Source organism: Salmo salar, chromosome 23 (genome assembly GCF_965601325.2).
Source record: "Salmo salar chromosome 23, fSalSal1, whole genome shotgun sequence".
Classification (NCBI taxonomy): Eukaryota; Metazoa; Chordata; class Actinopteri; order Salmoniformes; family Salmonidae; genus Salmo; species Salmo salar.
This window is the reverse complement of record NC_138313.1, coordinates 46,767,501-46,837,637: the sequence shown is the minus strand read 5'-3', so window position 1 is coordinate 46,837,637 and position 70,137 is coordinate 46,767,501. Positions and strand designations below refer to the sequence as shown.

Sequence of the window (70,137 nt, the reverse complement as noted above, 5' to 3'; positions counted from 1 at the left end):
ACACATTTAGGGATTTTGCGCAAAATGGCAAATTCCAACTTCCCCCACTGTTTCTCCCATTTGCCTGAACTATCTGAGTAAAATGTCAAAGCACCTCAAATAAATATTAGCATACTTTAAATGTCCCCCCCCCCCCCCCCCCCAAATCTCAAAGTAACAAAGTCGTCAAATTGTGAGTGGTCATTTAATGTTCAAAGCATCCTGAATACACCTGACCTGTGGTTTTTATTCTTTTTATTTCCCACCCTGGTAATAGCCCTAAGCCATATCAAAATATGTAGAATTTCAGGAAATTAGCTTTAAAACAGTAACATTTACCTCCCATCTAGGGGTTGTGCCAGGGAGCAATACAATCCACATAGGAAATCTCACTTCCAAGCTTTCTTCAAAAGTTGGCAGCCCTGCATACGTCATCAATTTGGGCACGTATAGCACAGTGTCATCTAAACCTTGGCATACTGTTTTTTTGCGATTTCCAAAGAAAGTACAGTATGAAGACAGGCTAGAGCTGCTTCTCCAATAGAAGTCCCCCATCACACTTGTAAGCGATGTCATTTAAATGTTTTATTCAACCTTTATTTAACTAGGCAAGTCAGTTAACAGCAAATTCTTATTTTACAATGACGGCCTACCCCGGCCAAAGGCTAACCGGGACGACACTGGGCCAATTGTGCGCCGCCCCATGGGACTCCCAATCACATCCGGTTGTGATACAGCCTGGAATCGAACCAGGATCTGTAGTGACGCCTCTAGCACTGAGATGCAGTGACTTAGACCACTGCGCCACTTGGGAGCCCCATGGCGAGGTTGGCTAGCTAAGCTCATGCATAGCTAGGTTTCCATCTAATTGGAGACAGATTTTCAAGTGAATATTCTAAAATCGGCATAAAGAGAATATGCACAATTTCCCACCAGTCGTGTGTTTCCACCAGACGGACTTGTTGCAGTAAAAATCAGTGCGTGATGACAGTGCACACAAAATTAAATTGTGTGTACCGAATAAAAATAGAATGTTCAATGTGTTTCCATCGTATTTTCAACTCTACCGGTAGTTTTGTCCCAAACTGTTGCGTTAAATAGCAAATGTGCCAACTCTGGTCTTTGCACATGCGCTTTAGCCAAAAGCTTGCAAATACAGTGCTGGCAGGCTCTAATACCAGTCTACATAATGAAACTATTATGGACAAGAGCCAGAATACTTGTATTTGTCAAACGGCAGTCAAGCATCATATTTGTTTATTTTTTTTATTATATATATATATTTCAACTTTATTTAACCAGGTAGGCTAGTTGAGAACAAGTTCTCATTTACAACTGCGACCTGGCCAAGATAAAGCGTGCGACACAAACAACACAGAGTTACACATGGAATAAACAAAACATACAGTCAATAACACAATAGGAAAAAAAGTATATATATAGTGTGTGCAAATAAGGTAAGATAAGGGAGGTAAGGCGATAAATACGCCATAGTGGTGAATTAATTACAATTTAGCAACTAAACACTGGAGTGACAGAGACTGGAGTGACAGATGTGCAGAAGATGAATGTGCAAGTAGAGATACTGTGGTGCAAAGGAGCAAAAATAAATAAATAACAGTATGGGGATGAGGTAGTTGGATGGGCTATTTACAGATGGGCTATTTACAGATGGGCTATGTACAGGTGCAGTGATCTGTGAGCTGCTCTGACAGCTGGTGCTTAAAGTTAGTGAGGAAGATATGAGTCTCCAGCTTCAGTGATTTTTGCAATCGTTTCAGTCATTGGCAGCAGAGAACTGTAAGGAAAGGCGGCCAAAGGAGAAATTGGCTTTGGGGGTGACCAGTGAAATATACCTGCTGGAGCGCGTGCTACGGGTGGGTGCTGCTATGGTGACCAGTGAGCTGAGATAAGGCGGGGCTTTACCTAGCAAAGACTTATAGATGACCTGGAGCCAGTGGGTTTGGCGACGAATATGAAGCGAGGGCTAGCCAACAAGAGCATACAGGTCGCAGTGGTGGGTATTATATGGGGCTTTGGTGACAAAACAGATGGCACTGTGATAGATTGCATCCAATTTTCTGAATAGAGTGTTGGAGGCTATTTTGTAAATGACATCGCCGAAGTCAAGGATCGGTAGGATAGTCAGTTTTTGTTTGGCACCATGAGTGAAGGATGTTTTGTTGCAAAATAGGAAGCCGATTCTAGATTTGATTTTGGATTGGAGATGCTTAAAGTGAGTCTGGAAGGAGAGTTTACAGTCTAACCAGACACCTAGGTATTTGTAGATGTCCACATATTCTAAGTCAGAACCGTTCAGAGTAGTGACGCTGGACGGGCGGGCAGGTGCTGGTAGCGATCGGTTGAAGAGCATGCATTTAGTTTTACTTGCATTTAAGAGCAGTTGGAGGCCGAGGAAGGAGAGTTGTATGGCATTGAAGCTCGTCTGGAGGTTAGTTAACACAGTGTCCAACGAAGGGCCAGAAGTATACAGAATGGTATCGTCTGCGTAGAGGTGGATCAGAGACTCACCAGCAGCAAGAGCGACATCGTTGATATATACAGAGAAAAGAGTCGGCCCGAGAATTGAACCCTGTGGTACCCCCATAGAGACTGCCAGAGGTCCGGACAACAGGCCCTCCGTTTTGACACACTGAACTCTATCTGAGAAGTAGTTGGTGAACCAGGCGAGGAAATCATTAGAGAAACCAAGGCTGTTGAGTCTGCCGATGAGGATATGGTGATTGACAGAGTCGAAAGCCTTGGCCAGGTCTATGAATACGGCTGCACAGTAATGTCTCTTATCGATGGCGGTTATGATATCGTTTAGGACCTTGAGCGTGGCTGAGGTGCACCCATGACCAGCTCTGAAACCAGATTGCATACTGGATAAGGTACGGTGGGATTCTAAATGGTCGGTGATCTGTTTGTTAACTTGGCTTTCGAAGACCTTAGAAAGGCAGGGTAGGATAGATATAGGTCTGTAGCAGTTTGGGTCTAGAGTGTCTCACCCCTTTGAAGAGGGGGATGACCGCGGCAGCTTTCCAATCCTTGGGGATCTCAGACAATACGAAAGAGAGGTTGAACAGGCTAGTACTATGGGTTGCTACAATTTCAGCAGATCATTTTAGAAAGAAAGGGTCCAGATTGTCTAGTCCTGCTGATTTGTAGGGGTCCAGATTTTGCAGCTCTTTCAGAACATCAGCTATCTATCTGTATTTGGGTGAAGGAGAAATGGGTGAGGCTTGGGCAAGTTGCTGTGGGGGGTGCACGGCTGTTTACCTGGGTATGGGTGGCCAGGTGGAAAGCATGGTCACCTGTAGAAAAATGCTTATTGGAATTCTCAATTATCGTGGATTTATCGGTGGTATCAGTGTTTCCTAGCCTCAGAGCAGTGGGCAGCTGGGAGGAGGTGCTCTTATTCTCCATGGACTTTACAGTGTCCCAGAACTTTTTGGAGTTTGTGCCGCAGGATGCAAATTTCTGTTTGAAAAAGCTGTCTCCTGAATAAGACCCTCTGCATTTATTGGAAAAGAGTATCAAACTCCTTTCACCACCCTTTGAACTTTATCATTTATTTAATCTGTAGCCTAATGCTTCGAACACACCGACAGCGCTTTACGCAAAATAGCACGCAGCATCGTCTGGATATGTAAACAACAACAGTTCAACATTCACCTTCTGCTACAGTTTCTGTCAAGCCGTCTACGCATACAGTTTGACGCATATGTTCGATAAATCCAACGTATGCACCACACCGAACATAATGCAACTGCCTCTACAACACAATGCTGCAAGGCAAACGCCTTCACTGGAAATGAATGTAATTCTGGTGTACCAAAACGCAAGAACACTGTCGGTGTGATCGAAAAAAGATTTTTTTTCAATTCTCTCATTGACTCCTCAAACCCCGGCATGGTCTGTTTCGCAAGCGTTCCCGGAAATCTCGCGATGTTGTGCCTCTGGGTTTAGAAACTCTGTGGTATGATAGCCTTCACACGCATGCGCGTTCCTTCTATTGCGTTGGAGGCTCATTTGAAAACATTAGCAGTGACTAGCAATGTTTGTTTTGGTTAGCAAGCAATTCGCCTAAAGTTACGTTTCTGGATAACACATTGATATAAACCCATCATTATACTCGAGGAACGACTGTCAACATTCATGGGTGAGCTCAAGGAAATGGATGGCTTTGTTGTAATGTGCACAGGGACACTAGCGTTATAGAGCTACTGAAACTAGCCGGTCTGAGTAGCTAACATGGCTAACTAACAAATGCTAGGGCATTATATTTTTAAGGCTTTGCTAGCCTTGATCTTCTGTCTTGGCTAACATTTCAGGAACGTTTACTATCCAACATCGACCGGCGAAATTTAGCCAGGTAACTAACTTCCCCCTGCGAAGCCGTCCTTACCCTATCCTGGGTCGCACAGCTGGACACGACGTTTTGGAGCGTTCAGATAGAAATTAACTAGATAGAACAAACATGCATCTCTGACAATGACATGAAAAAATATTTATACCTGCAATGTTTGAGAACGTTTTACGTACTGAACATGGCCCTGCACACCTCCAGAGGTAGTAGCCAGCATTGCGCGTCTTACCTTATTATGTTTCTGTTTAGAGGACCACAGCGTGGATGACGACAACTCCAGCATCCTGTCATCCTCCCCGGCGAACTCTCCTGTCATGGACCGTAACCCCTCACCACCCCCGGACAGAGAGGGGGAGCAGGACGGGGAAAAGGTGGATGCTATAGGGGAGACAGTTTATAGCAAACACTGGCTGTTCAGCACCTTGACCCGTCTGATTCAGGTAGGTAACCGGTTATGATTCAGGTAGGTGACTGGTTATGATTCAGGTAGGTAACCGGTTATGATTCAAGTAGGTGACTGGTTATGATTCAGGTAGGTAACCGGTTATGATTCAGGTAGGTGACTGGTTATGATTCAGGTAGGTAACCGGTTATGATTCAGGTAGGTGACTGGTTATGATTCAGGTAGGTGACCGGTTATGATTCAGGTAGGTGACTGGTTATGATTCAGGTAGGTAACCGGTTATGATTCAGGTAGGTGACTGGTTATGATTCAGGTAGGTAACTGGTTATGATTCAGGTAGGTGACTGGTTATGATTCAGGTAGGTAACCGGTTATGACGGTTATGATTCAGGTAGGTAACCGGTTATGATTCAGGTAGGTAACCGGTTATGATTCAGGTAGGTAACCGGTTATGATTCAGGTAGGTGACTGGTTATGATTCAGGTAGGTAACCGGTTATGATTCAGGTAGGTAACCGGTTATGATTCAGGTAGGTAACCGGTTATGATTCAGGTAGGTGACCGGTTATGATTCAGGTAGGTGACTGGTACATTGTTGCAATACAGTATTACTTGTTGCTGATCAAATACCAACAGAAGTACATGAAGTATATCTTCATGACTCATGAGACGACTCGTCTAGGCTATTGAAGTCTAGAAAGGGTTATGGTGATGATGCGTTCTCCATCATATTATCCTTTTATAAAAGGATCCTCATTATCCTTTTATTTTTTTTTGCTCTTTACAGAAAGTGGTCTTCCATTTTGTACATTTTATTGTTAAAATGCAGAACACATTTTGTATGGGTCATCTTGTGCTCAAAATGCATCGTTGACCATCGTTGATGTTGTTGTTATGTCCTTCAGATTGTGTCGGAGCAGAACACGGGAGACTCTGATGCCCAGATGCAGCTACCTGAGGAAGATGAGGATGAGCTGTGTAAGATCTGGGATATGGCCATGGATAAGGTGTGTGTCTGTCTCTCTCTTTCTTTTCCATTTAAAAGGGCTTTATTGGCATGGGAAACATGTTTTACATTGCCAAAGCAAGTGAAATAAGCAATCAGAAATTAACAGTCATCATTACAATCACAAGAGTTTTGAAATAATGTTATATTGTTGGCTATGTACAGTGTAACAATGGGCAAATAGTCTCTTTCTCTCTCAAATGTCTATTTACATCTGGAATATATACAGTGCATTCGGAAAGTATTCAGACCCCTTGAATTTTTCCACATTTTGTTAGGTTACAGCCTCATTCTAAAATCGATTAAATCGTTTTTTACCTCATCAATCTGCAAACAATACCCCAAAATGACAAAGAAAAAACAGTTTAAGACATTTTGCTAATTTATAAAAAATTAAAAACTGAAATCACATTTACATATTCCTCATGGACTGCACCAGATTTGACAGTTCTTGCTGTTTTATGTTACCCCACTCTTCCACCAAGGCACATGCAAGTTTCCAGACATTTCTGGGGGTAATGGCCCTAGCCCTCACCCTCCGATCCAACAGGTCCCAGACGTGCTCGGATTGAGATCCAGGCTCTTCGCTTGCCATGGCAGAACACTGACATTCCTGTCAGTGTTCCTTCGACAATAAATGCGAATCCGACCATCACCCCTGGTGAGACAAAACTGCGACTTATCAGTGAAGAGCACCTTTTGCCTGTCCTGTTTGGTCCAGCGACGGTGGGTTTGTGCCCATAGGCGACGTTGTTGCCAGTGATGTCTGGTGAGGACCTGCCTTACATCAGGCCTACAAGCCCTCAGTCCAGCCTCTCTCAGCCTATTGCGGACAGTCTGAGCACTGATGGAGGGATTGTGCGTTCCTGGTGTAACTCAGGCAGTTGTTGTTGCCATCCTGTACCTGTCCCGCAGGTATGATGTTCGGATGTACCGATCCTGTGCAGGTGTTGTTACACGTGGTCTGCCACTCCGAGGACGATCAGCTGTCCGTCCAGTCTCCCTGTAGCGCTGTCTTAGGCGTCTCAAAGTACGGACATTGCAATTTATTGCCCTGGTCACATCTGCAGTCCTCATGCCTCCTTTCAGCATGCCTAAGGCACGTTCACACAGATGAGCAGGGACCCTGGGCATCTTTCTTTTTGTGTTTTTCAGAGTCAATAGAAAGGCCTCTTTAGTGTCCTAAGTTTTCGTAACTGTGACCTTAATTGCCTACCGTCTGTAAGCTGTTAGTGTCTTAACGACCGTTCCACAGGTGCATGTTCATTCATTGTTTATGGTTCATTGATCAAGCATGGGAAGCAGTGTTTTAACCCTTTACAATGAAGATCTGTGAAGTTATTTGGATTTTTACTAATTACATTTGAAAGACTGGGTCCTGAAAAAGGGACGTTACTTTTTTTACTGAGTTTAGGTTGGCCCATGTTGCCTCCAAAGGCACTTACATATTTTGTCTTGCCCATTTACCCTCTGAATGGCAGACATACACAATCCATGTCTCAAGGCTTAAACATCCTTCTTTAACCTGTCTCCTTCCCTTCATCTACACTGATTTTAAGTGGATTTAACAAGTTACGTCATAAAGGGATCATAGCTTTCACCTAGATTCACCTGGTCAGTCGGTCATGGAAAGAGCAGGTGTTCCTAATGTTTGTATACTCAGTGTGTATATTCTGTATACAGAGATATTTAAATAAATACCAGGAGTATGATAGCTAGTTTATATTGTCATGAGTCGGCTGTAAAAATGTAGCATTTCATGTTACAAATGTTTTTTGATGTGAAATGTGTTAATCTTTCTGTTTCGTGTGGGTTAATATGACCCTGTCTTCCTGTCTCTCTGTAGGATGTGGCTGGTTTCTTACAGGAGTTCAAAGCTGGAGATATCCTCCTGGGAGTGATCGCTAAGTCTCGATGCCCTCGTCTCACTGTGAGTGAACTGTTTTAGTATTCTAGGTTCCATCATGTGTGTTATACTAGACCCCCTGAATTCTGATTTGGCTGACAGCTGTGGTATATCAGACCGTAAAATAAATATTTTACTGCTCTAATTACGTTGGTAACCAGTTTATAATAACAATAAGGCACCTCAGGGGTTTGTGGTATATGACCATTATAAACTGGGTGGTTCGACCCCCGGAATTCTGATTTGGCTGACAGCTGTTGTATATCAGACCGTATACCACGGGTATGACAAAGCAATAAGGCACCTCGGGGGTTTGTGGTATACGATGGTATATTGACCATATATCTCACACCCCCGCCCCCTTGGGCCGTATTGCTTAATCAGTCCACCGTCTAGTCTTTGAAATGCAATATTAATATTAATAATAATATCAATTAATATTCCTTTTCCCCCAGTTGCAACCCACCCAGCAACATTTTAAATTGGTGTAACATCATGTTGTCATGGTGTCTAGTTGATGTTTTCCCTTGTCCTCTCTCCCCAGGAGATATGTGTGGGGATCCTGGGTAACATAGCCTGCTTCCCTGACACTTGTCTGACCCTCAGCCAGAACAACGACCTAGGGTAAGTGGAGATGGCCATTTACTAAAACCCTTTTCACACTGTCATGACAACCTGAACAGTACTGTGTTGGCTCTGATATGTACCAGCACCGTTCCAACTCATGGTGGATGTTAACCGTTTCTGTGGCGTAATTCTGTTTCTCTCCACAGGGTGGTGCTGTTGCTCCTTCTTGGAGACACTGATCCCCCTACACTGCTGGAGACAAGCAGGTGACAATACCCTAAAAAAGGCTAGAAAATCCTTCATTGTTTGTTGTCGTAGCTCAAATAAGAGGAAGAAGCACACACACTTTTTTTTTTATAGAGATTAAACTCTCCTAAATAAACTGAGCCTGGTTTCCCTAAAGCATCTTAAGGGTCATTTCGTCATTAGAACCTTCGTAGGAGCGTCGTTAAATCTCAGAGCTGTTTCTCAAAACCATCGATGCGTTCGTTATTTGCCAACTGCTTGTGACCACTCGTAGAACAGCTAAGTGCGACATTAGAATATATTTTTTTTACCCTTCCACCTCACTTTATACACAAAAGATCTCCGCTAAACATAGGATCAAGCTGTTTATCTGTCTCTCTGTGACCTCTGATAACTTGGGAATGAAGTTGACTACAAAAGTTTCCCAATGTCTTTGCAATTGTTAGAAACAAAGGATAAAAACATGCTTTCAAATGAAAACCGAGATAAATATATACATTAGTCCTATAGGTATTTGTTGGTGTTTTTATTAGGATCCACATTAGCTGTTGTGAAAGCATCAGCTGCTCTTCCTGGGTTCCACACAAAACAAGACATAATATACAGAACATTTAATAGACAAGAAGAGCTCAAGGACAGAACCACATCAATTTGGCTACATAGTCCTATATAGTTGAATCATATTGAATTCATTACATGTTCAGTCCAATTGAGTTCTATTTTTGCTAATTGTAGGCTACATTGTCTGTCATTTTATTTTTTGTCTCAATATATTTCATGATGTGTAACAACGTGCCAAATCTGTTATTTCGTGTATTATTATAGAGTAGGACTAAGCATTATAATATGCCACCACAATATTTTCAGCTATAGGTGGTAATATGAGCTGATCTGTCGTCAGTATTGTGGAATACTTCTAATGTTAAGGTCAGATTTGAATGGAGAAAGCTGATCTGAGAGCAGTGCTGCCTTTTTTTAATTACATTTTTAAATTTACCCTTTTATTTAACTAGGCAAGTCAGTTAAGAACAGATTCTTATTTACAATGACGGCCTACCCTGGGCCAAACCCAGACGACGCTTTGCCAATTGTGCGCCGCCCTATGGGACTCCCCAATCACGGCCGGTTGTGATACAGCCTGGATTTGAACCAGGGTGTCTGTAGTGACGCCTCAAGCACTGAGATGCAGTGCCTTAGACCGCTGCGCCACTCGGGAGCCCCCTTTTCGTTCCATCCTATCAGTATTCGACACATGCTCCAACGACACACTTAGCGAATGTTTATTTTAAAAAAAATTCTGCCTGGTGTTTTTTGCAAACGCATGTTATATTTTCGGCCGTTGTAGGAACGATGTCAAAACACTCGTATGCCTAAGTTCCATGGCTATCGGGAAATCTGGCCCAGGTCTTGTCAAAGTCTTCTATTGCTTTTAGACTGCGTTTTTGTGTTTTGCTGATATTTCGTTATTGATTGGTGTGAATGTCTTTTTGTCCAGACTGCTGCTGACCTGTGTGTCCCAGAGCGATGTGTCTTCTCTGTGGCTGGAGAGAGTACGGCAGCAGACCGCTGTGTGTTCCAGCCTTTGCTTCATCATGTGCAGCTCCACCAACAGTAGGTCCTTTATATGTTACAACAACTCAATGTGATGAAAGATGTTTTCTTTCCAAACTACTGGGAATCATTTGTCAAACGTGACTTGCACAAATGTGAGTATATTGAGAATATTGATTTAGAATATGTTCAAAGATTCATCCACCCAGGGACTCATCTATCAACAATGAGGAATATACATTGTCAGTCACCGGCTTCATTAGTAAATGTGTTGATGTGTGTACCCACAATAACAATCAGACATACCCCCAACCAAAATCTCTGGATGAACGGAGGAATCCGTACCATGCCGAGAGTCCGTTCTGCAGCATTCTATGTCAGCAGAACGAACCCCATGCGACTCTGTGGCACACAACGCCATGCAAGGCAAGCACGTACGAACTCCACAAATCCATTAGGGATGCAAAAAGACAATACAGACTCAAACTTGAATCAAACTTGAATCGATATTCAACAACTCAGACTTGCGTCGAGTGTGGCAAGGACTACAGGCTATCACAGACTACAAAAGGCACATCCAGCTGTCTGGTGCCCACCGACGCCTCCGTCCCAGACGGGCTTAACACATTCTATGCTCACTTCGAGGCAGACAATACCGAGCCATCCAGGAGGACTCTCGCTGTTCCGGAAGACCAGGTGCTTTCGCTCTCCAAGGCTGACGTGAAGAAATCTCTCAAAAGAGGGACTATTTGGTCAGCAGGTAGCCTAGTGGTTAGAGCGTTGGACTAGCAACCGGAAGGTTGCTAGATCGAATCCCCGAGCTGACTAGGTAAAATCCCCTGAACAAGGCAGATAACCCACTGTTCCCCGGTAGGCTGTCATTGTAAATAAGAATTTGTTCTTTACTGACTTGCCTAGCTATAACATTATTTAATTTTTTTATCATTTAAATTCACAAAGCTGCCAGCCCAGATGGCATCCTTGGCTGCTTGCGCCGACATCTTCAACCTGTCCCAATCGGTAGTCCCCACTTGCTTCAAGGAGACCACCGTTGTCCCAGTGCCCAAGAAAACCAAGTGACATCCTCAAATGGACTATTGCCCCATCGCACTCACGCCTGTCATCATGAAGTGCTTCGAGAGGTTGGTCATGGCCCACATCAAGGCCAGCATGCCAGGCACACTGGACCCACTCCAATTAGCCTACCGCTGCAACAGATCTACGGAAGATGCCATTTCCATCACTATTCACACGGCTCGAACACAACAGGAACACCTAAGTACAGTTGAAGTCGGAAGTTTACATACACCTTAGCCAAATACATTTAATCTCAGTTTTACACAATTCCTGACATTTCATCCTAGTAAAAATTCTCTGTCTTAGGTCAGTTAGGATCACCACTTTATTTAAGAATATGAAATGTCAGAATAATAGTAGAGAGAATGATTGATTTATTTCAGCTTTTGTTTCTTTCATCACATTCCCAGTTGGTCAGAAGTTTACATACACTCAATTAGTATTTGGTAGCATTGCCTTTAAATTGTTTCATTTGGGTCAAACGTTTCGGGTAGCCTTCCACAAGCTTCCCACAATAAGTTGGGTGAATTTTGGCCCATTCCTCCTGACAGAGCTGGTGTAACTGAGTCAGGTTTGTAGGCCTCCTTGCTCGCATACGCTTTTTCAGTTCTGCCCACAAATTTTCTGTAGGCTTGAGGTCAGGGCTTAGGTGATGGTCACTACAATACCTTGACTTTGTTGTCCTTAAGCCATTTTGCCACAACTATTGGAAGTATGCTTGGGGTCATTGTCCATTTGGAAGACCTATTTGCGACCAAGCTTTAACTTCCTGACTGATGTCTTGAGATGTTGCTTCAATATATGCCATCTATTTTTTGAAGTGCACCAGTCCCTCCTGCAGCAAAGCACCCCCACAACATGATGCTGCCACCCCTGTGCTTCACGGTTGGGATGGTGTTCTTCGGCTTGCAAGCCTCCCCCTTTTTCCTCCAAACATAACGATGGTCATTATGGCCAAACAGTTCTAGAGCAGAGAACATTTCTCCAAAAAGTACAATCTTTGTCCCCATGTGCAGTTCCAAACCGTAGTCTGGCTTTTTTATGGCGGTTTTGGATCAGTGGCTTCTTTCTTGCTGTGCGGCCTCTCAGGTTATGCCCATATAGGACTCGTTTTACTGTGGATATAGATACTTTTGTACTTGTTTCCTCCAGCATCTTCACAAGGTCCTTTGCTGTTGTTCTGGGATTGATTTGCATTTTTCGCACCGAAGTACGTTCATCTCTAGGAGACAGAACGCGTCTCCTTCCTGAGCGGTATGGTGGCTGCGTGGTCCCATGGTGTTTATACTTGTGTATCTGTTTGTACAGATGAAAGTAATACCTTCAGGTGTTTGGAAATTCCTCCCAAGGATGAACCAGACTTGTGGAGGTCTACAAAATTTTTTCTGAGGTCTTGGCTGATTTCTTTTGATTTTCCCATGATGTCAAGCAAAGAGACTGAATTTGAAGTTAGGCTTTGAAATACATCCACAGGTACACCTCCAATTGACTCAAATGGTGTCAATTAGCCGATCAGAAGCTTCTAAAGCCATGACGTTATTTTCTGGAATTTTCCAATCTGTTTAAAGGCACAGTCAACTTAGTGTATGTAAACTTCTGACCCACTTGAATTGTGATACAGTGAATTATAAGGGAAATAATCTGTCTGTAAACAATTGTTGGATAAATTACTTGTGTGATGCACAAAGTAGATGTCCTAACCGACTTGCCAAAACTATAGTTTGTTAACAAAAAATTTGCGGCGTGGTTGAAAAACAAGTTTTAATGACTCCACCCTAAGTGTATGTAAACTTCCGACTTCAACTGTAGGAATGCTGTTCATTGACTACAGTTTAACTTTCAACGCTATTGTTCCCTCCAAGCTCAGAGCTCTGGGTCAGGACACTACCTTCTGCAACTGGATCCTGGACTTCCTGACGGGCAGACCACAGGCTGTGAGGATTGGCAATAACACCTCCACACTGACTCTTAACACAGGGGCCCCCCAGGGGTGTGTCCTTAGCCCTCTGCTGTACTCCCTGTTCACCCACGACTGCGTGGCTTTGCACGACAACAACTCCATCATCAAGTTTGCTGACGACACAATGGTTACAGGCCTGATAACCAACAACGACGAGTCAGACTATAGGGAGGAGATGAGTGAATTGGCGTTGTGGTGCCAGGAAAACAATCTCTTTCTCAACGTCAGCAAAACAAAGGAGTTGATTATTGACTTCAGGAGGACTGGGAACACACCCTTATCCACATCAACGGAATTGCAGTAAAGAGAGTCAGCCATTTTTTTTAAGTTTCTCAGCGTCACCAAGGACTTGACATGGGTCAACACCTCCACCACTCTTGTCAAGAAGGTCCAGTTGGTTCCGTTGGTTCCTGTTTCGGGATCACAAGGCCCTCCAGCAGGTGGTGAAGACGCAGTTTTCACAGAGTACGATAGTGTGGGAAAAAAATACATTTTAAAATACGCAAAAAATTGGATTATAGTTGGCACTTTGTGATTATTTTTTTTACTCAGCCGTATGAAGTTGGAGCTGAACCAATCAGACGACTTGGGCAAGGATGAAAAAAGTCTCTAGGCCCACCCCTCGTAGCCGTAGTACTGTTTTCCTCGAACTGTCGTACCAACTGTTTGCAAAATACATTTTCCAAACTGTTGTGTTATTCAAGCACATTATCAGTCAACCGCTTCTATTTTGTAGTTAGCTGCTTAGCTAAGTCGTCATTACAACGAAGGTAGTTAGCTACTGTGTTTAGTCAACTAAGCGATGACACTTTCTTGCCCGCACGTGCTTTGATCTCCGCAAACGGTAGTAGGCGCGAGCGCATTGACGTGCAAGGTAACAGGCGCAGTGTCACTGTAGTTCAGTTGGCGTCGGCTACATGGATGGAAACACATGGCAGAGAGCACTGATCTGCTAGTACCATTATGTTAGACTGTTGAAGATTAGCAGGCCTATGTTCAATGAATCCGTTGTTGATCTTCTCCTCTTCATATTGCTGTCTGTCAACTGTAGGCTGCTAATCAATCAAATGTATTTATAAAGCCCTTCTTACATCAGCTGATGTCACAAAGTGCTGTACAGAAACCCAGCCTAAAACCCCAAACAGCAAGCAATGCAGGTGTAGAAGCACGGTGGCTGGGAAAAACTCCCTAGAAAGGCCCGAACCTAGGAATGCAGGTGTAGAAGCACGGTCATTATTATGATGTCATAATAGCCTGGTCACCAATGACGACAAGGCATGTTGAATTGAATGGTCAGTCTAGTAGTCAGACCTGATGAATGAGGTCAGGTATAGAGGTCTGAAAAACAAGCTCATCTAGGCCTAATTCAATTTCATATTCCAAGTGGGACTACTACATTGCATCCAGTCATTTTTAATTGTTTAGAAGAAAAAAATTCTCCCCCAAAATGAAGAAGCCAGTTAACACTTTCAAATAGGACTATTCACATAATAGACACCTATTAGTTAGAATGATCATTACCCTTCAATTTAACCTAGGAAAAAGTGTCATTTTTTTAAAAGATCAAACACAAGACTTTGGTCTTGGATTCGTTTTGATATAATTTAAGACTAGGAAATGGCAGTTTATAGGTTTTTCAAAAAAAGCAAAATGCTTCAACTTGCTGAGGGGGAAGTTGACTGACCCCTTCCATACCTCCCACCTACCCAACCTTAAGCCTACATCAGCACCACCTTGTCAGAAAGTCCTGGGGTGAGCCCTGATTGTATATCTCTAAACATTTTTCTAGTTTGCTACTGAAGAGCAGCCAATTACCAAGTACCCATAACAGTCTATAGCATACCATTCCTACTGAGACAGTGTTCTGCCAACATCATTATTTGCCTACGTTTTAAGCAGTGGGTGTCTTATGTGCGCCGTCGTGGGGTGCCACTGCCACGCTGAAGTGGTACTGATAAAAATTCTTCAAGTTTCGCTGGGGCCGTGTTCCCATCCAGGACATCTACTTGAAACGGTGCCTGAGGAAGTCCTGCAGCATCGTCGAACATCTCATTCCATAATCATGGGCATTAATATGGAATTGGTCCCCCCTTTTGCTGCTATAACAGCCTCCACTCTTCTGGGAAGGCTTTCCACTAGATGTTGGAACATTGCTACGGGGACTTGCTTCCATTCAGCCACAAGAGCTTTAGTGAGGTCTGGCACTGATGTTGGGCGATGGGGTTGAGGTCAGGGCTCTGCGCAGGCCATTCAAGTTCTTCCACATTGATCGTGTGTGTGTGTGGGGCACATTCTCAGTGTTAATCAGATGTTTATCAGGTAAACAATTAGTGATGTGTAAGAAACATAACAATTTTTTTGGGGGTGACCAACTTTTTAAAAAAATGTTGGGGGGGTGGCAATTGTGTAATGTCAGTAGGTCTGCTTCAGAGGGAGGGGCAGGTAGCCTACACATACAGATAAATATTTCCAGGAAGAAGTTTCTCAGTGACAGAGTGAGGGATTTGAATAGGCGCTTTGTGTTTTCGAGGGACTGGAAAAAAATGCCTGGATCATAAAATAATGAATGTTATTAACCGGTTTTCATATTTTTCAAAACACTTTCATTTAACTAGACAAGTCAGTTAAGAACAAAATCTTATTTACAATGACGGCCTACACCGGCCAAACCCGGACAACGCTGGGCCAATTGTGCACCGCCCTATGGAACTCCCAATCACGTCCGGTTGGGATACAGCCTGGATTCGAACCATGGTGTCTGTAGTGACGCCTCAAGCACTGAGATGCAGTGCCTTAGATTGATGCGCCTCTCTGGAGCCCAAGAATAATATAGATCACTTTTGTTCCCAGTTTTGATTCTGTTCCTCGAAAAATTGCATTACTTTTTTTGTTTTGCATTCTGTTCTCTGAACAAGTTCCAACCCCTGATATTTGCACATGTTGTATGTTTTGTTAGAAAGAGGATAGACCGTAAGAGGTACACCTCTATCCACTGACCTCTAGGTCACCCAGGCCTGATCATTCTCGCGTGGGCTTCTGGTTTTTTTCTTTTTCATGAGAACAAATATACATATTTGATGAAATTGTTGAGTGAGACCCACTGTTTACTTTTCATTCACTGTGTGTGTGTGTGTGTGTGTGTGTGTGTGTGTGTGTGTGTGTGTGTGTTTTTTACATGGGGGTGTGTGTGTAGTGGACCTGCTGGTGAAGGTGGGGGAGCTGGTTGACAAGCTGTTTGACTTGGATGAAGAGTTGATGAAGACCTGGGTCACTGCTGGATCTCAGCCCAGTGATGAAGACAAAGAAGAGGAGGGCGAGAGACGTCTGGACGTGGCCTCCTCGCTCCTCGAGGCTGCCAAGCAGCTAAGGTAAAGACGTTTGTTTCTGCTAATATTAATAATATTATCTTAGCAGGTATTGGGGGAAAAAACAGCTCTCTGTTAGAACCACTTTGATGGAGGTATCAGTAAGAGCAAGCTTGTAACAGCATGACATGTTTTCAGCAGACCTGCCACTGGGTGGCGTTATTCTAATATGACAAGCAACATGAAGGGCTATCCACGTGTTTCCACAGGTCAGAGGGTTTATGAGGGTCTGTCCACGTGTTTCCACAGGTCAGAGGGTTTATGAGGGTCTGTCCACGTGTTTCCACAGGTCAGAGGGTTTATGAGGGTCTGTCCACGTGTTTCCACAGGTCAGAGGGTTTATGAGGGTCTGTCCACGTGTTTCCACAGGTCAGAGGGTTTATGAGGGTCTGTCCATGTGTTTCCACAGGTCAGAGGGTTTATGAGGGTCTATCCATGTGTTTCCACAGGTCAGAGGGTTTATGAGGGTCTATCCATGTGTTTCCACAGGTCAGAGGGTTTATGAGGGTCTGTCCATGTGTTTCCACAGGTCAGAGGGTTTATGAGGGTCTGTCCATGTGTTTCCACAGGTCAGAGGGTTTATGAGGGTCTATCCACGTGTTTCCACAGGTCAGAGAGTCCAGAGGGTTTAGAGGTGTACCTGCATGCCCTCCAGCTCCTCACCACTATCCATCATGGGATTCAGACACTGGGTGAGACGTGTTGTTCAAAATGTTACAAAATGGCTGCTTTTATTTATTCAATAAATGTTTTGACAGCTATTGTTACTGGTTGGGAAAAAGTCCATAAGTTACAGGAACTTCTCTCTTTAAATGACTTCTCCCTCTTGGTATATCTAGTATGCTATTATGTTAATATATTTCTATCTAGCTGTTTTTTTTATCCTGAGATCTGAAGTTAGTAAGATTTCCACTGTATTCATTACTCATAGCAAGTAAAGTTGACTAAGTAGACATGAAATATAACTGGGTCCCTCGTCTCCAGCTGTTGCAGGTGGGACAGGCCAGGCTCTATGGACCTTCCTGTGTGAGGTAGTGTGTGAGGACCTGTGTCAGCCAGACGACCCTCCGTTAGTACTACAGGAACAGAAGAGCTTACTGGTCCATGCTCTGGCTGTTCTGTCAGTCCTGTATGCGTGTCAGGACCAGGAAGCAGAGCACAGCAAAGCAGACACACGTAAGAGACCACCTGGATTTCACTTTAGTCTCTGACACCGTCTCTCTCTCTCTGTCTTGTCCCGTGAGACAGAGAGAGATGTTTCTAATGTTGTTACTGCTTAATCACAAGACTTGAGCGTCCATTTAATGTCTTCTTCTTTCACTAACTGATCGTTTTATTCTAACCAAAACCAATGGAAGTCACTGTAACCTGAAAGTGAAAACATTATAAGGCAAAATGGATGTTTTTTTTATTTTTTAAATTTCATGTTCCCAATCATCCCAAAGTATCTGAAAGGTCTGTTCTCCAGTATTGCCTCTAGTTGGGAGCATGTTGAGGGTGCTGCAGTACCACAGGGAGTACCAGGTCAGTTCAGGACACGGACACAAGGAGAAGAAGGATGGACAGGAGAAGGAGGAGGAGAAGGTGGATGAGCAGCTCCAGGCTCTGATCCAGACAACGGCTGAGTTCCTCTCTGACATCATCGCTGACCTCACCAAGGTAACGCTGCCGCTGGAACTGTCAATCAAAAAACAGTCACTGTTTCCTACGATGTTACTTCCATCTCTAAACCAAAATAAGTTGATATGAAATTTTTTTATATTGTATGTTTACAACTTTTTATTTAACTAGGCAAGTCAGTTAAGAACAAATTCTTATTTACAATTGTGTGTGTGTGTGTGTGTGTGTGTGTGTGTGTGTGTGTGTGTGTGTGTGTGTGTGTGTGTGTGTGTGTGTGTGTGTGATCCCTAGGATGCGGTGTCTGAGTTGGTGACGAGAGGTTACCTGACAGAAAAGACATGTCTGTCAGCAGTAGGCTCTATGCTCCCCCAGTTCAGCCCTGCCGTAAGTTCTCGCTTTCTAATGCGCACATAATATCCACCATGACTGACAAATAGAGGCTCCTGTATATAGATGTCAGTGGATAGTATATCATGAACATTGTGGCGGCATCATTGTGATACTAAATCAGGTCAATAAGAGTCTGTTTCCAGTTTATGTGTTGTCTTTGTCTGTGATGTCACTTGTTCTCTGGAAATGTGGTTTCCACCACGCCCTGACACTTCCTCCCGGTGTGAGTAGATGTTGTCATAACTAACCCTGCAACACCTGGTCTTCATGTTGTCATAACTAACCCTGCAACACCTGGTCTTCATGTTGTCATAACTAACCCTCTGTAGAGGTACAACACCTGGTCTTCATGTTGTCATAACTAACCCTCTGTAGAGGTACAACACCTGGTCTTCATGTTGTCATAACTAACCCTCTGTAGAGGTACAACACCTGGTCTTCATGTTGTCATAACTAACCCTCTGTAGAGGTACAACACCTGGTCTTCATGTTGTCATAACTAACCCTCTGTAGAGGTACAACACCTGGTCTTCATGTTGTCATAACTAACCCTCTGTAGAGGTACAACACCTGGTCTTCATGTTGTCATAACTAACCCTCTGTAGAGGTACAACACCTGGTCTTCATGTTGTCATAACTAACCCTCTGTAAGGTACAACACCGGTCTTCATGTTGTCATACACCCTCGGGTCCCCGGTCTCATGTTGTCATAACTAACCCTCTGTAGAGGTACAACACCTGGTCTTCATGTTGTCATAACTAACCCTCTGTAGAGGTACAACACCTGGTCTTCATGTTGTCATAACTAACCCTCTGTAGAGGTACAACACCTGGTCTTCATGTTGTCATAACCCCCGGGGCCTTAACCCTTTAACATCTGGTCTTCATGTTGTCATAACTAACCCTCCGCCGGTGGTATAAAGTACTTAAGTACTTACTTTAAAGTACTACTTAAGTAGTGTTTTTGTCTATCTGTACTTTACTATTTATATTTTTGACTACTTTTACTTCACTACATTCCTAAATTTAATAATGTACTTTTTACTCCATACATTTTCCCTGACACCCCAAAAGTACTCGTTTCATTTTGAATGCTTAGCAGGACAGGTAAATGGTCCAAGTCAAGCACTTATCAAGAGAGCATCCCTGGTCGTCCCTACTGCCTCTGATCTTACACTCACTAAGCACAAATGCTTTGTTTGCAGTGTGCCCCAGGCTAACCTTCAATAAGTTAAAAAAATAATAATAATAATATTGCAGTCTGGTTTGTTTAATATAAGCAATTTGAAATTATTTATACTTTTGATACTTAAGTGTATTTAAAACCAAATACTTTTAGACTTATACTCAAGTAGTATTTTACTGGGTGACTTTTACATTTACTTGAGTCATTTTCTATTAAGGTACGTTTACTTTTACTCAAGTATGACACAATTGGGTACTTTTTCCACATCTGCCTTCCTTTACCTGTATAGGTACAACACCTGGTCTTCATGTTGTCAGAGGCTGATCCCCAGCTGGCAGACACAGTGAGAAAGGAATTTCCTGTCTCTCTCAGCCCAAGCTGGTCCACTAGCCCTCCTCTTCCTTCTCCAGACTAAGGTATCCACAGTGGATACTGTTATATCCATGGAATACCACACTGCGCATTCAGAGAGGTTGCATACTAATACCAATACACTTGGACTGTACTGTGAAAAACATGAAATGGTGTCCACTGTTTTAATGTTTGTTTTTAGATCATGCTTTATAAAAATAGAATATCTTACTCCAGAAAAAAAACTGAATTATTTGTTTGTTTAACTTGTTTAAAATAAAATGGTATTCTTATTTGATATCATGTTTTAAACCAGTATTATCTCCTATGTGGCTAAAAAGGATCATTACATTGTATGTTCCGATGTGGTCCTACTGTATTCAGTGTTGGGTTGCAAAATGATGCTAACTTTCCTCACGTTCCCGGGGTTTCCAGAAATCCAGGTTGGAGCTTCTGGATTTCCAGCTTAATCCCTCCTGATTCCAGGAAACCTCCAACCGGTATTTCTGGGAAAACATGAGGATTTTGGGAAAGTTATCACCATTTTGCAACCCTAATTCAGTCATGTTTCTGTCAGTCTGTAGACAAGGAGAGCTTTTTCCAGCTCATAACAGATCATTGAATGGACTTCTTTACCCAGTCAACTTGTTGCTGTTTTTAATAAATATATTAAATATCCACTTGAACATTTTGTGTCAGCAGGTTTGGACGGTCAAGTAGGTATGTTTCCATGAACTTTTTTTGTAGACATTTAGAAAGTTCACATAGAAAATAGATTTGACATTTGCTTGCTAGGGTGTGTTTCCATTTAACTGTCTTGTCGATTTAATAAACAGCTGAATATAATGACTTCACACCAACAAAAATATTTATTTAAAAAAAAAACTTTTCACAAAAACCTACAATGTCTAATACAAATGAAGTGGTTGAAGTGTTTCCATTACCCATTTAGGCAAATTGCTCGTTAATAAATTGGCGACAGCCTGTATGCCTTCCAACCTAAATTTGTTTAATGTCTTCGGTAGCCTGCAAAACCCCAAAAAACTTGATTAATATTTGCAATATTCTAATAATTCCTCATGTGCCAACGTATCGCCATGGTGAAATTTGCACTCCTGTAAATCTGAAATAATTGGATGGTGAAACTGACATCCAGCCAAGCAGAAAAGCAAGGGGAAACAATTCAGCCCTTCTTGAAAGTCGGGACTAGGTTCCTGCAACAAAAGATGTGTATAATTGAACAATTTGATTTACAATTAAATGTGGAGTTCAGCTTCATAGTTTATTATTAATTATTTGGAAAAAATCATATTTCTAAATTAATTTATTTCCATCATTTGTCGCAATAAAGAAAGATAGACAAAAGTCAAATCCAGCACTGTCGAACGGATAAAAATGTTATCAATCTTTAAACATGTCTCCTATATCTGCCGTTTCCGTTACGAATATCGCAATCATTTTTTGGGTGACATATTTTTGTTGGGTGTGTATGTGTGTATATATAGGTGCATTAGTATACAATAGGTGTTTCACCTAATGACATGTAGGTAGATTTCATGCTGTTATTAGTTTACTTTCTATTTGCGTCTTTCCATTCATGCTTTAGGAAACATGAATGTCTCTAAGAATCACAGAATTACTGTCAATCTGTTTTTGCTCCCAGCGCGGTGGGGAATGAGTGTGAGTTAATCTATTTTTAAAGAGTGGAAAACCACCCTTCATGTGATATTTTGCGAAATTCATGTTTGTTTCAGGAAACAATCACAAAATCGCTGCCAAATGAATATTTCTTTGCCCTCGGTACGATGAGGATGAGTGATCACCAAAAGAGAGTCTCTGTGTTGAGTCCTCCTTTCTTAGCATATGAGTACTGAGAGGCCAGTGATGACGACACAGGGGATGACAATCACTCCATAACGACAGAACTGCATCAACTAAGGTTGTCTCTCAAATAGCACACTATTCCCTATGTAGTGCACTACTTTTGAAAATGATCCCGTGGGGTTCTGGCCAAAAAGTAGTGCACTACATAGGGAAATAGTGTGCTATTTAGGATGCAGCCCCCCCCCCCCAGATGAAAGACCCCCTAGTCCTCTCCTAACAATGAACTAATTTGGTTCGCCCACCCGTGACGGAGAGGGACAACCTGCGTATTTCCAGCTCACTGACGAAAGCAGGCAGGGAGGCAGAGTGAATATAGCAGATTTTTAATTAGAGCTTTAAAGGGATTGATATGTAGAGTACTCTTTCTAATGGAAATAGGCCTACAGAGTGGAGGAGAGGGTGTGGGAGGGAGAAAGAGATGGATAGAGGGAGAAAGAGATGGATAGAGGGGGAGATAGTTATGGGAAGAGAGCGATGATGTGATGCCCGTATGGTCAACCCAAACGTTTCTTCCTGTTGCTTCATAAGGGTGAACTCTGGGGGCGACATACATACTTTGTGTCCCCGCTAATATAAATGGGTGTATTGGAGAATTTGTCCTGTAATCTAATTATATGAAAAAAAATGTCCGTTTTTCTGCATCGGTTATCTACGCATACCTTTTTAGTACTTCGTTCCATAGTTAGACTCCTGATATCTCCAGGAGTGATAAGTATAATTAGTGTCTCTCTGTCATCTAGTACTGTCTAGCCTTCCCTGTGGCTCAGTTGGTAGAGCACGGTGTGTGCAACGCCAGGGTTGTGGGTTTGATTACCACGGGGGGGCCCGGTACAACAACAACAAAAAATGCATAAAATGAAATGTATGTATTCACTACTGTAAGTCGCTCTGGATAAGAGCATCTGCTAAATGACTAAAATGTGAATGTTTTTCCTAGCTAGGGCCATGTACTTTAAGTGCTGTCTGTTTTCCTAGTAGCCTACTTGGTGTGTGGACTGCTGACTGCTCCTACTTTGCAGCTGATTGTTGACACATCAGCCTTCTTGAAGAAGGCACGGTGATGACAGAACGTTGGTGTTTTACCCAATAAATTACTGGGAGTTTTTATATATATTTTTTTTTCACTGTAAGCTACAAAAATAGAGATTTATATTAATATAATATAATATATATTATATATATAATATAAATCTCTATTTTTGTAGCTTACAGTTTATTCACCGTTAGTCAGCACCTCTACTCTAAATCATTTTCTCTGGGTGTGTGCCAGCTCATGCTTTTAATTAGACATCCTGTTATCAGACACATCCTGTTATCAGACACATCCTGTTATCAGACACATCCTGTTATCAGACACATCCTGTTATCAGACACATCCTGTTATTAGACACATCCTGTTATTAGACACATCCTGTTATCAGACACATCCTGTTATTAGACACATCCTGTTATTAGACACATCCTGTTATCAGACACATCCTGTTATCAGACACATCCTGTTATTAGACACATCCTGTTATTAGACACATCCTGTTATCAGACACATCCTGTTATTAGACACATCCTGTTATTAGACACATCCTGTTATTAGACACATCCTGTTATTAGACACATCCTGTTATCAGCACATCCTGTTATTAGACACATCCTGTTATTAGACACATCCTGTTATCAGACACATCCTGTTATCAGACACATCCTGTTATCAGACACATCCTGTTATCAGACACATCCTGTTATTAGACACATCCTGTTATCAGACACATCCTGTTATTAGACACATCCTGTTATCAGACACATCCTGTTATTAGACACATCCTGTTATCAGACACATCCTGTTATTAGACACATCCTGTTATTAGACACATCCTGTTATTAGACACATCCTGTTATCAGACACATCCTGTTATTAGACATCCTGTTATTAGACACATCCTGTTATTAGACACATCCTGTTATTAGACACATCCTGTTATTAGACACATCCTGTTATCAGACACATCCTGTTATCAGACACATCCTGTTATTAGACACATCCTGTTATCAGACACATCCTGTTATCAGACACATCCTGTTATCAGACACATCCTGTTATTAGACATCCTGTTATCAGACACATCCTGTTATCAGACACATCCTGTTATCAGACACATCCTGTTATTAGACACATCCTGTTATTAGACACATCCTGTTATCAGACACATCCTGTTATTAGACACATCCTGTTATTAGACACATCCTGTTATCAGACACATCCTGTTATCAGACACATCCTGTTATTAGACACATCCTGTTATCTAGACACATCCTGTTATTAGACACATCCTGTTATCAGACACATCCTGTTATCAGACACATCCTGTTATCAGACACATCCTGTTATTAGACACATCCTGTTATCAGACACATCCTGTTATCAGACACATCCTGTTATTAGACACATCCTGTTATTAGACACATCCTGTTATTAGACACATCCTGTTATTAGACACATCCTGTTATTAGACACATCCTGTTATTAGACACATCCTGTTATCAGACACATCCTGTTATTAGACACATCCTGTTATCAGACACATCCTGTTATTAGACACATCCCGTTATTAGACATCCTGTTATCAGGCACATCCTGTTATTAGACACATCCTGTTATTAGACACATCCTGTTATTAGACACATCCTGTTACTAGACATCACATTATTAGACACATCCTGTTGAGTACCAGGGCTAGTCTTGTTTCTGTAATAGACAGTTGTGATCTTTGTACTCTGCTGAGACTACAAATGAAGAGCACTTATACTTGGCTTTTTCGACCAAATCTTACAGCCAAAACGTTGCAAGGTTTTCTTTCCTTGGGATTGGCCAGAGGATGTTTCACGTCACATTGAGTTCAGGGTGATTCTTAGATGGTTCCTGCCTAACTGTCAAGTCCATCTCCAGCCTGCCATGTCTATCTGAACTCTGATACAACCTGACTCCTAACTCACGGTGCAGTGGAGCTTGAATGGCTGTATGGAGGGAAGGAGCCTAATACTAGTCAGAATTACTTATTTTCTCTCTCTCTCTCTGTGTGTGTGTGTGTGTGTGTGTGTGTGTGTGTGTGTGTGTGTGTGTGTGTGTGTGTGTGTGTGTTTGCGTTGCGTGTGTGGTTCGTGTGCGTGCATATTTCTAACACTATCCAAAGATGATGGTCCTTACGGGTGAATGATGATGATGATGATGCTAGCTGTCAATCATCAGTCTGTTGACTTCGCCCACGATGCCTGCCTGCTGTTCATCTAGTGTACGTCCCAAATGACACCCTATTCCCTATATAGTGCACTACGCTTGACCAGGACCTTATAAAAGTAGTGCACTATATATAGGGAATAGGGTGCCATAGGGCTCTGGTCTAAAGTAGTGCACTATATAGGGAATAGGGTGCCATTTTGGAGACAGACTTAGTTGACTTTACATCTTTCTATTTATGTCTGTTCCACCCGTTCCTATAAAATGTAATGTTTAACCCTATAACAGGCTACTCGAACAGACAGAATATGTCTTGGACAGCCTGCCGGGAAGGCATGTCTGGAGAATAGATTGGCGTAAAAGCAAGGACGAATATGATACCTGTTGCTTTATGAGTGAAGGGAAGGTTATTATAGGATAACTAATTGAGTGAAGAGAAGATTAATACAGGATAACTCATTGAGTGAAGAGAAGATTAATACAGGATAACTCATTGAGTGAAGAGAAGATTAATACAGGATAACTCATTGAGTGAAGAGAAGATTAATACAGGATAACTCATTGAGTGAAGAGAAGATTAATACAGGATAACTCATTGAGTGAAGAGAAGATTAATACAGGATAACTCATTGAGTGAAGAGAAGATTAATACAACTAATGCATGGTGCGTCTGTCCAGTATGAGCAGGTGATGTTGTTCTGGGGCCATTCATTTCAACTTCCGGTTCTGCCTGTTTCTAAACCGTCGGCTGGGATTACTCCTCTCCTCTGGGTCCCAAATGGCACCATATTCCCTATGTAGTGCCCATATGGCTCTGGTTAACAGTAGTGCACTATATAGGAAGTAGGGTTTCATTTGGGACGAAGCCCCTAGTCTATTGAGTGGACCCACCTGGCCCTACAAACAGCCCTAGAAGCTCACAATAAAGGAACCCCTGGCTGTGTTTTGTAGCTGACTGTAATCAGAGCCCCTTCCAGTCATTTCCTGAGTTACCTGTCACTCTATCTCCTGTCAACATGATCACAATGAAACTTTCCCCTCATTGCAGCCCGACGTCATCTGAGAGATATTAACGCTTCCTGGTCCATACAAATGCATGACTTCGTTGTGGCGATAACCAACTACTGAGGAAGGATGTTACAGTGTAGGTTACTTCCTCATCTTAATTAAAAAATGTTTTGCCTTAATTGATGCCAATCCAAAAGTGACAAGTAATTTGTCAGGTTGAATGGCAGGTCATGTTGTAAACTCTGAATGTACTGAAGCTAATTGGGAGGGAATCATCTCTTGAGATGCAATGATGGGAGACCGTCAATGTTATATATTATTTTTTTGACCCATAACTTAACCATTGTAATAGTTGATATTGGAGTTGATAATTGACTAGTTATGCCTGATCTGAAAGAGTTGATATTGGAGTTGATGGTCATTGATTAGTAATGCCTGATCTGTGTCTATAAATTCCTGTCTGTCAACTGAACTGAAGGTTATGTTGGTTGCCTGGTCCAGAATAAAGTCATGTCCCCTTGAGCTCTGAATGCTGTCTCATGTCCAAGCCTTATGTTTTATACATAGCTGCGGGAAGTAGGGGTACTCAGGGCATCCCGGGGCGGCAGCGTAGCCTAGTGGTTAGAGCGTTGGACTAGTAACCAAAAGGTTGCAAGTTCGTAATCCCCAAGCTGACAAAGTACAAATCTGTTGTTCTGCCCCTGAACAAGGCAGTTCCTAGGCCATCATTGAAAATAAGAATTTGTTCTTAACAGAATTGCCTAGTTAAATAAAGGTCAAATATATTTTTTTTAATAAAATACAGTACCAGTCAAAAGTTTGGCCTCACCTACTCATTCAAGGGTTTTTATTTTGACTATTTTTTACATTGTAGAAGGAGGGCGGGACAGAATATATATTATGAATGAGAATGGATGAGTAAGTTGATGTATGGATGGGTGTAAATGTGTCTAAGAGGAAGGGAGCGTGGGAAAAGATAGGAGGTTGGGACAAGCTTGGCTTGGGGGGCGGGGATAAAGGGCAGAGGATAACTGGGCGGGTTTTAGAGGCAGTGGTGGAAAAAGTATCACATTTTCATAAGTAAAGATAACTTAATAGAAAATGACTCGAGTAAAAATGAAAGTCACCCAGTAAAATCCTACTTGAGTAAAAGTCAAAATATTTGGTTTTAAATATACTTAAGTATCAAACGTAAATGTAATTGTAAAAATGTACTTAAGTATCAAAATTATAAATAATTTCAAATTCCTTATATTAACCAAACCAGACAGCACGATTTTCTTGTTTTTTAAAATTTACGGATAGCCAGGGGAACGCTCCAACACTCAGATATCATTTACAAACAAAGCATGTGTTTAGTGAGTCCTTCAGATCAGAGGCAGTAGGGATGACCAGGGATGTTCTCTGTTTAGTGAGTCCTCCAGATCAGAGGCATAGGGATGACCAGGGATGTTCTCTGTTTAGTGAGTCCTTCAGATCAGAGGCATAGGGATGACCAGGGATGTTCTCTGTTTAGTGAGTCCTCCAGATCAGAGGCAGTAGGGATGTTCTCTTGATAAGTGTGTGAATTAGACAATGTTCCTGTACTTCTAAGCATTCAAAATGTAACGAGTACTTTTGGGTGTCAGGGAAAATGTTTGGAGTATAAAGTACATAATTTTCTTTAGGAATGTAGTGAAGTAAAAGTAAAAGTTGTCAAAAATATAAATAGTCATGTAAAGTACAGATACCCCAGAAAACGACTTAATATGTAAAAATACTTCAAAGTACTACTTAAGTACTTTACACCACTGTTTAGAGGGACAAGCATGGCTTGGGGAAGAGGGAAGGAAGGATTTATCTATATTTATCTATAGATCCAAAGACAGTTATTGTTGAGAGTGGAGATGGGGGTCTATTCAAGGGATGTGGACAGGGGGGCTAGGAGGGCCAACAAAATCCAACTTATGGGGGGGAGGGAAACATATGAACACTTAAAGACTTACATTTTAAAAAGATAAATTGAACATTTAAAGAGGAGTTAGGTTGGAGAGGCCTATACTGCCACCTACTGTTGTAACAGCAGAGGTGTAGGCATCCTGATAATAACTGTTTCCCTTTTATCCCAGCACATGGAACAAGAAGGCCATTTTCTACTGCTGAATTGTACTTTACATGGTGAAACCACACATCGATTTCATTGTATATCCCCCAGGGGCAAATCTGGCATTTTTAAATAGGATTCAAGCTATATTAGATTAAACCCAGACAGGAACTATTATTATAGCAGGCGACCTAAATCACACATTCAGCAAGTTAGATGGACTGCAATTAAAAAGCATATTCAACGAGCCTCTAAAGAGACTGAACATTTTCAGCTCTACAAATATTTTACAGGACACCTGAAAATTACTATTGCCAACTACAAAAGACTCCTCCTTTTTTCTCAAAGTAAGAAAAGCTATTCAGGATTTTACAAAATTGGTATTTCCCAAAATGCACTCAACAATATACTGGGTTTGAAAATCTATGATATAGTGATATCGGATCATTCTCCTGTATCATGCTTAATTACACCTACAGAAAATACACTTAGCGACAGAATATAGAGAATGAACAGAGCCCCTCTTTAAGACCCAAAAAGTATTAAATAGGGAAATGAAAAAATAAAGAGCTTTACCGTTACAAATGTAGACATAGAGAACAGAAACAAGCCAACCCCAGACATAATTTGTGATGCTTCTAAGGCATATGTTAGAGGAATGATAATCATCTAATATTCAGCGAAAGTTCAATCTGAGTTAGTGATTTATTTTTCTTTAATTCAAATTTATATCTTAGATAAAGCACATATAAACTCTTTACAAGGTAAAGAAGAAAATGCAATTTATGAACCTAAGCAATAATATGTCCCTTGTGGCTCAGTTGGTAGAGCATGGTGCTTGCAATGCCAGGGTTGTGGGTTCAATTCCCACAGGGGGACCAGTACAGAAACGTATGCGCTCATTACTTACTGTAAGTCGCTCTGCATTAGCGCATCTGCTGAAAAGGAATATATTTGTTTTACTTTTGAAAAGAGCCAACAACTACAGATTAAACTCAATAAAGCATACTATTTAATGGCAAATAAACCTGATAAATACCTCACAGCTCTTACAAAACGAAAAACACACCAAACCAGTTAAAAGATAAGGATACAAAGGCTTTAATTAAAAACAATGTTATTGTTAATAACAATATTAAAAGCTTCTTTGAAAATCTATATAAATCATAATTAAATAACAGTTGAACTGATCCTACAGCCTTAGACTCAATAACCCTGAAGCAATTATCAACGGAACAAAAATAATCACTAAAAATAGAAATCAGCCCAAAATAAACATTGGACACTATTAAAACATTCGCATGGAGAAAAGCACCAGGTATGGGCGGCTTTCCAGTAGAATTTGATTTGACATTCTGGGACAAAGTAGCGCCCCTATTTTCTCAAATGACAACACACGTCACTTAATTCAGTGCTTCCGAGTTCCATGTATCAAACAGTTATTTCAGTTATATTAAAACCAGAAAAAATGGGAGTCCCCTGCAGATTACAGATGCATAAGTTTAATAAATTGCGACAATAAATAATAACAAAACTCAAAAGCAACCAAATGGCAAAAGTCTTAGCAGACTTGATGCATATGAATCAAATAGGGTTTATTAAACTTGACACAAACTGTCACGCCCTGACCTGAGAGAGCCGTTTTTCTCTGTTTAGTTAGGTCAGGGTGTGATATGGGGTGGGCATTCCATGTATTTTGTTTCTATGTTTTGGCCAGGTATGGTTTCCAATCAGAGGCAGCTGTCTATCGTTGTCTCTGATTGGGAACCATACTTAGGCAGCCCTTTTTCCCTCCTTGAGTTGTGGGATCTTGTTTTTGTGCAGCTGCCTTTGAGCAGCCCCAGAGCATCACGGTTCTTTCTGTTTTACCTGTTTATTGTTTCGTTCGGTTTTCCTTCAATAAAGTATGTGGAATTACCGGCACGCTGCGCCTTGGCTTATTTACGACAGGGAGTTCGAGGACAGTGATCGTGACACAAACAAATACCAGAACATGTTTCAGTATAATACAATACGCAAAAAAAACAAGATGTAGATTTATTAATAATGGCTGTTGATGCCAAAAATACTTTTTACCATCTTGACTGGCCTTTTCTAAAACTTTGAAAGTCTTCAGCTTTCCAGCTGAAAAAATATATTTCATAAAAATAATATATACGTGTCCTAAAGCAAAAATATACATAAATAATACATTATCTGATGAAAATGCTATAAAAAGGGGCACAAGTCGGGATGTCCTCTCTCCCCCATCCTGTTTTCACTGGCAATTGAACTGCTTGCAGAACGAATTAGATAGGATCCAAACTTAACAGGTATCAGTATTTTAAACCTGAATATAAACTTAACTTATTTGCTGACAATCTCCTGATATACCTGACTAATAGTATTATTGAAAACTCAATGCCACCCTTGTTAAAAAAAATCAGAATACTCTAAAATCTCAGGATATAAAATTAACGTGGAAAAAACTTCATGGCAATAAACAAATAATAACCTCAGGAATCCTTTAAGTGGACCACAACATTTTTTTAAAATACTTAGGATGCTTAATAAGTGACAACAAACAACCAATATATAAAGATAACTTTATCCCATTACTCAACAACATAAAAGCAGGTCTAAGTAAATGGAACAATCTTCCCATTAATCTTACAGGCAGAATAAACCTCTTTAGAATGGCATGGCTCCCAAAGTTTTTATATTTATTTTCGGTAATACCAATTACCCCACCAAAGACATACTATAAAAAAAGTATACTCGGCCATAACATACTTTATAATAAAACTCATAGAATAAATAGTCTGAGGATGGTTTTAAGGAAGGAACAATCCTTGGATAGCTTTTCAGAATTGACCGATAAATTGGCCCACATGAAAAACTAAAGGCATAGAAACTGTCTTGGTAATAGGAAATACAATTATTTCCATGACAGAATTAAAAAGCAATTTTGGACTAACCAATGTAGACATTTTCAAATACATGCAACTTAAGTTTAGTATCACAAAATTTCGATCTGAAATCTTTTGGACATCAGAACAATGTTGATGGAATTCTTTTTGAGTCAGAAAAATGTGCTAGGTAAGATATACAAAACCTTGCAGAAAGCCTATCCTACTAACAATCTCTTAGAGAAAAGTGTTGTGTTGGAACATAACTAACGAAATGACAGTTAACGAAAATGTACGCTTAATCCAGTATAAGCTAATGTATAGAATTTATTATACAAGAGACAAAATTAACCTCTCCAGCGTCTGATCCCGTCAGCGGGATCAAAATCCAGCGAAAAATCATATCGCCAATTAGCATAAAAAAAAAATCATAATTAAAAATATATATATATAATATATATATTTTTTTTTTTATAGATACACCTCTCCTGAATCGACCCACGTCGTCCGATTTCAAAAAGGTTTTACAGGAAAAGCAAATCATTAGATTATGTTAGATGAGTCCATCGTAAAAAGCAGCTTCATAGCCATTTTCCGACCAACCACTTGCATCACATATAATCAAAAAACAGCTAAATGCAGCACTAACCTTTTACAAACTTCATCAGATGGCACCCCTAGGACATCATGTTATACAATGCATGCATTCTTTTGTTCAATAAAGGTCATATTTATATATAAAAACAGCATTTTACATCTCTGTCTGACGTTGACTAAATAGTTTCCCCTCAAATGCGTCCCGGTAAACAATGCTACATTTCCCTAAATTACTATCCGATAACGATTTTTTACATTTATATTGTCAATCTAACATTTATAGATGAATATCTCTTGAGAACACCTGTCATACCAGATTTTAAATTAACTTTACTGGGTAATCACACTTTGCGATAAAAGGAGATGCGATACTCAGAAAATGAGCTAATATACAGAGCTCGGCGCCATCTTGGAAACAATCGCATGTCACATCTCATCTTGTATAATATTGTCAATAATCGCCTACCTTTAGTTGTCTTCATCAGAAAGCATCCCAGGTCCACAACAGATGTATTTTCGGTCAAAAAGTCCATACTTCACGTTCCATTAGCCTGCTGTTGGTAGCGCGTCCTATGGCTCTCTCCAAGCGCAGGGCTGAAGTTCCGGATAAAATGAGATTCTCCCGCCTGTAGGTTCGTTCAAACATGTCAAACGTTGTAAAACATTAATCTTCAGGGCCTGTAACACCAAGAGAGCCAATAAGATTCGAGGGGGATGATTTAATTGTCTTTCAAACCCATTCCAAAGGTGGGGGTAGACATGGCCGCCGGCGTCATAATGGTGATGGCCCATCCCCTGTGACTAATTTCAAAAGAGTCTCATTCACTGAGTTTCGACTGTATAAGGCTCAAACCACTGTGAAAAGACTGGCGACATCTAGTGGAAGCAATAGGAAGTGCTCACTGAACCATGGTTAACGGTGTGATTTATAGGGAGAGATGAGAAGTCGAGTCCACAATTCTGAATTCCACTTCCTGTTTCAATCGGTCTCGGGGTTTTGACTGCCATTTGAGTTCTGTTATACTCACAGACACCATTCAAACAGTTTTAGAAAATGTAGGGTGTTTTCTATCCATATATAATAAGTATATGCATGCCCTAGCTTCTGAGTTTGATTAGTAGGCCGTTGAAAATGGGAACGATTTTTTTTCAAAATGCGCTGTGGCGCCCCCTATCCTAGGGTATCCTCAAGAGGTTTTAACAAATTCTACAGCAAAATGGCATAGACATGTCTTAAGTGTAAAACTAACAGTGACTCAATGATTCATACCATCTGGGAAGTCCAAAAGTTATGGGCAGAGTTAGAAAGCTGGCTGTCAGATGTTTTACAGTATGAATTTACTTTTAATCTGTCTCTGCATATTTCAAGACATGGCATATACAGATGTGATGAGATACCCAATGGGTTGGACCTTTACTTTTCTTGTCAATCATTTTGAAAAAAGTTTTGCTTATAAACTGGAAACCAAGTGATCCTCCTCCATAGTTGGGACGGTGGAAGAATCAAATGTATTATTATTTGAATATTGAAAGGCCGTGGGGGACAGAGAAGGGCAGAGTGGTGCAGTTTGAGGTCATGTTGAATAGAGTCTTGCTGGAGATGGAGGCGGTGGAAGCATATTGGTCTCGGCAGAGGTGATGATGTTGATGTTTGTGTGCGTCTGTCTGTTGTCTTTTTGTCTGTGTATGTTTATATTGATAGGAAAATAAAATTGTAATAAAAAAAGGAAATGAATCAATGCTTAGTTCCACACTGTTTTTGATGTGGGACCCTGTCTGTAGCCACAGTTACTAACTAGGCAGCTGTTACTGGCAGTCCTTGTTGTGTCTCAATTTATTAATGATTTAGAAAATATTTATACGATGATTAAATAACCCTTAATAACAACATTTAAACCCCTTTTATAAAGGTAACCTTGTTGTAAAGTTTAATCAATAGGTTTACATTTGTTTTCGACATTGTCTTTCGCTAGCTACAGCAGATGTTACTGGAAGCTGTCCCTGTTTCCCTGTTGTGTCTTTGTGTGATGTACACTGAACAAAAAATATGTAAAGTGTTGGTCCCATGTTTCATGAGCTGAAATAAAATCCTAGAAATGTTCCATACGCACAAAAAGTTGATTTCTATCAAATTTTGTTCACATCCCTTTAAGTGAACATTTCTCCTTTGCCTAGATAATCCATCCGGTGTGGCATATCAACAAGCTGATTTTACATGTTACCTTTATTTAACTAGGCAAGTCAGTTAAAAACAAATTCTTATTTACAATGACGGCCTAGGAACAGTGGGTTAACTGCCTTGTTCAGGGGCAGAACAACAGATTTTTACCTTGTCAGCTCGGGGATTTGATCCAGCAACTTTTCATTTACTGGCCCAACGCTCTAACAACTAGACTACCTGCCGCCCCGATTAAACAGCATGATCATTACACAGGTGCACCTTGTGCTGGGGACAATAAAAGGTTATTCTAAAATGTGCAGTTTTGTCACACAACACAATGCCACAGATGTCTCAAGTTTTGAGAGAGCAGGAATGTCCACCAGAGCTGTTGCCAGAGAATTTAATGTTCATTTTGCTACCATAAACTGCCTCCAACATCGTTTTAGAGAATTTGTCTAACCGGCCTCACAACCACAGACCACGTGTGTGGCGTTGTGTGGGGGCGAGCGGTTTGCTGATGTCAACGTTGTGAACAGAGTGTCCCATGGTGGCGGTGGGGTTACGGTATGAGCAGGCATAAACTACGGACAACGATCACAATTGCATTTTATCGATGGCAATTTGAATGCACAGAGATATCGTGACAAGATCTAACTCCAGTATATACTAGCTACAGTAACTAACTCCAGTATATACTATATATACTAGCTACAGTAACTAACTCCAGTATATACTCAGCTACAGTAACTAAGCTCCAGTATATACTATATATACTAGCTACAGTAACTAACTCCAGTATATACCAGCTACAGTAACTAACTCCAGTATATACTATATATACTAGCTACAGTAACTAACTCCAGTATATACTAGCTACAGTAACTAACTCCAGTATATACTATATATACTAGCTACAGTAACTAACTCCAGTATATACTAGCTACAGTAACTAACTCCAGAATATACTATATATACTAGCTACAGTAACTAACTCCAGTACATACTAGCTACAGTAACTAACTCCAGTATATACTAGCTACAGTAACTAACTCCAGTATATACCAGCTACAGTAACTAACTCCAGTATATACTAGCTACAGTAACTAACTCCAGTATATACTATATATACTAGCTACAGTAACTAACTCCAGTATATACCAGCTACAGTAACTAACTCCAGTATATACTAGCTACAGTAACTAACTCCAGTATATACTATATATACTAGCTACAGTAACTAACTCCAGTATATACTAGCTACAGTAACTAACTCAGTATATACTATATATACTAGCTACAGTAACTAACTCCAGTATATACTAGCTACAGCAGGTGCTACTGGAACTGGAATCTGTCCCTGTGTCCCTGTTGTGTCTCTGTGTACACTGTGATCCCTGTATGTCACCAAGCAGCATCTGCTGCTGTTTGTTCTGCCATGAAAAGAATGGGAGCTCATTAAGAAGAGACCCCTACCTCCCTCACACACACACACACACACACACACACACACACACACACACACACACACACACACACACACACACACACACACACACACACACACACACACACACACACACACACACACACCTCCCTCAGGAAGTGGCTGTAAGCAGCAGTAGACCATTCAGTATTGCGTAGTTCTGTGTACATTTATAATCCACGTTATCAGGTGGGTATCTGTTGAAGGACCTCTGTCAGTGAGATGTTGATTCATTAGCCTACAACGCTGGGCTGGTGGTATGCTTTGTTTCGGGCGCAGGCCAAGCTAATGATTAATGACTGATATGTCTCACCTCTGAGACTCCTCTCAAGGTTTCTACGTTGTTTCTACATTGCTCCTGGAAGCTGAAAATGTCCCAGTTCTTCCATAGCCTGCAACTCACCATACATATCACCGTTTGAGCATGTTTGGGATGCTCTGGATCGATATGTACGACAGTGTGTTCCGATTCCCACCAATATCCAATAACTTCACACACCCTCCAGGCCATACCCTCTACCCTACCCTCTAGTCCCTACCTTACCCTGCAGTCCCTACCCTCTAGTCCCTATCCCTACCCTCTAGAACCTACACACTAGTCCCTTCCCGTCTAGACCCTACCCTCCAGTCCCTACCCTCTAGGCCCTACCCTCCTACCCTACCCTCTAGACTTGACCCTCTAGTCCCTACCTCTAGACCGTACCCTACCCTCTAGACCCCACCCTCTAGACCTACCCTCTTGTCCCTACCCTCTAGCCCTACCCTCTAGTCCCTACCCTACCCTGCTAGATCCCTACCCTCTAGTCCCCACCCTACCCTGCTAGTCCCTACCCTCTAGACCCCACCCTCCAGGCCCCACCCTCTAGAACCCTACCTCTACCCTACCCTCTAGTCGCCGTATCCTCCTCCCTACCCTGCCCTTTAGTCCCTACCCTCTAGACCCACCCTACCCTCTAGACCCTACCCTCTACCCTACCCTCTAGTCCCTATCTCTACCCTGCTAGTCCCTACCCTCTAGACCCTACCCTCTAGACCCTACCCTCTAGACCCTACCCTCTAGACCCTTTCCTCTATCCCCGACCCTCTAGACCCTACCCTCCAGACCCTACCCTCTAGACCCTACCCTCTAGTTCCTACCCTAACCTCCAGACCCTACCCTCTAGACCCTACCCTCTAGACCCTTTCCTCTATCCCCTACCCCTACCCTCTATACCCTACCCTCTAGTTCCTACCCTAACCTCCAGTCCCTACCCTCTAGACCCTACCCTCTAGACCCAACCCTACCCTCTAGACCCCTACCCCCTAGGCCCTACCCTCTAGACCCAACCCTACCCTCTAGACCCTACCCTCTAGACCCAACCCTACCATTAACCCTACCCTCTAGACCCTACCCTCTAGACCCAACCCTACCCATTAACCCTACCCTCTAGACCCTACCCTCTAGACCCTACCCTCTAGACCCTACCCTCTAGACCCTACCCTCTAGACCCTTTTCTCTAGACCCTACCCTCTATACCCTACCCTCTAGTTCCTACCCTAACCTCCAGACCCTACCCTCTAGACCTCTAGACCCTCTACCCTGCAGTCTTTACCCTCTAAACACTACCCTCTAGCCCCTACCCTCTAACCCCTACCCTCCACCCCCTACCCTCTAGACCCTACCCTCTAGACCCTACCCTCTAGTCCCTATACTACCATCTAGTCCCTACCCTCCAGTCCCTACCCTCTAGACCCTACCCTACCCTCTAGACCAGACCCTACCCTCTAGACCCGACCCTACCCTCTAGACCCTACCCTACCCTCTAGACCCTACCCTCTAGACCCTACCCTACCCTCTAGACCCTACCCTACCCTCTAGACCCTACCCTCTAGACCCTTCTCTCTAGACCCTACCCTACCCTCTAGACCCTACCCTACCCTCTAGACCCTTCCCTCTAGACCCTACCTTCTAGTCCCTATCCTTTTCGCTTTGGCCTTCCCCTTCCCTGTTTGTCGATCTGTAAGGTGGAAGCAATATGGTGGAAGCTCAGGGATGTAGTTGAAGGTAAACACACGTAAACGCCGTTTACACTTCATTTTTACTGTACACAAGCCTTTTCTCACCTTTTGCGGGACAATTCATATGTAGTATTACTTTACTCACCGTGATCAACGTTTACTCACTATTCTTTTACCACTACATCCCCGCTTAAACCTATCCAGACCCTTCAGATATGCAAATATCAAAGGGTCTGGACAGGTTTAAATAAGCAGATCTGATCATTTAACAGGACTGGTAGAGGCTTGTCCACAGTACAAGGTTGGTCCCTTTGTTGTATCTGTTTTGGTAGTGAGATGGGTGAATATAGTGGCCATGAATACATTTCTCTCTCCCTCTCTCTTAGTCTGAAAATGAGATGGGTGAATATAGTGGACTATCTCTCTCTCTCTCTCTCTCTCTCTCTCTCTCTCTGTCTGAAAATGAGATGGGTGAATATAGTGGACTCTCTCTCTCGCTCTCTCTCTCTCTCTCTCTCTCTGAAAATGAGATGGGTGAATATAGTGGACTCTCTCTCTCTCTCTCTCTCTCTCTCTCTCTGTCTCTCTCTCCCTCTCTCTCTCTGAAAATGAGATGGGTGAATATAGTGGACTCTCTCTCTCTCTCTCCCTGTCGTGCTCTCTCTCTCTCTCTCTCTCTCTCTCTCTCTCTCTCTCTCGCTCTTTCTCTGAAAATGAGATGGGTGAATATAGTGGACTCTCTCTCTCTCTCTCTCTCTCTCTCTCTCTCTCTGTCTCTCTCTCTCTCTCTCTCTCTCAAAATGAGATGGGTGAATACAATGGACTCTCTTCTCTCTCTCTCTCTCTCTCTCTCTCTCGCTCTTTCTCTGAAAATGAGATGGGTGAATATAGTGGACTCTCTCTCTCTCTCTCTCTCTCTCTCTCTCGCTCTTTCTCTGAAAATGAGATGGGTGAATACAATGGACTCTCTCTCTCTCTCTCTCTTTCTCGCTCTCTATCTAAAAATGAGATGGGTGAATACAATGGACTCTCTTTCTCTCTCTCTCTCTCTCTCGCTCTTTCTCTGAAAATGAGATGGGTGAATGGAGTCAGTGAACACTCCCCCCTCCCCCCCTCCCTCTCTCCCCCCTCCCTATCTCCCTCTCTCCCTCTCTCCCCCCATCCCTATCTCCCTCTCTCCCTCTCTCCCTATCTCCCAAGGAGAACAAAGCCACAAAGAGAAAGCCTGAAGCCCAAGTATATACAAAATGTATTACTATCCAATCTAACTGTGCTCTAGTGTGCATTCAAGTGTGTACTAACAAGCATTCAAGTGTGCACTAGTACTAACAGCCAAGGGGACAGAAAAATAGATCCTCTTTTATATTTTTAATAGGAGTTCTTAGCAGCCTAACATTCTAATGGCAGAAAGCACTCCATCAAACAACTGCCTTGTACAGTAATTTAAAAAGTGTTCTCATACTCCACCACTGTATGAATGTCCTGCAATAGATACCTGAGGATGAGCCATAATATTCTTCTGGAGAGAAATATCTTGTTAGCACTGTATGTTAATGAATCTATTGGGAGTCTTGGTAACATTCCAGCTTCTCCTGTCTACATACATACGGTCCGTGTGTGGACAAACAACAGAGAGGGGGACAGAGATGGACACCCAAGAGAGATCAATATTATGGACACCATCTCCCACCATTGTTAATGTACACTTTTTCTGACCTTTGACCTCATTGCACTGATAGAATAGACCACTAAATGGCATGTATTCGTACTGGGTTGTCTTTGATGTATTTGCCATGTGTGTGTGTGTGTGTGGGGGGGGGGGGGGGGGTAAACTAAACAGGACGTGGGGGAAGTTCCACTTGGATTAAGAAGACAGACGTACGGGGTGTGGGGTGGGGGGGATCTGCTCTCAGATCAGATTGGACCTAGAGAGAGATCAAAGACAGAGACACAGCATCTGGAGAGGAACAGAGACGTGTCTGTTGCTGGTCAGTATTAGTACATGTCCAGGACCTGTCAGGATGTTTGGGAAAAGACGTTGTGGTATACATTGTCTGCGTTTTAATGTGCAGAGGGAGTTATCTGGAAATCAACCATTTTTCTAAGGGTAAAATACAGTGTGTGCTTCTACAAACGTGTCTGTTGCTGGTCAGTATTAGTACATGTCCAGGACCTGTCAGGATGTTTGGGAAAAGACGTTGTGGTATACATTGTCTGCGTTTTAATGTGCAGAGGGAGTTATCTGGAAATCAACAATTTTTCTAAGGGTAAAATACAGTGTGTGCTTCTACAACAGAAAGCTAACCTACATAATTTTAGTAGGAAACAGAAAGCTAACCTATATCATTGGCATAGGGAAGGAAACTGACAGCTAACCTATATCATTGGCATAGGGAAGGAAACTGACAGCTAACCTATATCATTGGCATAGGGAAGGAAACTGACAGCTAACCTATATCATTGGCATAGGGAAGGAAACTGACAGCTAACCTATATCATTGGCATAGGGAAGGAAACTGACAGCTAACCTATATCATTGGCATAGGGAAGGAAACTGACAGCTAACCTATATCATTGGCATAGGGTAGGAAACTGACAGCTAACCTACATCATTGGCATAGGGTAGGAAACAGACAGCTAACCTATATCATTGGCATAGGGAAGGAAACTGACAGCTAACCTATATCATTGGCATAGGGAAGGAAACTGACAGCTAACCTATATCATTGGCATAGGGTAGGAAACTGACAGCTAACCTATATCATTGGCATAGGGAAGGAAACTGACAGCTAACCTACATCATTGCCATAGAGAAGGAAACAGACAGCTAACCTACACTGAATGTACAAAACATTAGGAACACCTTCTTAATATTGAGTTGCAACCCATTTTGCCCTAAGAACAGCCTCAATTAGTCAGGGCATGGACTCTACAAGGTGTCGAAAGCCTTATACAGGGATGCTGGCCTATGTTGACTCCAATGCTTCCCATAGTTGGCTGGATGTCCTTTGGTTGGTGGACCATTCTTGATACAAACGGTGACCTGTTGAGTGTGAAAAACCCAGCAGCGTTGCAGTTCTTGACACACTCAAACCGGTGCACCTGGCACCTACTACCATACCTGGTCCAAAGGCACTTCAACCTTTTGTCTTGCCCATTCACCCTCTGAACGACACACATACACAATCCATGTCTCAATTATCTCAAGGCTTAAAAATCATTATTTAACCTGTCTCCTCTTCATCTACACGGATTGAAGTGTATTTAACAATTGACATCAATAAGGGATCATAGCTTTCACCTGGATTCACCTGGTCAGGCTGTGTCATATTCCTAATGTTTTGTACGCTAAGTGTACATCATTGCTTTGTGTTGTAGGAAAGGAGAGCAGTGCCAGACCCCATCTCATACACGTTGTCCCTCAGGGAAGAGGAAGCATCCTTCACAGCTTCCCTGATTGTGTTAAGCTGGTCCTCGTGTCAACCAACTGACAGGGGGGGGGGGGATCATGTGCACTGGCCACATGTACAACAGCCTTGGCTCTTTAGTGTACTGTACGGTGGATGAGGAAACAGACCTGCTTCTGGCCCATCACAAAGTCATGTTCTTAACAGCACCTTAGTGAAGAGGTAGCGTCGATGCCACGGGCACAGGCAATTCCTGAAGTAAACTAAAATTACACATTCAATTTTCCTCAGAAAATGTCATTTTACTGAATGAACTTAAATGGAATTCACCCAAACCCTCCTGGGGTGTTTGTTATCCACCAGAAGTAATGAAAACCATTAGTAGTTGTCTTAATCTCAAATAAACTCTCACGAAACTCAGCCAAGTGAAAGAAAAATATCCTTACAGTTTACCTTCAGGGGCGGCTTAGCCTGCCAGGTCACAAAGCTCAAAGTGCTTAACGTGCAATGAAGATATATAAAGCAGAGGAATGGATTTGGGGTTGGGGGAGAAGTAGGGAGACGGGAGACCGAGGAACTTTATTAATCAGTGAAGAAAAGTGTGGATCAGGTTTAATCCTTTTACAAATAAATCACTAACCATTTCCTGCTTTCTCGAAAAGAGCGAGAGCAACGTGATCAACAAGGTCCCAAGAGGTAAACAATAAACAATGTAAACAATGTCTGAACTCAACAATATACGTCAAATATTCATACCGGTACATATTTCCAGAGCCTGAAAGTTGCAAAAGTATTCTTCGAACATCATTATTAACTTTAGAAAGCATTCACTCACGTGAGATTACTAGAATGTTGTCAGAACTGGAAGCTGTGTGATTGGTTAGAAATGAGGAAGCAGTTACAGATCTTCAAAACAATGTTTTAGTTTATTAATTAAACACTAGGACCATGTTCCCAATGCAGATCAGTAATCTCATGTCCTGTTTTCTGGACAGTACCGGTAAGTGACAAGGCCATTCTAACCAGCATTGAAAGCCCCTCATGATGAGAGATGAATCATCATCAACAACAACACGTTGGTTTAATAGAAGGTATACGTCATCTAAAGGCCTTTCTTTAAGGAATATTCTACTGTTTGATCTCTGTACGGTAATGTTTCCGTCGCCTCTTTTAGGTCGTCAGACAAAATGAAAAGGTATCTTAGATTAATTTATTTCCCCATGACGTTAGGGATGCTTCTCTTTTTCCATTTGCTGTCGAGGACTGATATTATTGCTGCTTGTCCTCCCCCTCCTCACATACACACACAGAGCACGCACGCGCACACACACGTCAGCACCCCCTGCTATTTCCTCTATCCTCCCCGCTGCCACCTCCTCTATCCTCCTCCTGCCACCTCCTCTCTCCTCTCCTCTCCCCTTCCCTGCCCCCTCTCCTCTCTCCTGCCCCCTCCTCTCTTCTTTCCCCTCCTCTCCCCTGCCCTCTTCTCTCTCCTCTCCCTGCCCCCTCCTCTCTCCTCTCCCCTGCCCCCTTCTCTCCCCTCTCCCCTGCCCCCTCCCCTGCCCCTCCTCTCCCCTTCCCCCTCTCTCCTCTCCTCTCCCCTCCTCTCCCTGCCCCCTCCTCTCTCCTCTCCCCTTCCCCCTCCTCTCTCCTCTCCCCTACTCTCCTCTCCCTTCCCCCTCCTCTCCCCTTCCCCCTCTCTCCTCTCCCCTCCTCTCCCTGCCCCCTCCTCTCTCCTCTCCCCTTCCTCCTCCTCTCTCCTATCCCCTCCTCTCCTCTCCCCTGCCCCCTCCTCTCTCCTTCACCCTGCCCCCCCACCTGCTCCCGCTCCCCTGGCCCCCTGCTCTCTCATCCATCCTCCTCTCTCTCGCATTGTGGCTGATAAATACCAAAGCCTGCTCTTCCTCCTGGTAGACTACCACTTTACATAGTCGATAAACATCCGCAAGACAGGGGAATAAATAGTACCGAACTTCAATATGTATTCCAATAAAATTGAAGGACCGCGTCGAGGAAGATCTTTCGACTCCATGAACATCGGGAATGAAGAAAAGCTACTGAACAATGAGGTAAGAAATCATTTCTTTATTTCTGCCTTATTCGATATTTGTTTTCTTGTTATAGGCAACTTTCTTTATAGTTATCCATACATTGCATTTGGAACTGGGATATCCGTTTGAATTGAAGATAAGCATTGGGCTATTCTACTTTTTTTTTAAAACCCAATTCGTTTAAACAAAACTATCTGGCCATAGACGTCATGTCAATTTAGTAGTGGCCTAGTTAGTAGGCCTAAACATTCATTTCTAAGTAATCAACGACAGTTGCATGTTTTTTTTGTCCTCACTGGTTAAGCCCAGAGTCATGTGTGTATATATATAGCTCTGGTTAAGCCGTTTCAATCTGGTGATAATTTCAATGCGTCAACCGCTAAGAACTTCATGAGTGCAGAACTTTGCAGGGACACAAAACATTGCCAAAAGGAATTGCAAATATCTTGCATTGGCAGGTTGAAATAACTTATCTATAAATCGTAAATATAGAATCACTCGAACCTCTTGAAACAGCACTTGTACTCCAACCCAATTAGGCTAAATCAATTAAAACACATCTAACATTTGTTCCCCATTCACCAGAAACGTTACCTGTTGGTCTCTATAACTAGACTACTGATACAGACATACCATTTTCACAATCAATTTATAATATATATAAAAACGATAAAATAAAAAAATACATCCATATTAGAAGTGATAGGGCTACATAAGATAATCACTCACATCAATTGAAGTTAAAACATTATCGTGTTGGATTCATGAACTGTACATTAATCTCGCGTGGTAGATTAAAGTGGCCTTAGAGGCGCTAATAATAGGTTTCCGACCTCACGCTCTCCTAAATGGGATTGCTTTAAATCTCGTGTTTGAACCGGACACCGGCACACCTTCGTTAAACCAAGACGCCGAATCACCTACAGCGCAGTGCCTGCCAATTTGACCCGTTCCGTGCCACTGTCCGGTGTCCCAAACGACTATTTGGCGTGTTATAATGCTGCTACGGATTCTACTGACTGGGGGACAACGACAACTGGTTTCCCGTGCTGTCTCGTCCATATTAGCTGAGGGAAATATGGTTGGTGGAAATTAAATTAACTCAAATTATCTTAGACTATAGGATCATTGTTATAAAATGTCACTTTAAAACTGAATAACGTGTTGACTGTAATTAGACTAAGGTATTAGCTTCACGTTTTATTTATTACTTAATTGTTATGAAAAAGTCCTGATTTAATTGTCCATTTGGATGCCTTGAAACTGTGTCTTTCACCGAGCCGGTGGAATTCAGAACAACGGACAGCGCCAACCAACCACCGTTTAAATTGGGTTATTGCTATCCGGGGTGCTGATTTCCACCGACGCGATGACGAGATTAAAATCGATTCACCGTCGCCACTAATCCAATCTAATCCAAAACAGGTTAAACGTGTAATAGTTTCTGCTATTGCAATAAAATGTTTTTTTTTAATGAGTTATCTTAATTCTTAACCAGAAAATAGAGAACACGGTTTTATCTGTAAAATCATCGGGATAAAGTGAGTGATTATTCTGATCTGGATATTGTTCAGGTTATTGTGCGTGTATGATCAACTGATTAGTTCATTGGCACGACAGTATAGGCTAGTTTAAACCCGGATTTAAACGTGCTATTAGTTAGCAAAGAGAATGAGCTTCTTTCTTATTTAATGCGGCGTATTTTGTTTTATAAAGTTTAATTGTATTTCTTCAATGTACAAGTTTACAAATCAATCCAAGTAGGCCTAGGCATATGTATACAATTGTGTCAAGTTATTTAACCTTACAATTCCCAAAACACTCAACACGTCGGCTGATGTTTAGTTTGTTAGGACCACGTGCATTGAACAGCTGCCACGGTCACGACTGAGTGACTAAATGTCCCACGGCAGGCAGACTGACTGTGCGTCATTGGATGGATACTGATGAAAGTTGGCTGGTGAAAAGGACATTCGTCAATCTGTCGTTGACTCATGACGCTAATTCCAGTTTGTTGTTGTTTCTTTCTCCCACACACAGATGAACAAATCAACCTTCACAAAGATTGAAGAATGCAGAACGGAGAAAAAGAACGCGCCGTCGGACCGCCGAGCAGCGATTGTCTTCTCACTCAAGAATGAAGTTGGAGGGTTAGTGAAGGCGCTGAAGCTTTTCCAGGTAAACCTAATTCATGTGCATTTGCATGATGTGTGTAACCTATCTCGTTTGTGACAACAATGTTATTTAAACCTTTTGATCTCACCTGATGTAAAAATCCGATTATAATTGGTCTACTTAGGCCAAGTTGGTTCAATGTGATTATCAAATCAAACTTTATTTGTCACATGCGCCGAATACAAACAGGTACCTTACCGTGGAATGCTTACTTACAAGCCATTAACCAACAGTGCAGTTCAAGAAGAGTTAAGAAAATATTTTACAAATAAACTAAAATAAAAAACAATAGAAGGTAACACAATAACATAACAATAACGAGACTATATACAGGGTTACAGGTACGGAGTCAGTGTGCGGAGGTACAGGTTACAGATAATTTGTACATGTAGGTAAGGGTGAAATGACTATGCAATGCAGGCCTCCACTGTTTTGCCTGATATGATTTCCATAAACATTACTGAACAATATATTACAAATGTAGCAGCAGATTATAGATTACACAAATTATATTATAGATGTAAACAAATAAAACACCTATTTTTTTTTCTTTTTATTCCATTATTTTACAGGAAAACCACGTCAATCTTGTCCACATAGAATCCAGAAAATCGAAAAGACGTAACTCAGAATTTGAAATCTTCGTGGACTGTGACAGCGATCACGAGCAGCTCAACGAGATCATTCAGCTGCTACGTAAGCACGTTAACGTGGTGGACATGGACCCTCCTGACAACTCCTGTTTACCTGAAGAAGGTATGCCACAGTACAAAAAAAAAAAAAAATAATAATATATATATATATATATATATATATATATATATATATATTTTTTTTTTTTTTTTATTCTTGATTCTTGATTTCTATGTTTTGTTAAAGAGTATATTCTATCACAGTATATTGAGTAAAGTTTATATTGCAACAGTATACAGTATTTACACTTAGGCTCATAGAAGTATATTCTAATCTTTACAATTACATGATGGACCTAATTTAAGTGAAAAACAAATCCTTTCTATTTCAGATATAGAAAATGTTCCCTGGTTCCCCAAGAAGATCACAGATCTGGACAAGTGTGCCAACCGGGTTTTAATGTACGGATCAGACTTGTATGCTGACCATCCGGTATGTAATATAATTATAGAAACTAGGGCATTACTTTATATTGTTTATATATGACTTTATCTTGATGTTTGTTTTATAACAACGTTAGATCTCGCCCTCTTCTCACAGGGCTTCAAGGACAACGTCTACAGAAGAAGGAGGAAGCATTTCGCTGATCTCGCCATGAACTACAGACAGTAAGTACATTATGGTTGAAATAACACATTTTCCAAGAATAAAAGGTCATTATAATCGAATAATGGATCCCATATCAAGTTTCCTCCTATTCTATTTTTACTGTACTCTACTATATTCTACTGAACTCTACTCTACTATATTATACTGTACTGTACTCTATTCTACTGTACTGTACTCTATTCTACTGTACTGTACTCTATTCTACTTTACTCGATTCGATTCTACTGCACTCTACTCTATTCTACTGCACTCTACTCTATTCTACTGCACTCTATTCTATTCTACTGCACTCTACTCTATTCTACTGTACTGTACTCTACTCTACTATATTCTACTCCACTCTATTCTAGTCTACTGTACTCTACTCTATTCTACTGTACTATATTCTACTCCACTCTATTCTGCTGTACTCTACTCTATTCTACTCTACTATATTCTACTGTACTCTACTCTATTATACTGTACTCTATTATATTCTTCTCTATTCTACTGCACTCTACTCTATTCCTCTGTACTGTACTGTACTCTATTCTATTCTATTCTATTCTACTGTACTCTACTTTATTTCTCTGTACTGTACTCTATTCTACTGTACTCTATTCTACTCTACTATATTCCTCTGTACTCTGCTCTACTATATTCTACTGTACTCTATTCTATTCTACTGTACTCTATTCTATTCTACTGTACTCTACTATATTCTACTGTACTGTACTCTATGGTCTACTGTGCTCTAGTATACTATATTCTACTGTACTCTACTCTATTCTACAGTACTCTACTCTACTATATTCTGCTGAACTCTACTATATTCTATTATACTCTATTCTATTCTACTCTACTATATTGTACTGTACTGTACTCTATGGTCTACTGTGCTCTAGTATACTATATTCTACTGTACTCTACTATATTCTATTATACTCTATTCTATTCTACTCTACTATATTCTACTGTGCTCTACTCTACTATGTTCTACTGTAATCTACTCTACTATATTCTACTGTACGCAACTCTATTATATTATACTACACTCTACTCTACTGTACTCTATTCTACTGTACTCTACTATATTCTAATGTACTCTATTCTATTATACTATATTCTACTCTACTATTTTCAACTGTACTCTATTCTATTATACTATATTCTACTCTACTATATTCTACTGTATTCTACTATATTCTACTGTACTCTACTCTATTCTCTTCCACTGTACTCTATTCAACTGTACTCTACTATATTCTAATGTACTCTATTCTATTATACTATATTCTACTCTACTATTTTCAACTGTACTCTATTCTATTATACTATATTCTACTCTACTATATTCTACTGTATTCTACTGTACTCTACTCTATTCTCTTCCACTGTACTCTATTCAACTGTACTCTACTCTACTCTACTCTATTCTACTGTACTCTACTATATTCTAATAACAGCCATTATCTTGTCCTTATCTTCCAGCGGGGACCCTATCCCTCGTATAGAGTTTACAGAGGAGGAGTTGGCGACGTGGGGGGTGGTGTACCGGGAGCTCAACAAGCTGTACCCTACCCATGCCTGTAGAGAGTACCTGAAGAATCTGCCTCTACTGGCCAAACACTGTGAATGTAGAGAGGATAACATACCCCAGCTAGAGGACGTATCACGCTTCCTTAGAGGTGAAATGGGAGGAGGGGTGGGGGGTGGCTTGTGTATATACTGTGTGTGTGAGAGACAGAGACAGAGAGACAGAGACATACATACAGACAGAGAGACAGAGACAGATAGATTTACAAAGAGAGACAGAGAGACAGAGACAGATAGATATACAGAGAGACACAGAGACAGAAACAGAGAGACAGAGAAAGAGAGACATACTGACAGACAGAGACAGAGAGACATACAGACAGAGACAGAGACACAGAGACAGAGAGAGACGGAGAGACAGAGACAGAGAGACATACAGACAGAGACAGAGACACAGAGACAGAGAGAGACGGAGAGACAGAGACAGAGAGACATACAGACAGAGACACAGAGACAGAGAGAGACGGAGAGACAGAGACAGAGAGACATACAGACAGAGACAGAGACACAGAGACAGAGAGAGACGGAGAGACAGAGACAGAGAGATACAGACAGAGCAAGAGAGTGTTGGATACTAATAAAAAAAAAACTTTAATGGTAAAATAAATGTAACCAATATATATATATAAACTCAGCAAAAAAAGAAAGGTCCCTTTTTTCAGGACCCTACTTTCAAAGATAATTCATAAAAATCCAAATAACTTCACAGATCTTCATTGTAAAGGGTTTAAACACTGTTTCCCATGCTTGATCAATTAACCATAAACAATGAATGAACATGCACCTGTGGAACGGTCGTTAAGACACTAACAGCTTACAGACGGTAGGCAATTAAGGTCACAGTTATGAAAACTTAGGACACTAAAGAGGCCTTTCTACTGACTCTGAAAAACACCAAAAGAAAGATGCCCAGGGTTCCTGCTCATCTGCATGAACGTGCTTTAGGCATGCTGCAAGGAGGCATGAGGACTGCAGATGTGGCCAGGACAATAAATTGCAATGTCTGTACTGTGAGATGCCTAAGACAGCACTACAGGGAGACAGGACAGACCGCTGATCGTCCTCGCAGTGGCAGACCACGTGTAACAACACCTGCACAGGATCGGTACATCCGAACATCACACCTGCGGGACAGGTACAGGATGGCAACAATAACTGCCCGAGTTACACCAGGAACGCACAATCCCTCCATCAGTGCTCAGACTGTCTGCAATAGGCTGAGAGAGGCTGGACTGAGGGCTTGTAGGCCTGTTGTAAGGCAGGTCCTCACCAGATATCACCGGCAACAACGTCGCCTACAAACCCACCGTCACTGGACCAGACAGGACTGGCAGAAAGTGCTCTTCACTGACGAGTCGCGGTTTTGTCTCACCAGGGGTAATGGTCGGATAAACGTTTATCATAGAAGGAATGAGCGTTACACTGAGGCCTGTACTCTGGAGCGGGATCGATTTGGAGGCGAAGGGTCCATCATGGTCTGGCGCGGTGTGTCACAGCATCATCAGACTGAGCTTGTTGTCATTGCAGGCAATCTCAATGCTGTGCGTTACGGGGAAGACATCCTCCTCCTTCATGTGGTACCCTTCTTGCAGGCTCATCCTGACATGACGCTCCAGCATGACAATGCCACCAGCCATACTGCTCGTTCTGTGCATGATTTTCTGCAAGACAGGAATGTCAGTGTTCTGCCATGGCCAGCGAAGAGCCCGGATCTCAATCCCATTGAGCACGTCTGGGACCTGTTGGATCGGAGGGTGAGGGCAAGGGCCATTCCCCCCAGAAATGTCTGGGAACTTGCAGGTGCCTTGGTGGAAGAGTGGGGTAACATCTCACAGCAAGAACTGGCAAATCTGGTGCAGTCCATGAGGAGATGCACTGCAGTACTTAATGCAGCTGGTGGCCACACCAGATACTGACTGTTACTTTTGATTTTGATCCCCCCTTTGTTCAGGGACACATTATTCCATTTCTGTTAGTCACATGTCTGTGGAACTTGTTCAGTTTATGTCTCAGTTGTTGAATCTTGTTCTGTTCACACAAATATTTACACATGTTAAGTTTGCTGAAAAAACACTGTTGACAGTGATAGGACATTTCTTTTTTTGCTGAGTTTATAAAATATTTTGTAAGATTGATCAGGAACAGGCCTCTGTTCGTGACATGTTGCACACAGTTTGGATCCAGTATGTGACATTTCCTTGAATCTATAATTTTTTAGAGCGGACAGGCTTTACCATCAGGCCTGTGGCAGGTTACCTCTCCCCCAGAGACTTCCTAGCTGGTCTGGCCTTCCGTGTGTTCCACTGTACCCAGTATGTCCGACACAGCTCCGACCCCCTCTACACACCAGAGCCGTAAGTACCCCAATACAACATTTATTTTACCTTTATTTTAGCAGGGTGTCTATTGCAAGGGAGCCCTGCATTTTACAATTACACAACAATTCCATCAGCACGGCAGCATAGGAAATACAAAACATGCATACACAATGATGAAGAACAACCACATTCCTCAGTAAAGGTCCCTTAACCAACATCCTGAATGACCTGAAAAACAACCACATTCCTCAGTAAAGGTCCCTTAACCAACATCCTGAATGACCTGAAGAACAACCACATTCCTCAGTAAAGGTCCCTTAACCAACATCCTGAATGACCTGAAAAACAACCACATTCCTCAGTAAAGGTCCCTTAACCAACATCCTGAATGACCTGAAAAACAACCACATTCCTCAGTAAAGGTCCCTTAACCAACATCCTGAATGACCTGAAAAACAACCACATTCCTCAGTAAAGGTCCCTTAACCAACATCCTGAATGACCTGAAAAACAACCACATTCCTCAGTAAAGGTCCCTTAACCAACATTCTGAATGACCTGAAAAACAACCACATTCCTCAGTAAAGGTCCCTTAACCAACATCCTGAATGACCTGAAAAACAACCACATTCCTCAGTAAAGGTCCCTTAACCAACATCCTGAATGACCTGAAAAACAACCACATTCCTCAGTAAAGGTCCCTTAACCAACATCCTGAATGACCTGAAAAACAACCACATTCCTCAGTAAAGGTCCCTTAACCAACATCCTGAATGACCTGAAAAACAACCACATTCCTCAGTAAAGGTCCCTTAACCAACATCCTGAATGACTGGAAAGGCTCCAGTATGTCCAACTGTAGGGTATAATCTCGTCATAAACCAGTTAGCTAGATTCTCCATTTATTCTGTGTTGTTTATTAATGATTCTGAGATTACATACTACACACATTGCATACTACATACATTACATACTACATACATTACACACATTACACACTACACATATTACACGCTACATACATGACATACTACACACATTGCATACTACATACCTTACATACTGCACACATTACATACCACATACATTACACACTACACACATTACATACTACACATATTACACACTTCATACCTTACATACTACACACATTACACACTACACACATTACACACTACACACATCACACATTACACACTACACACATTACATACTACACACATTACATACTACACACACATTACATACTACATACATTACATACTACACACATTACACACATTACACATTACACACATTACACATTGCACACTACACACACTACACACATTACACACTACACACATTACATACTACACACATTACATACTACATACATTACATATTACATACTACATACATTACGTACTCCATACATTCAGTGTAAAAGCAAAGTAAATAAAGATCTGTATAACTCAGCGTTTCTTGTTTCTGGTCACACAGAGACACATGCCATGAATTACTGGGTCACGTCCCGTTGCTGGCTGAACCCAGCTTCGCCCAGTTCTCCCAGGAGATAGGCCTGGCTTCCCTCGGAGCTTCAGATGAATCCATACAGACCCTGGCCACTGTGAGTAGTAATCCTGTCTAACACTAGCCATACAGACCCTGGCCACTGTGAGTAGACATCCTGTCTAACACTAGCCATACAGACCCTGGCCACTGTGAGTAGGCATCCTGTCTAACACTAGCCATACAGACCCTGGCCACTGTGAGTAGGCATCCTGTCTAACACTAGCCATACAGACCCTGGCCACGGTGAGTAGTAATCCTGTCTAACACTAGCCATACAGACCCTGGCCACTGTGAGTAGACATCCTGTCTAACACTAGCCATACAGACCCTGGCCACTGTGAGTAGGCATCCTGTCTAACACTAGCCATACAGACCCTGGCCACTGTGAGTAGACATCCTGTCTAACACTAACCTCCTTCCCAGGGACGGTTAGAGCATGACATTAGTTTAGTACCAGCACTGAACATCATAGACGTTATATTACATATAAAAGTTTAAAACAATTCTGACTGGCGCATGAGATCAGTTTAGCACCAACACTGAATCTTGTAGACTCTGTAACAAAAAGTACCATGATCAGTGGTGGAAAAAGTACCCAATACTTGAGTAAAAGTAAAGATACCTTCATTTGAAATGACATTTAAAATGTAACAAGTACTTTTGGGTGTCAGGGAAAATGTACAAAGTAAAAATGATTTTCTTTTCTTTAGGAATGTAGTGAAGTAATAGTAGTCAACATTATAAATAGTAAAGTACAGATACACAAAAAAATTGACTTAAGTAGTACTTTAACTTAAGTACTTTACACCACTGCTGTCTAGTAACATTACTAACCTGCTTCTCAAGGATGGCTGGTTGAGATTAGTTTAGTCACCAACCCTGAACTTGGCTGGTTGTATGAGAATAGTTTAGTCACCATTTTTTACATTTGACATTTTAGTCATTTAGCAAATGTTCTTATCCAGAGCGACTTACAGTAGTGAATGCATACATTTCATACATTTTTTTTCTTCTTTCCGTACTGGTCCCCTGTGGGAATCAAACCCACAACCCTGGCGTTGCAAACACCATGCTCTACCAACTGAGCTACAGGGAAGGATCACCAACCGTGAGCCTTGTTAGCCTGGTCCTACATCTGATTGTTCTGTCTTGTCAACTCTTATCATTATTGATGTGACAATGACCATCAGAGTCGGCACAACAGCACAGGCAGATCTGGGTCTAGGCTAGAACCTAGAGAGGGGAATGGACCAGCAGTTCACATCTGGTTGGCATTACTGACTCGTACATGTGTTGTTGTGTTTCAGTGTTATTTCTTCACGGTGGAGTTCGGCCTGTGTAAACAGGAGGGGAAGCTGAGAGCGTACGGAGCAGGCCTGCTGTCCTCTATCAGTGAACTCAAGGTATATCAATATTATCGTAGCAAAATCGGTCAACACCTTTACCGTTATATTAGAAACTAAAGGTAGTATTATATTACAAACAAAGTTATTTAGGGGAGAATGCTGTTTTTTTTACAAGACTAGTGTTAATGTGGGCATGGGAAACTGGACAAATAGAGATACACTAAATGGATGATAGTGGGCACACAATCAAACGCTTGGGCCCTGGTCAAAAGTAATGCACTGCCATTTAGGACACAGCCTCAGCACATTTCAGATGTTTTGTTCTTCCTCCCCGCAGCATGCTCTGTCTGGTAACGCCGTCATCAAGCCCTTTGACCCCAAGGTCACATGTAAACAAGAGTGCATCATCACAACATTTCAGGACGTCTACTTTGTGTCCGACAGCTTTGAGGAGGCCAAAGTCAAGATGAGGTGAGGAGTGAAACTGAAACCCGTAGTGTATAGTGACCTTGGGGTCAAAGGGCATCTGGAATCTTACTGTATGGTAACACATTATTTAAAGATACATTACCTTCATAAGGACTTCAAAACAACCCGTACTGTAACACATTATTTAAAGGTAGATTACCTTCATAAGGACTTATGTACTGTTTATGAATGGGTTATGTATGTGTTATGATGTCATTGTGTAGGTACCCTGCAAATAAAGTGTTACAGTGGAGTGATACATTTTTTTTTATTTTATCTTTATTTAACTAGGCAAGTCAGTTAAGAACAAATTCTTATTTTCAATGACAGCCTAGCTTAAACTGCCTTGTTCAGGGGCAGAATGACAGATTTGTACCTTGTCAGCTCGGGGATTCGATCTTGCAACCTTTCGATTACTAGTCCAACACTCTAATCACTAGGCTACGCTGCTCCCCCAATACATAGTCTGTTACTGACTCCTACCATCACTGTAGGGACTTGTAAAGGCTTTTAGATTACTTTCATATCTTCTAGATAGTCTCTTCTAGATAGTTGCTTCTAGTATTTTCTAGATAGTCTCTTCTAGATATGCATAATAACTCATTCTTCCCCATCCTCCAGGGAGTTTGCCAAGACGATCAAGCGTCCGTTCACGGTGCGATACAACCCCTACACCCAGAGTGTGGACGTTCTGAAGGACACTCCCAGCATTAACAGCGTGGTGGAGGAGCTGAGACACGAACTGGACATTGTGGGTGACGCCCTCAGCCGGCTTAACAAACACCTGGGAGTCTGAGTGACAACCTAAAGCACTGGGAGTCACATACTGCCTTCTAAATGACACCCTGTTTCCTACATGTGGGCCCTGGTCTAGTAGTGCACTGTTTAGGGAATAGGGTGCCATTTGGGACACAGGCCTAGGTCTCTGATGACCTCAACGCCATCATCTGAGTGTATGTGACGACCTCGACACGCCACTCCTGTTCTCCTATCCAATTATTATCCATCAGTCAGATCTGTTTGTGCTGTCTTGCCAACTTCCATGGTCATTGTCGCACCAAAACAATGACATGGGAGACGGCAACTGGCAAGACAGCCCCGACAGAAGAAATCTGGGCCTCCCCCCAAGCCATATCCCTTAAGCACACCTCACTATTGTGACGTCTCTTATGTAAATAAATACTCGGCTCGTGATCCACCTGTGTATTACTCCCAGTCTATGACTTCTCTTATCTTCCCCATTTAATGCATCGAAAGATACAGTACCTTACTAATAACGTACACTATGGTGTCCAATATATTCCTCCAATTGTTGTGTATAAGGTTGTCGCTGGGATGAATTTAATGGTGTAAGTTATAATATTATTATTCAAAAGTGTGAATGTATTCAAGGATGATTTTTTTGACAGTATCCATTTCTAAATCATAAAAAAATATTTAGGTTTCTCATTATCCACTACTAAATCATAAAATAATATTTAGCTTTCTCATTATCCACTTCTAAATCATAAAACATATTTAATAATGTAACTAGTACATATACTCATGAAAACTTTAAATATCATTATTTTTCTACTGTAAATAAATGTAAACTGATTATGTATAAGTCATGAAATAAAAATGTGCATGTGTCTCTTATGTATGGGTAATGTATTTCTTTGGCATTTTAACAATAAACGTTTCCTGAAGAGAATGTCTTTGCATTGTGAAATGATGGGGATATGGGATAATGGCAGGGTTGACAGGTCTATCTAAAATATCTAGACCAATGAGTCGCCACATTTATCCAATAAACACTTTTTTTCGTAACGTTATCGAGCGAATTAAGATGGAATATCGACGTAATTTGTAAAGACATAGGCTAAGAAGCAAAATTAGATTTTCAATCAAAATAATAATTCTTCTCAGTTTAAGAATATGTTAAAATGTGGGATTACAATTTAAATTCCGTTTTTCCATGGTTTGCTGAGCTAGATGCTGACAACCTGATAGGCCAACATCTAATTTCAGGGATTACTGTGCTTCGTCATCTTTACTTTCATAATTGTTCATACCAGTAAATGTATTTAACCTAGAAATAAACGCTACAAACCCAGGTGTTCCGACCACTTTCCCGACACATCCAACAGACTTCACACCTTAAGAAACTCAACGGATATCTGGTGCCACCAGGTGGCCATTACAGGGTACTCCAGTTACCTTGTGGCAGCAGTGCCACCACATATCTTTTATGTAAAGTAACATTTCTGACAATACAGTTATCTCCAAATTTCACAGAATGTGTACTTATTATTTCCCTAACTTCTTTGATAGGATATTCTTCCAATCTAGCTCCTAATCAAATGTGATTTACACAACGCTTTCTCTAATTTCCGATTGGCGGGAGGATAACCACGTGACTTTGATACCTACCAATTTGGTCGTTTGTTACCGTCAAAAGTAGTTATATCCGATGTTGATCAACTCCCAATATACACCACTAATGTTTTTAAAAATATTAGCTTTGCTATTTGTTGAAAAGAAAACAGAGCATATTTTGGTATAACCGTCATCAAATTTGACGTGTCCGAGAATCCCCCCTTCTTCCTGAAAGCATTACGGTATCGCTTCTCGGCCTTTTGGCTAAGATCAAGTGTAGTATCTGTTCTTATCAGTTTAATATCTGATACGTCCCCTATCTGGGGACCATATATTAAATTGATTTTTGGAATAGGGAGATGGAATAGGGGCTTGCTCCGTCCACTCCACGCATCGACCTGGTATTGCAGTACCTCCAGGAACGGTGCACCCCTGTCGTTGTTAATGTAACATTTCATGCATTTGGATTTGTTTTTATGACTTACTTCACAACAGTAGTTTTCATTTAATTTCATGTAGCTATTTACCAAAAGTCGTTGGATTTTCTCTATACTGATATATGCTCTTGCTTTGTAATGTAAACGAGGTTTGTTTGTATTACAAAATGATGGCTATTTCTCCTTATTTACAACACAGTTTATCCATTATATTGACCAGATACTAGTGGCCGTCTAACAAGGAATATAAATGTTTTTTTTTTAAAGGAAGCCTGTTGACTGCACAACGTTTCCCACTAGTTACCACAGCCACAAAGTAAAAATCGGGCTATTAAATTCGAGGTCATTGTAAACTGCTGTAGCCTTAGCCTACCATTTTGATACAATAGATATGTTGAAATTATATCACTGAGGGTCATTGCGAATCAATTTGCGTCACTTGTGTAGCCTGTTAGCGAAGTCGCCAAGCCAATAGATGGCGTTCCTGTTATGTGTATCTGAGTGTGATACTCTATAGTTGTAGTGAGCCAAGTTAGGCATTATTTACTGCGCACTGAACGGAGGTGAATGCACGCTACAAAATGATACTGAAGTAAAGACATTCCTATCAACATTACCTTGCTCTTGTATTGAATAATCAGCATGACAAAACATAGCCTACGCGTTCAGGGAAAAGTCCACATTCAAACTGACATTAAATGGGGAGAATGATACATTTGCGATAGAGTTGTGACCATGATCACAATTGATAACTTCCAATGTAATTAACTAAACATGGACATTCATAATTGCATAATAACACAAGGCTACAACAACAATAAACTGAATTTATAGGCTATTTATTCAATCTGTTTGTCAGGTCCAGGTAGGCTACACAAGTGACACAAAATGATTTGCAATGACTCCAGTGATATCGTCATTTCGAAGTAATTATTGTATCAAATGATAGCCTGCATTTGAATAGGCTACTTGATGGCAAGTGTATCATTCTCCGCACTTAATGTTAGTTTCATTGAGGACTTTTTCCCATAACAGATGCATAACAGGTTGTCAATTTACCTTCTGTCCTCTCTTCAATCTAACTCTTTGTTCTCTCTTTAATTCGGGGTGATATCGGTGTTGTACGTTTTATTTCAATTGTTCATACCAGTAAATGTATTTAACCTGGAAATAAACGCTACAAACCCAGGTGTTCCGACCACGTCTCCGACACATCCAACAGACTTCACACCTTAAGAAACTCAACGGATATCTGGTGCCACCAGGTGGCCATTTCTCAGTTGGTAGAGCAGGGCACTTGCAAAGCCAGGGTTGTGGGTTCAATTCCCACAGGGAACCAGTACGATGAACACCTATGAAAATGTATGCACTCACTACTACTGTAAGTTGTTCTGGATAAGAGTTTCTGCTAAATGACTCACTAATGTAAGTGGCTCTGTATAAGAGAGTCTGATAAATACTTTGTTGACGTTATATCAGTTCTATAGCATTAATATAATGGCGCCGGAGGGGATGGTGGCCGTTTTACGGGATCCTAACCAACTGTGATATTTTGTTAGTTTTTTTCACATTGTTTGTAACTTATTTTGTATATAATATTGCTGCTACCATCTCTTATGATCGAAAAATAACTTCTGGATATTAGAACAGCGATTACACACCTCGAACTGGACAAAGATTTTTTCTTTAATGAGTCCTACGCGAAGGATATACTGCTTCTCCGAGACCAGGCCCAAAGCCACGTTCATTCAAATCAAATCAAACTTTATTTGTCACATGTTCCCAATACAACAATTGTAGTAGACCTTTGAACATATTTGAATATGTTTTATGGAAAAAGGGTGGGAAATACAGTGCATTTGGAAAGTATTCAGACCCCTTGACCTTTTCCACATTTTGTGACTGTCACGCCCTGGCCATAGAGAGGGTTTTGTTCTCTATTTTGGTTCGGCCAGGGTGTGACTGGGGTGGGCGTTCTATGTTCCTTTTTCTATGTTTTTGTATTTCTTTGTTTTGGGCCGAGTATGGTTCCTAATCAGAGGCAGCTGTCTATCGTTGTCTCTGATTAGGAATCATACTTAGGTAGCCTTTTCCCACCTGTGCTTTGTGGGATCTTGTGTTTGTGTAGCTGCTTGTGAGCAGCCCAGAACGTCACGCTTCGTCTTCGTCTGTATTGTTTTGGTGAGTTTTCATATTTATTAAACATGTGGAACTCTAAGCATGCTGCGCCTTGGTCTACTCCTTTAGACGAACGTGACAGTGATGTTACAGCCTTGTTCTAAAATTCATGAAATTATTTATTTTTCCACATAAATCTGCACACAATACCCCATAATGACAAAGTAAAAAACGATTTTGAAATTTTTATTAGCAAATCTATTAAAAAGACTGAAATATCACATTTACATAGTATTAATTGGGCTGTGGATGATACCACTACATGCAGGTATAATGCATTATGAAACAGTTCTAACACATTATAAGACTTGTCATTATGTATGACCCTCTTATAGTGTCTTGTTACCATCTTATAATGTCTTAGTACCATCTTATAATGTCTTAGTACCATCTTATATTGTCTTAGTACCATCTTATAATGTCTTAGTACCATCTTATAATATCTTAGTACCATCTTAGTACATCTTAAAATGTCTTAGTACCATCTAATAATGTCTTAGTACCATCTTATGTCTTATTACCATCTTATGTCTTATTACCTTCTTATAATGTCGTAATACCATCTTATGTCTTGTTACATCTTATAATGTCTTAGTACCATCGTATGTCTTAGTAACATCTTATGTCTTATTAGCATCTTATATTGTCTTAGTGCCATCTTATAATGAATGTCTTATTACCATCTTATAATGTCTTAGTACCATCTTATATTGTCTTATAATGTCTTAGTACCATCTATGTCTTGTTACCATCTATGTCTTGTTACCATCTTATGTTGTCTTAGTACCATCTTATAATGTCTTGTTACCATCTTATAATGTCTCAGTACCATCTTATATTGTCTTAGAACCAATTTATATTGTCTTAGTACCATCTAATAATGTCTTGTTACCATCTAATAATGTCTTAGTACCATCTTATAATGTCTTAGTACCATCTTATAATGTCTTAGTACCATCTTATAATGTCTTATTACCATCTTATGTCTTAGTACCATCTTATAATGTCTTATAATGTCTTAGTACCATCTATGTCTTGTTACCATCTATGTCTTGTTACCATCTTATGTTGTCTTAGTACCATCTTATGTTGTCTTAGTACCATCTTATAATGTCTTAGTACCATCTTATAATGTCTTAGTACCATCTTATAATGTCTTAGTACCGTCTTATAATGTTTTAGCACCATCTTATGTCTTATTACCATCTTATATTGTCTTAGTACCATCTTATAATGTCTTAGTACCATCTTATAATGTCTTTTTACCATCTTATTATGTCTTTTTACCATCTTATTATGTCTTAGTACCATCTTATAATGTCTTGTTACCATCTTATAATGTCTCAGTACCATCTTATATTGTCTTAGAACCAATTTATATTGTCTTAGTACCATCTAATAATGTCTTGTTACCATCTAATAATGTCTTAGTACCATCTTATAATGTCTTATTACCATCTTATATTGTCTTAGTACCATCTTATATTGTCTTAGTGCCATCTTATAATGAATGTCTTATTACCATCTTATAATGTCTTAGTACCGTCTTATAATGTCTTAGTACCATCGTATGTCTTGTTACCATCTTATGTCTTGTTACCATCTTATGTCTTGTTACCAACTTATGTTGTCTTAGTACCATCTTATAATGTCTTAGTACCATCTTATACTGTCTTAGTACCATCTTATATTGTCTTAGTACGATCTTATAATGTCTTAGTACCATCTTATAATGTCTTAGTACCCTCTTATGTCTTAATACCATCTTATAATGTCTTAGTACCATCTTATAATGTCTTGTTACCATCTAATAATGTCTTAGTACCATCTTATAATGTCTTAGTACCATGTTATAATGTCTTAGTACCATCTTATAATGTTTTAGTACCATCTTATAATGTCTATTACCATCTTATATTGTCTTAGTACCATCTTATAATGTCTTGTTACATCTTATATTGTCTTATTACCATCTTATATTGTCTTATTACCATCTTATATTGTCTTAGTACCATCTTATGTCTTAGTACCATCTTATGTCTTAGTACCATCTTAGAATGTCTTAGTACCGTCTTAGAATGTCTTAGTACCGTCTTAGAATGTCTTAGTACCGTCTTATATTGTCTTAGTACATCTTATAATGTCTTATTACCATCTTATTACTATGTTATAATGTCTTATAAGGATCCTGACTAAATGGAGTGACACTTTTTTCCCCCAGAGAGTGGGCGGGTCTTCACCTGGGGGAGAAGCAATTACGGACAGCTGGGGAGGAGGTCCTCTGTGGTCCTCTGTGGAGACTGGTTCCAGGGGAGACTGGTCCCAGGGGAGGCTGGTCCCAGGGGAGGCTGGTCCCAGGGGAGACTGGTCACAGGGGAGACTGGTCACAGGTGTGTTTGAGATAATGGCTGCGTTCCAGACCATCTACTAAGCAGTCGCCCTGCGCAAATTAACCAATCAATTGCTGTGTTCGAAAAAGCTGTGATGCATTGTGGGTAAACAATAATGAGTAGTTGTGTATGAAGCGAGATGATTTGTAGATCAGTCAGATTTCAGTCATCATGTTGTGTAATTCATCCTCATTGTTGGGGAGAGAGAGAGAGGGACTGTTGAAGAGAAGTTCAGCTCCAGTCCAGTAGTGGGCAGTAGAAACTAAAACACAAACTAAAGATTCGCTGTTACACAGTTCTAGCCTTGATATAAGGTATGAGTGTATTAGTTATTACCTGCATCACTGTCTATTCCCTACTAACAGTAGTGCACTATAAGAGGAATAGGGTGCCATTTTGGATGCTTCCTATGTCTGTGTGTGTGTGTGTAATCAGTGGTTGCTTCCCAATCCCTCCTTTCTCCTGAAGTGTGCACTCATTCACTACCTCCTACAAATCTAAAAACATTGGGTTTGTGGAGGCATGAACAACTGGAAATTTCTTATACCAGTCATTTACCTTTCTAGAATTAGTAAATGGAAGTGAACAAGTGTACAACTTCAGGAGAAATAAGAGATTATTGGGACACAGTCAGGGTACCTCTCTCTTTATCGACACCATCAGCAGCCCCCCCCAGAGAGAGAACAACCTGGCACACCATCAGCAGCCCCCCCCCCCCACGGAGAGAACAACCTGGCACACCATCAGCAGCCCCCCCCCCCCTATAGAGAGAGAACAACCTGGCACACCATCAGCCCCCCCCCCCCCCCAGAGAGAGAACAACCTGGCACACCATCAGCAGCCCCCCCCCCCCCCCCCCCCAGAGAGAGAACAACCTGGCACACCATCAGCAGCCCCCCCCCCCCCCCCCCCCCCAGAGAGAGAACAACCTGGCACATGTTTAGAAAATAGCTTTAGGCCCAACATCATCTTCAACAAGCTGGTCACTATGTAGCCTTTGGTGCTGTCTTGCCAACTCCCATGGTCATTGTCACATGGGACCTCCAGGCTAGCAATTATTAGTTAATAACATGGGGATAGCATGGGAATAACATGGGAATAGCATGGGAATAACATGGGGATAACATGGGAATAACATGGGGATAGCATGGGGATAACATGGGGATAACATGGGGATAACATGGGAATAACATGGGAATAACATGGGAATAACATGGGAATAACATGGGGATAACATGGGGATAACATGGGAATAGCATGGGAATAACATGGGAATAACATGGGGATAACATGGGGATAACATGGGAATAGCATGGCGATAACATGGGAATAGCATGGCGATAACATGGGAATAACATGGGAATAGCATGGGGATAACATGGGGATAACATGGGGATAACATGGGAATAACATGGGGATAACATGGGGATAACATGGGAATAGCATGGCGATAACATGGGAATAGCATGGCGATAACATGGGAATAACATGGGAATAGCATGGGGATAACATGGGGATAACATGGGGATAACATGGGAATAACATGGGGATAGCATGGGGATAACATGGGGATAACATGGGAATAGCATGGCGATAACATGGGGATAACATGGGGATAACATGGGGATAACATGGGGATAACATGGGGATAACATGGGAATAACATGGGGATAACATGGGGATAACATGGGGATAACATGGGGATAACATGGGGATAACATGGGAATAGCATGGGAATAACATGGGAATAACATGGGGATAGCATGGGAATAACATGGGGATAGCATGGGAATAACATGGGAATAACATGGGGATAGCATGGGAATAACATGGGAATAACATGGGAATAACATGGGGATAGCATGGGGATAGCATGGGGATAACATGGGGATAGCATGAGAATAACATGGGAATAACCCTTTTAGGCCTCACTCCCTCCTCTCTGAGATACCTACTGCAGCCCTCATCCTCCACATACAACACCCGTTCTGTTAAAGGTCCCCAAAGCACACACATCACTGGGTCGCTCCTCTTTTCAATTCGCTGCAGCTAGTGACTGGAACGAGCTGCAACAAACACTCAAACTGGACAGTTTTATCTCCATCTCTTCATTCAAAGACTCAATCATGGACACTGTTACTGACAGTTGTGGCTGCTTTGTGTGATGTATTGTTGTCTCTACCTTCTTGCTCTTTGTGCTGTTGTCTGTGCCTAATAATGTTTGTACCATTTTGTGCTGCTGTCATGTTGTGTTGCTACCATGTTGTGTTGCTACCATGTTGTTGTCATGTTATGTTGCTACCATGTTGTGTTGTCATGTGTTGCTGCCATGTTGTGTTGCTGCCATGTTGTGTTTCTACCATGTTGTTGTCATGTTGTGTTGCTACCATGTTGTGTTGTGTTGCTACCATGCTGTGTTGTCATGTGTTGCTGCCTTGTTATGTTGTTGTCTTAGATCTCTCTTTATGTAGTGTTGTGGTGTCTCTCTTGTCGTGATGTGTGTCCTATATTTTTATTTTTAATCCCAGGCCTCGTCCCCGCAGGAGGCCTTTTGCCTTTTGGTAGGCCGTCATTGTAAATAAGAATTTGTTCTTAACTGACTTGCCAAGTTAAATAAAGGTTAAATAAATACAAATTACATGGGAATGCCCCTCTGGTCTTAGTGGCTCTCTCAGAGCCTTGCCATTATACAGGGTCTGTGTCCCAAATGGCACACTATTTCCTATATAGTGCGCTACTTTAACCAGGGCCCATAGCACCCTATTCCCTATGTAGTGCACTACTTTTGACCAGGGTCCATGGCACCCTATTCCCTATGTAGTGCAGTACTTTTAACCAGGGCCCATAGCTCCCTATTCCCTATGTAGTGCACTACTTTTGACCAGGGTTCATATTGCACTACATAATGAATAGGGTGCTATTTGGGATGCACCCTAGGAATCATCATCTCCCTGTTGATGTAATTATAGCTTGCCTCAGCTACATGCTATCATGTTAAAAAAAGAGAACAGCTGTGAGCCTTGTCAGGTAAAGGGTGGATTTATAGGTGCACTCTGCATATATTCGTAATGTATTATGTCGTTTTGTACGTTGATCATGTAGAATAGGCGAATTGTAGAAGGTAGACTATAACCATACACATCTTCACTATCTTCCCATCTACTGTACTTCCCAGACTAGTAATCTCATCACCAATCAACAGAACATATAATGCAGTGAGCTCATCTGTTTTTCTCTCCACAGATTTGCTTGTGGATCTGAACATAACGTTGCCATTGTAGGTAAGTGCTTTTCTATTTTCCCTTCACAACTTACTAGTATATCCTGTATTGTGCAGTTGAGTTCATTAGATTCCTCATTAACGGTTGCTCATGCAGCAGCTACTCTTCCTGGGGTTCCCACCATAAAATACAATACATGACACAGTACCTAACAGTTATGGACCAGATTGTACCTGTGGTGCATTGAAACCCCAGCTTTCTGTGTGATGTGAGGCTATTATTGGACTTTCCATAATCCATACGTCTCCTCAGAATTATAACGATCAATTCAAAACACACTCAGTCAGCCTTTACGGAGCACAACATTATATTGTAGAGTTATCAGGGGAGAGGAACAGACATGGAGTCACGACTCCCGCCGAAGTCGGCCCCTCTCCTTGTTCGGGCGGCGTTCGGCGGTCGACGTCACCGGCTTACTAGTTACCACCGATCTATGTTTCCCTGTTCGTTTGGTTTTGTCTTAATTATACACACCTGTTTCATATTCCCTGTTCATTATTTAACCCTCTGGCGATCCTGTTTGTCTTGTCCGTGATTGTTTCCTGTTTGTCTTGTCCGTGATTGTTTCCTGTTTGTCTTGTCCGTGATTGTTTCCTGTTTGTCTTGTCCGTGATTGTTTCCTGTTTGTCTTGTCCGTGATTGTTTCCTGTTTGTCTTGTCCGTGATTGTTTCCTGTTTGTCTTGTCCGTGATTGTTTCCTGTTTGTCTTGTCCGTGATTGTTTCCTGTTTGTCTTGTCCGTGATTGTTTCCTGTTTGTCTTGTCCGTGATTGTTTCCTGTTTTTGTAATTGTTGGAGGTGTTTCTCCCAGCCATGTCTTATTGCTGTGGGAGAAGTTGGATTATTGTTTTTGAGTAAACACGTTTTGTTTGCACTCATCCCTGTGTCCTGCGCCTGACTCCCATACTTCTCCTATGAAAAGCATTACACATGGAAGATTTAGATAAAGGGGCCATCTGTGATTAGTAGATGCATTTGTTTAAGTTGTAAATTAATGATATATAGCCATTGATTCTTGAAGAATATAAATTATAAATGCCTCATGAGCTTTAGTTCAACTGTCGTACCCCCATCAGAACCCAAAATATAAGCTTGTTTTACTCCAATGTTTGTAGACAATGTAAATTGTAAATAATGAAATTATTGTACATATATATGTATAGCCTCACAACATGGTTAAAACTAGAATTGTGATATCATAGATGGTCAGTCCTACCTCTGTACATGAATTTGACAGTAGTTACATTTAGTAATAATTTAACCTTTAAAAGTCCTCCGACGCATCAACACAAGGACTCAAACCCATCCCCCCCTCATCTGCTTACCCGTGTCTACTTTATTGTTGGTTGAACTGCAGAGTGCCCCCTTTTAAAAAGCATGTTGCTTTCACTACACTAAGTAGTGACTGAAATGAGACGCACCATTTCTTGGTTCCGCTGCAGTGACTCCTCTTTAGTTACTACGGTTACCACTGTGCTCTTGTTTTTTTTACTGGTCTGGAGAACCAACCAGAATAAACAGATGCGTGCATGGCATTCTGGGAAATGAATATTTTAGCGTTTTTGCTCTCCTCTTCGCTTTAATTAGTTAAGGATCCTCCCATCTAATGCTGTACAGTTTAAAGTGCTCACACACACACACACACACACACACACACACACACACACACACACAGAGTGTCTGATGAGCTGAATATGATCATCACTGACATAGTTAATTAACCCAGCTGCTCTGGGTGAATGAGAAGAGTCAATCAGACAGGACAGTTCTTTCAGTTCTCAGTTTGCTCAGTCTGCTTTTGTTGAAATGAGAATGAGAGTGTTGTGTGTGGTGAGAGTAATGTCATGGTTAAATATGCAGAGAACGGGATAACTTTACACAACGTAAACAAGTTAGTTATTCAATGGGTATTTTTGGTGGGGACTAAGCATTCTGGTTTTGTTTAACAGGTATGTTATAAGGCAGCGTTCTCCAACATGCAGAATTTGGCCTCAAGTTTGGATGGATGGATGGATGGATGGATGAAGGACTGAAGGGTGGTTGGATGGATAAATATGGGTAGGAGAGATGGATGGATGGACGGATGGATGGATGAAGGGTGGTTGGATGGATAAAGATAGGTAGGAGAGATGGATGGATGGATGGATGAAGAGTGGTTGGATGGATAAAGATAGGTAGGAAAGATGGATGGATGGATGGATGACAGATGGATGGATGAAGGACTGAAGGGTGGTTAGATGGATTAAGATGGGTATCAAATCAAATCAAATTTTATTGGTCACATACACATGGTTAGCAGATGTTAATGCGAGTGTAGCGAAATGCTTGTGCTTCTAGTTCCGACCATGCAGTAATATCTAACAAGTAATCTACCAATTTCACAACAACTACCTTATACACACAAGTGTAAAGGAATGAATAAGAATATGTACATATAAATATATGGATGAGCGATGGCGGTGCGGCATAGGCAAGATGCAGTAGATGGTATAGAGTACAGTATATACATATGAGATGAGTAATGTAGGGTATGTAAACATGATATAAAATGGCATTGTTTAAAGTGACTACTGATACATTTATTACATCCAATTTTTTATTATTAAAGTGGCTAGAGATTTGAGTCAGTATGTTGGCAGCAGCCACTCAATGTTAGTGATGGCTGTTTAACAGTCTGATGGCCTTGAGATAGAAGCTGTTTTTCAGTCTCTCGGTCCCAGCTTTGATGCACCTGTACTGACCTCGCCTTCTGGATGATAGCGGGGTGAACAGGCAGTGGCTCTGGTGGTTGTTGTCCTTGATGATCTTTTTGGCCTTCCTGTGACATCGGGTGGTGTAGGTGTCCTGGAGGGAAGGTAGTTTGACCCGGTGATGTGTTGTGCAGACCTCACTACCCTCTGGAGAGCCTTACGGTTGTGGGCGGAACAGTTGCCGTACCAGGCGGTGATACAGCCCGACAGGATGCTCTTGATTGTGCATCTGTAAAAGTTTGTGTGTTTTTGGTGACAAGCCAAATTTCTTCAGCCTCCTGAGGTTGAAGATGCGCTGTTGCGCCTTCTTCACCACGCTGTCTGTGTGGGTCGACCATTTCAGTTTGTCCATGATGTGTATGCCAAGGAACTTAAAACTTTCCACCTTCTCCACTACAGTTCCGTCGATGTGGATAAGGGGGTGCTCCCTCTGCTCTTTCCTGAAGTCCACGATCATCTCCTTTGTTTTGTTGACATTGAGTGTGAGGTTATTTTCCTGACACCACACTCCGAGGGCCCTCACCTCCTCCCGGTAGGCCGTCTCATCGTTGTTGGTAATCAAGCCTACCACGTAGTGTCGTCTGCAAACTTGATGATTGAGTTGGAGGCGTGCATGGCCATGCAGTCATGGGTGAACAGGGAGTACAGGAGAGGGCTGAGAACGCACCCTTGTGAGGCCCCAGTGTTGAGGATCAGCGGGGTGGAGATGTTGTTTCCTACCCTCACCACCTGGGGGCGGCCCGTCAGAAAGTCCAGGACCCAGTTGCAAGTTTGGATGGTACTATGATGTTAAATGCTGAGCTGTAATCGATGAACAGCATTCTTACATAGGTATTCCTCTTGTCCAGATGGGTTAGGGCAGTGTGCAGTGTGATTGCGATGCGATTGCGTCGTCTGTGGACCTATTGGGGCGGTAAGCAAATTGGAGTGGGTCTAGGGTGTCAGGTAGGGTGGAGGTGATATGATCCTTGACTAGTCTCTCAAAGCACTTCATGATGACGAAAGTGAGTGCTACGGGGCGGTAGTCATTTAGCTCAGTTACCTTAGCTTTCTTGGGTACAGGAACAATGGTGGCCCTCTTGAAGCATGTGGGAACAGCAGACTGGGATAGGGATTGATTGAATATGTTCGTAAACACACCAGCCAGCTGGTCTGCGCATGCTCTGAGGCTGGCAGCCTTACGAGGGTTAACATGTTTAAATGTTTTACTCACATTGGCTGCAGTGAAGGAGAGCTCACGGGTTTTGGTAGCGGGCCGTGTCAGTGGCACTGTATTGTCCTCAAAGCGAGCAAAGAAGTTGTTTAGTTTGTCTGGGAGCAAGACATCGCTGTCCGCGACGGGGATGGTTTTCTTTTTGTAATCCGTGATTGTAGACCCTGCCACATACGTTTCGGTAGGAGAGATGGATGGGTGGATGGATGAAGGGTGGTTGGATGGATGATGGGTGGTTGGATAAAGATATGAAGGAAAGGCGGAGCTAATAGAGAGGGTGTTTGTGGTGTTTGAACCTCTGCTCTTTTAATTACATTTTTCAATTTAAGGGTCTTTATTGGCAAATGAAATAGATCATTAACAACAGTGAAATAAACAATAAAAAATGTACAGTAAACATTGCACTCACAAAAGTTCCAAAAGAATAAAGACATTTCAAATGTCATATTATGCCTATATATAGTGTTGTGACGATGTGCAAATACAAAAGGGGAAATAAATTAACATAAATATAGGTTGTATTTACGATGGTGTTTGTTCTTCACTGGTTGACCTTTTCTTGTGGCAACAGGTCACAAATGTTACTGCTGTGATGGCACACTGTGGTATTTCACCCAATAGATGTGGGAGTTTATCAAAATTGGATTTGTTTTTCAATTCTTTGTGGGTCTGAGTGATCTATGGGAAATATGTGTCTCTAATATGGTCATACATTTGGCAGGAGTTAAGGAAGTGCAGCTCAGTTTCCACCTCATTCCCCCTTTCTTTCACTCTCTCACCCTCTCTCTCTGAATTCAAATACGTTATTGGTATGTCTCTCCTCCCCTCTACCCTCCTGTCTTGTCTTGGGCATGGTGGTGATAGAATGGCAGAATGGTCGAATGGCAGAACGGTAGAATGGCAGAATGGTGTATTGACAGAATGGTAGAATGGCAGAATGACAGATTGATAGTATGACAGAATGGCATAATGGTAGAATGACAGAATGGTAGAATGACAGAATGGCAGAATGGCAGAATGGTGGAATGACAGAATGGAAGATTGGTAGAATGACAGAATGGTGTAATGGTAGAATGGTAGAATGACAGAATGGTAGAATGACAGAATTACATAATGGTAGAATGGTAAATTGACAGAATGGTGGAATGGCAGAATGGTAAATTGGCAGAATGGTGAATTGACAGAATTGATAATGGCAGAATGGTAGAATAGTAGAATGACAGAATGACAGAATGGTAGAATGACAGAATGGTAGAATGGTATAATGACAGAATGGTCGAATGCCAGAATGGCAGAATGGTATAATGGTATAATGGTAGAATGACAGAATGGAAGATTGGTTGAATGGTATAATGGTAGATTGACAGAAAAGTAGAATGACAGAATGGTAGAATGACAGAATGGTAGAATGGTAGAATGACAGAATGGTAGAATGATAGAATGACAGAATGGCTGGAGCAGTGAGGCAGCAAAGCTGCATGGGTAGGTGAGCCCTGAGTACTGCTGCTATTTCTGGTGCTACTGAAGTAGGTCATTAACAGAGGAGAGGAGAGAAGAACAGAGGGAAGAGAGGCAGATGAGAGGAGAGAGGAACAGAGGGAAGAGAGGCAGAGGAGAAAAGAGGGATAGAGCAGAAGAGAGGACCGGAGAGGAGAGAGACAGAGGAGTGGAGAGAGGAACAAAGGGAAGAGAGAAGATGAGAGGAACGGAGAGGAGAGGAACGGAGAGGAACAGATGGAAGAGAGAGGAACAGAGGGAAGAGAGGCAGAGGAGAGGACAGAGGAACAGAGGGAAGAGAGATGATGAGAGAGAAACAGCGGGAGGAGAGGAGGGAGGAGAGGAACAGAGGAAGGAGTGGAGGGGAAAGGAGAGAGGAGGTGAGAGAGGAACAGAGGGAGGAGAGGAGAGGAGAGGAGAGGAGAGGAGAGGAGAGGAGAGGAGAGGAGAGGAGAGGAGAGGAGAGGAGAGGAGAGGAGAGGAGAGGAGAGGAGAGGAGAGGAGAGGAGAGGAGAGGAGAGGAGAGGAG

The 70,137-nt window shown here is 41.6% G+C and overlaps 3 protein-coding genes and 1 non-coding gene across 5 annotated transcripts in view; all 4 read left to right on the top strand.

Moving 5' to 3' along the window:
• Positions 1-3,963: 3,963 nt before the first annotated feature.
• On the top strand, positions 3,964-20,271 carry saal1 (serum amyloid A-like 1). 2 transcript variants are annotated; one of them, XM_082968184.1, is made up of 13 exons: positions 3,964-4,144; positions 4,601-4,791; positions 5,659-5,760; positions 7,606-7,689; positions 8,210-8,289; positions 8,439-8,498; positions 9,974-10,089; positions 16,260-16,434; positions 17,041-17,123; positions 17,416-17,607; positions 17,900-18,090; positions 18,343-18,435; positions 19,917-20,271. In XM_082968184.1, the coding sequence occupies exons 1-13, from the start codon at positions 4,141-4,143 to the stop codon at positions 20,040-20,042; spliced, it is 1,497 nt and encodes a 498-aa protein (XP_082824310.1). In that variant the 5' UTR covers positions 3,964-4,140; the 3' UTR covers positions 20,043-20,271. The 2 variants fall into 2 exon arrangements, with proteins under 2 accessions (XP_082824310.1, XP_082824311.1); XM_082968185.1 differs by lacking the exon at positions 19,917-20,271 and adding an exon at positions 18,773-18,817.
• Positions 20,272-42,620: 22,349 nt separating this feature from the next.
• On the top strand, positions 42,621-55,198 carry tph1a (tryptophan hydroxylase 1 (tryptophan 5-monooxygenase) a). Its single transcript, XM_045706353.2, has 11 exons — positions 42,621-42,785; positions 44,808-44,945; positions 45,515-45,698; positions 45,967-46,067; positions 46,176-46,243; positions 47,715-47,911; positions 50,038-50,173; positions 51,620-51,746; positions 52,999-53,094; positions 53,375-53,508; positions 54,127-55,198. Exons 1-11 carry the CDS (start codon positions 42,696-42,698, stop codon positions 54,299-54,301), a joined length of 1,446 nt encoding a protein of 481 aa, XP_045562309.1. The 5' UTR covers positions 42,621-42,695; the 3' UTR covers positions 54,302-55,198.
• Positions 55,199-56,107: 909 nt separating this feature from the next.
• LOC123729989 (U2 spliceosomal RNA) lies at positions 56,108-56,298 on the top strand. Its single transcript, XR_006761682.1, has one exon. It is a non-coding gene; the product is annotated as a U2 spliceosomal RNA (small nuclear RNA).
• Positions 56,299-69,559: 13,261 nt separating this feature from the next.
• LOC123729834 (tryptophan 5-hydroxylase 1) overlaps positions 69,560-70,137 on the top strand; it is a 15,147-nt gene continuing 14,569 nt past the window's right edge. Inside the window, exon 1 of the mRNA XM_082968261.1 lies at positions 69,560-69,597. Within this exon, the coding sequence (XP_082824387.1) occupies positions 69,560-69,597 (38 nt within the window). The remainder of the gene's footprint in view (positions 69,598-70,137) is intronic.

Bases quoted from the DNA above. Each gene is read 5' to 3' on its own strand.
- saal1 (XM_082968184.1), top strand. The intron at 5,761-7,605 runs GTGTGTGTCTGT...GTCTCTCTGTAG, and splicing joins GGGATATGGCCATGGATAAG to GATGTGGCTGGTTTCTTACA. The intron at 17,608-17,899 runs GTAAGAGACCAC...TCTGTTCTCCAG, and splicing joins GCACAGCAAAGCAGACACAC to TATTGCCTCTAGTTGGGAGC.
- tph1a (XM_045706353.2), top strand. From the start codon at position 42,696: ATGTATTCCAATAAAATTGAAGGACCGCGTCGAGGAAGATCTTTCGAC. The intron at 45,699-45,966 runs GTATGCCACAGT...TTTCTATTTCAG, and splicing joins CTCCTGTTTACCTGAAGAAG to ATATAGAAAATGTTCCCTGG. The intron at 46,068-46,175 runs GTATGTAATATA...CTCTTCTCACAG, and splicing joins ACTTGTATGCTGACCATCCG to GGCTTCAAGGACAACGTCTA.